At 40.4% G+C, this 72,089-nt stretch overlaps 1 protein-coding gene across 4 annotated transcripts; it reads left to right on the top strand.

Annotated features, from left to right (window-relative positions):
• Positions 1–16,207: 16,207 nt before the first annotated feature.
• Positions 16,208–58,728, top strand: RELL2 (RELT like 2). Of its 4 annotated transcripts, XM_075209946.1 has the most exons (8): positions 16,208–16,713; positions 35,616–35,727; positions 38,918–39,125; positions 43,076–43,141; positions 43,228–43,291; positions 49,201–49,389; positions 50,845–51,256; positions 58,554–58,726. In XM_075209946.1, exons 3-8 carry the CDS (start codon positions 38,924–38,926, stop codon positions 58,584–58,586), a joined length of 966 nt encoding a protein of 321 aa, XP_075066047.1. In that variant the 5' UTR covers positions 16,208–16,713; positions 35,616–35,727; positions 38,918–38,923; the 3' UTR covers positions 58,587–58,726. The 4 variants fall into 4 exon arrangements, with proteins under 4 accessions (XP_075066047.1, XP_075066049.1, XP_075066048.1 ...); XM_075209948.1 differs by lacking the exon at positions 35,616–35,727 and having other exon boundaries at positions 16,574–16,713; positions 58,554–58,728; XM_075209947.1 differs by lacking the exons at positions 16,208–16,713; positions 35,616–35,727 and adding an exon at positions 17,534–17,616.
• The last annotated feature ends 13,361 nt before the right edge of the window (positions 58,729–72,089 follow it).

The raw sequence follows: 72,089 nt of genomic DNA, 5'->3' as shown, positions 1-72,089 counted from the left end.
CCGGGCATCAGTTTGGCACATTCAGATTTTATTAGAATTGAAGGCATTTTCTCTCCAAGCTTAAAAGGTGTAAAAATTTTGTCCCAAAAAAGTGTGCTTATGTATTTATGCTGAATCGCACATATCTCAGGATGCAACAAAATTCAAAAACAGTAGTATTCTTGCCAGGTATACATAAGACATACAAGTGTGTACACTGATAAGCCACAACATTAAAACCACTGACAAGAGAAGTGAATAACATTGATTATCTTGTTTTACAGTGGCACCTGTCAAGGGGTGGAATAAGAACTGACTGTTCGCAGCAAGTGAACAGGCAGTTCTTGCAGCTGATGAGTTGGAAGCAGGAAAAGTAGGGAGCAAGGATCTGAGCAATTTAGACAAGGGCCAAATTGCGGTGGCTAGATGACTGGGCCAAAGCATTCCAAAACAACAGATCTTGTGGGTGCAGTGGTTAGTACTTACCAAAAGTGGTCCAAGGAAGGACAACCAGTGTACTGGCAACAGGGTCATGGGCGCCCAAGGCTCACTGATGCGCATGGAGAGCGAAGGTTAGTCCATTTTATCCAATCAAATACAAATGGTATTGTAGCACAAATATTGGAAAAAGTTAATGCTGGCTTTGATAGAAATGTTGAGACAGATGGACGCTGTCTTCAATGGTTGAGCATGGGTTCCGCTGTGCCGTCTGGCCCCTCTGGGGTGTCTACTGTGCATACGTAATGCAGTCTGGGAATATGTCTACTGCACATGTGTAATGTTCATTCTTCACTGAGTATGAATGCTGTAGTACAGTACTAAACTACTTGTCTATTACTCTGATTCCATACATTTGTTTAATATATATGCAATATGAGGTATATCTATTAAATAACAAGACTGATTAAATAACTGACTTTTATTTATTGGTATTACAAGTTTAATGTTTGTCCCCTTCAATATTCTCCCCATTTGCACTAATACATCGCTGTAGTCTTGTTTTCCATTGGTCAAAGGCATGGTGCAAATCAATTTCTGTCGCTTGTTTCAACATATCTGCCGTTTTCTTCTTTACAGCATTAACTGACTCAAAATGTGTCCCTTTAAGCACTGATTTAACTTTTGGGAAAAGATAAAAATCGCAAGGTACTAAATCGGGTGAATATGGAGGATATTCAAGTCTAGTAATGTGTTTGTCGGTCAAAAACTGCTTCACAGAAAGTGTTGTGTGAGCAGGTGCATTGTCCTGGTGATGTATGTATGTATGTATATATATATACACACACACATGCAACTGGCACTCCTGGGCTTGAAAATATTTTTTCGGGCACACTGATAGAAAAAGGTTGCCAAGCCCTGGTCTAGAGTGCCCATGCTGACCCATGTCCACTGCCAAAAGCATCTACAATGAGAATATGAGCACCAGAACTGGACCACTTATCAACGGAAGAAGGTGGCCTACTCTGGTGAATCACATTTTCTTTTATATCATGTGGATGGTCGGGTGTGTGTGTCAATTACCAAAGCCTTTTCCTTCCCTTTTCTCAGCTCCAAGCTCAAGTCAGTGGAGGCAGTGTGAGCTTGGGCAATGTTCAGCTGGGAAACAATGGGTCCTGGCATTCATGTGGATGTTACTTTGCCCCCTACCTAAACATTGTTGCAGACCAAGTACCCCCCCTTGATGGCAATTGTATTCCTTGATACACACTGCAAAAATTGTTCAGGGATGGTTTTAGGAACATGACAAAGAGTTCAAGATGTTGACTTGGCCTCCAAATTCCCCAAATCTCAATCCAATCGAGCATATATGGGATTTTCTGGGAAAACAAGTAGAAGCCATGGAGGTCCCAACTCGAATCTTACAGGATTTAAAGGCTCTGCTGCTAACATCTTGGTGCCAGATATCACAGGACATCTTCATAGGTCATGTGGAGCCCATGCCTCGATGAGTCAGAGCTGTTTTGGCAGCAGAAGTGGTGCCTACACAAAATTAGACAGGTGGTTTTAATTTTATGACTGATCGGTGTAGAGATGCAGATTAGCAGTGTTATTAGTAAGTGCCAAAGTTACATTACACTATTTGTACACAATGCAATATTATAATGAGGTGTCATATACACAAGAGTGAACACTATATGGACAGTTATAAATTAACATTAACACAAGAGACTGATGTGAGTTTTCTGTACAGCGCTGCGGAAGTAATGGCGCTATATAAATAGATGATGATGATGAAGATGTACTTTACCTACACTTGCCTAACCCCGTTCTGCCTCTCCAGGTACAGGGAGATGCGCACAAATGTTTAAACAGGTGTATGCGTAGCACAATTTTTCATAGGAACCTTGAGCAAGGGGTTAATGAGCGCTGTACCGCAATTATGGTTCATAAATCTTCATTTATATTCGCTCACATCCCTAAGCACAAATAAGTAAAAATTGTAATGCCAAACATTGTTTGAGGCCTCTACTGGACTTTGCAGTTGTTTGAATCTGCCCATTAGAGTGAGAAAGAAAAGTACAGAGATTAAAACTGCAGCTCCACAATTGTTGAGTAATTAATTACAACAATAAAACACAACATACTGATAATTTTTTCCACAACCATATACTTTTAAAAAGCATAGCAAAACAAAAATACTTTCTTAGCACTAAAAAGCTTATCACTTGATTTAAAATGATCAGGTGAGAGACACTGTACAGACTAAAAAAAATTGAATATTCTTAGACTAAATTATGGCTCGTGATTCAGTGTGAGCCAAATGACACTTTCTCCGGCTCACATCCAATTATTCGCCACCCGAAAGGCCAACACATTAAATACAATAATTGGATTTTTCATGTACAAGATGGTCCAATTGTTTTAAAAATAAATTAAACACAATTTTGAGTGTAATGTCTGTTTAAATCTAGGCACATGTCATGTTGTATAAACTCAATGTGACATAGTACATAGCTATAGAGGAATTGCTTCCACTATAATATATTATACAATTGTGTTGCTATAGATATGGGCTTTATTAACACACTTGTAATCTATTTTTTTCCTGTGATTGAGTAAATTAGGTAATTGGAAAGACATGAGGTCTGCAATATTCTGTAGGCAAACAAATTGCAAACCAAAAGAAGGAAAGCTGTTTTTAAAGGTTTCTGCACAATTTAAATATTTTGATACAGAAAAGTAGAGGGAGAACAGCACTATCTTGCCTCTCATTCAATGTTTGAAAAGATAACAAAAAAGCATTCCAAAGTTACTTGATGTATACTTCCACATTTTTATCACATCTCAAGTTAGTAGTGTGTATCAATAAATAACCTGCCTTTTAAATTACAACATATTCTATTGTTACTTTTTTTTAAAAACTTTGATATCATGCTTTAAAAATAACTAACAAAGAATAGCATTTATGTCATAAAATGCAAAAATATTAAGTAGAAAATGCAACCAACATCTGAGGAGCTAAGGGGTTTCCATAGCAACAAGAACCCATAGCATCTGCACATCATGATGCAGAAACTATGTAAATGGTTAATGAATGCATAGAAAATGTCCTTATATTAAAAGTTCCACAGCCCAGGTAAAAATGTTATGTCGAGTAAGAAGATAATTTCTAGTTGTTTATTTAATTTATTTTTTTAAATTCAGAGAAATGTATTAAACTTCATGACCTTTATTAAGTGGACCTGCCCCCTATACACAATGGAGGCAGCCTATCAATTCACTGGAAATTAGTGATGTCACTGAGACATGATACACTACTGGCGAGTGATGTCACTTGTTCCTGTGAATTCATTCACTGCCTCCATTGTGTGTAATGATTGGTCCACTTTAATGTTAGACACTATTCTGTTATTTTACTGTACATTATATGAGTAGGATGAGAGTTTTGTGACTGATGAATGGAATAGATGGGGAAGTGATTGAAGTACAGATCAGCAAATCCTAATGACAGACATACCATTCCTGCCAACAAATTATGGCACAACGCACATCATCAGGAGCAGCAGCTATTTATATAGCGCCACTAATTCCTGCACCATTGGAGCTTACAGTCTAACTCCCCTAAAATGCATACACACAGACCGAGAGAGACTAAGGTTAGTTTTAAAAGCAGCCAATTAACCTACCAGTATGTTTTTTTTGAGTGTGGGAGGAAACCGGAGCACCCGGAGGAAACCCACATAAAGGCGGGGAGAACATACAAACTCCACAAAGATAAATCATGGTCAGGAATCAAATGCATGACCCCAGTAATGTGAGGCAGAAGTGCTAACCACTAAGCCACCGTGCTGCCCACATCCGATTAAACCATCCTCTGAGATGACTGTGCCACACTTGATCTACTCAAACTACACCCATTTCCATGAGATTACACCCCCTATTCAGTATATCTTGCCCTTTTATGGTGTAGAAATCACAATTGTATGCACTATGTCTGTCTGTGGTCTAGTCCATAAATGCCTACATACTTAAGTTTCATAAACAATCATTGATCTTTATTTAAAACATTGTCCAAGGTCCTAAAAATATGTTTGTAGTTGTAAATTGACCTAATGTGTCACAGCACACAGATACTCTCCATAGAGAACTGCAGACAGAGAGGAGAATAGTTAGATATAAGCTGAGATTGGTGCAGCCAGCACAGGTGAAAATCATACTACTGAGCCAAAGGTCAGAACAAAAGCAACACTACGCTTCTAAAGCCAGTTTCAAAGCCAGGATTTCCTGATCTTCAAATAAGAATTTCCTGCACTAAGGAAGTCTTTCATTAAGAATCCACAAGGATGGTACTTAGCAGCTTTGTTGCATCCACCTCAGAAAACATGATCAAGACGGATTGCGGTATTGTCATATTGGAGTAGAGCATTTTCCTAGATGAGGTTGCTTCAGCAGACCATTTGTGGGTGTTAGCCCCTTTCTTGATGAAAGTAGTAATTGAGTTATCAAAGAAGAGTAGTTTAAATGAATTCCTAATTCCAGAAATCTAAGTCATGTTTTAAAGAAAAAGCTGAATGTCAGAGATTTAATCACAAAACAGCTAGATAATAGAATGGAATCAAACTCACAAACATGAAGCACACTTATGTTAAAACCACATGCACAAGACATCTATTTATTATGTAGATATGTCTTATGAACTTGCACAAGACCCCCAATATCAGCTTCTGCTGACAGCAGGTAGCCATGATTTGCTGTGTTGTGTATTCTAAGAGTAAAAGAAAAGTCTGTGATACAGGACAGATGCACTATGATTGCCAGTTTTATTTTTGGAAACCTGTACACAAGGTGAAGAAACAGATTACAAAACTAAAGTCATTTGCATCTTTCAATTCCACTTTTACGGGAAAGTGCATTTGTAGACACACTTTAACCAATGTAATAAAAACAGTCATACATAAAAGGTGTCACATGTAAACAAGACAAGTTCTGTTGTCCCCTCATTCTCATGATTAATTTATATCTGTTCCCTCCACATACATATACAGAGGAAAATATATTGCAATAAACAGCATTGGCACCGGTGGTCGAAGTGGAAATTTTGAAGTGGTGGTATGGACAATGTATTTGTAATGTAAGTGATTGGAATTCGATAGTTTTACAATGAAGACAATAGGAGAAGTGTGGGTATGGTATACCACAGTGTACACCCCCACTCCCACCACTGATAGCCACATAAAAAACATTTTTATTACCTTCCCACAAGCCATTTCCTACCTCCATTTAGCCTTCTCCCCCAGCCAAAGCAGATCATTTCTCCATCCCATTCTCCTCCACTCATATCATCTCACCATAAAAGTCTTATGTCTGATACCTTAACCTCTTTTACCTTCTTCATCTTAATTACTATAACCTTAAACTAACGACACGAGACTTGAAATAGGGCACAAAATAAATGATTTATTCTTACATATGCTGGAGGTGAAATAAGCAGTCAGACCGACGTGTGCCAGGCAAAACCCAACTGTCCTAGCATATCCTTAGGACTACTCACTGGGAACAACCAAAACCCCTGGGTTCAAGGGGGGGACCAACCAATCAAACCCCGGGCGCACATATCTACCTGGACGGGGCACCGCGTCCTGAATCTACCGAACCCGCCCCTCCTCTGGGCTATACGGGAAGCAACCTCAGGGGAACCCACAAGGGCGGTGCCTGAAACCGAGACTAATAGCCGATTCACTCGAAGGGAGGCGGGTTCACCATGCCCAATACCGTAAATGTGCGCCCAAACCACTGGCCGTCGACTGTACTGCTTTTCCGGCCACAACTCCATCTGTCTTCGTTGAGAACCATGCTGCCTCCAACGCTGATATCCATCCTCAGAGAATCTAGTCGCATGCTTATCTCAGCAACCGAAACAGGGAGGGTGGGAGGGCAACTTCCAGATCTGCCAAGGCTGAGCAAACTCCGCCCATCCAACTTATAGCCCTATACCCCTTCCCTATGACACCAGATGGGCGTACCAGAAAGTTAACTGTTAACACTCCAGAGAATAGACTCAGTTAAAGATACAGCAAATCTTTTATTATCCTTCACTCCTATGCAGATCTCAGTTCTTATTCCCATCCTACAGCCATATCATTTCATCCCTTCCTCCCCCAGTCATAGCATGCCATTCCTCCCTCCCTATCCTACACCAGCCATATGATTTTATTCATCCATTCACTTCCTCCAGCCATAACATTACATATCACGATCCAGGGAGTAATATCCATCCCTGGGGAGCAAGATTTGGGGGGGAGGCATATACACTGTGAAGCAGAACTGAAAGCAAATGGGGTTTCACCGTGCATGCTTTGGCCTCTGTGCATGCTCTAAAGAGCAGAGCGGGGGCCACGGGAGCAGATGGACCTGCATCCTGAAGCCTCTCACCCCTGGGCTCCTAAACGGCAGGGAATAGAAAAATGGTCGCTCTACACACAATTTTACTCCTCCTGCAACATGCAATTTGGGGGGTATAAAAAAAATCACAACTTGATTTGGACAGGCAGATTCCTGCAGCTTCTGAACATCCACGCCAACCCTCCTACTGGTTTAGTCTTGCGTCAAGCCCCACACATTCGGAAAACGCTGATCAGATAAAGGCTTTTTTTTGTTTAACATGTGATTCACAAATGTGCGAGCATTTACTGCCTTCATCATAAAACATTTTTAAAGTCTTAAAAATAATTGTGGCCTAAAGCTAGCCAGAATAGTTTATGATTTGGGTTTATATTGAACTTGCAATACAATGTTCTTTTTAACTAATTATTTAGCTTACACATACATATACGATATGACAAGTGTATTGCATAATGTAAAGCCTTTGTAGTGCAAGCTTTAAGAACAGCAAATTAACAAAGAATGTGTGTTATTGGCCATGCACCCGGTAGCCGCAGGTGGTGTTTCACGGGAGGGTTAACTAGGGTGGAGAATGTAATAGCTGGGGCCAGGGTGAAGGTGGGGTGGTCTCAGGTGCCCCCGCATTTCACAAGAGTCGGTTTGTGTCCTACATAAAGGGAAGGACAACTAGGAAACATAAAAACAGGAATCCTCTGAATAAGACAGGAGACTGGAGAAAAGATCTCTAAAGAGGGGTTTTTGCATGCAGCAGGTGGCTTTGCTGTTTAAATGTCGACATTGTGACTGTTGACTCTACCACCAGTCGACAGTCACAATGTAGCTTGGCATACAAAATAACACTTCCTAAAGGTGCTAATGCTAACTTGCTGGATCAAACAATGTTAATACATAGAAGAACTATATGTGAAAGTGATTCATATGAATATATGAAATCAACACGAAATAAAAAGAAAATGAATATGTGAATCCAAAAATCAATATCAACTATTTAGTCCATATGTCCACATATCATCTCCCGCATTGAAACATACTCAGTTCCTATGGATCATCTATGGTCAATTCACAACGACTCAGAGTTTTCTCCCATAGATTGTCATCTTCAAATTCATATCCTCCAAGTCCTTATAACACCATATGACACAGACCATATGAAAGGAGAAATAAAATTTTCATAGTGTGTTATCCTTTAAGGATTTTTATTAAAATTGACAATATAAAAACATGAATCCTAGATATGTGTATTGGCTGCTTACCAGAGTAAGCTGGAGATCAGTACATGTAGCGAGATCTTTGATCTAAAACAGGAAGTGATCCTCCGCATATAACCATGGAAGTCAAAGTCAAATACAGACAGTCCCCACCAACGCATTTCGACCCTCCAGGGGTCTTTCTGCCAAGTTCTTTGTGTGATGTTAGGGTGACACCCCAGTTCCACTTCTGAGGCTGCTTTTGCAGGAGCGCTCCACTTCAGTTTTGTTATATATTGACAGTCACAATGTAGCCATTTTAGCGTAGACACACTGAACCTATCAATATTTTTGATTGTTGTCATTTTGGTGTCCACAGTCTGGCTGTTGACAGGTTCAGCATCAACAGATGGTACCCAACCCCAAGAGATCCAGGGGGGGTGATGTCTAAGGAAGAAGATTTTTCTTTTTCCATCACATGCCATTACCCCAACATATTATCACATTCCTAAGCTACACAAGTCCCTCACGAATCCTCTGGGGCGTCCAATTATATTGGGTGTTGGGTCACTCACTGCAAATCTTTCTTTTTATATTGACACCTATTACAACCATATGTAAAGTCCCTGAGACCGTTAATATCAAAGATACCACACGTTTTTTTCAGATGATACATAATGTTAAATGGGAAAAAGATCATGAATTTATAACGTGATGTACAATCACTTTGTACTAACATACCTCATAATAAAGGTTTACAAATAATTAGATCATTTTTATATGATGATATTGTGCTCTCAGAGGTCCACAAAGATTTCCTGCTATATTTAATTGCTTTTATTATTTCACATATTTTATATTTAATGGACTGTATTATTTACAGATCCTCAGCACAGCAATGGGGACTAAGTTTACCCCAAACCTTTCCAACCTCTCCATGGGTTGATTGGAAATATGTATGTAAGTATGTATTGGGGGCGAGTTCGGGACTAACCTAGTCCTATATGGACGGTATATAGATGATTTATATTTCGCTTGGAAGGGGGATTCAGAGTCTATATCATAGTTTGCAAATGATCTAACATACATAATCTCACTTTCACTTGTACTTATAGTTCTAGCATGATAATTAATAATGTTGTTCATAGTTCAACCTACCAAAAAAGAAATTGATTCATATATTTTTTTACACTACAGTTGTCATTATAAGAGCTGGATTAAAAAAAATATCCCAAAGGGGCAACTTAGGAGAATTCATAGACATTGCACCGGTGATCAATAATTTGGTAAACAGGCTAGCACTTTGTTGGAAGCATTTAGAGAAAAACAATATCAGGAGTAATAATTGGACACTTCATTAATAGAGGCTTTGGGGTATATTTACTAAACGGCGGGTTTGAAAAAGTGGAGATGTTGCCTATAGCAACCAATCATATTATAGCTATGATTTATTTAGTGCATTCTACAAAATGAAAGCTAGAATCTGATTGGTTGCTATAGGCAACATCTCTACTTCTTCAAACCCGCCGTTTAGTAAATCTAGCCCCTTGTCTTTTAATAGAGAGATCCTACTAACCAACAATACTAGCAAGATTAAATGTGATAATCATGCAGAAAGGGACATGTCAACTTCATTTATTTCAAAGTTCAACATCTGTTTCTATAAAAAGAATTGTCAAACAAAATTATCACATATTACCAACAGATTCTGTATTAGAAACCTGCATAGACTCTCAGGCCTCTGTTATTTTCAAAAAGGCTCCCAATTTATGTAAAGATCCAAGACATGTTCCTAAGGAGAAAATTGCACTTGTTTTATCATCTTATGCAGTAAAACACTTATCATAGTTTATTTATTAGTTTAATACAAGAATGAAATGCTGTGCTATTGTACCTTTTTAGCAATGGACATGTTATCTTTAAATAGTTTTATACAATTGTTTTAGAGCACCAAGGGGTCTATTTATTAAAGTTAATTTGTCAATTCCACGAAAACAGCTATTTTCGGGGAATGGACACATATTTAAGTACAAGTTAATCCGTGCATGATACTCATGCATTCTAGTCAAATCAAGCTACTTAAGGTGTTAAAAAGGTTCTTGTCATGCATTTGGGCCTAGCCCAGGCCTCCTCAGGGGAAGAGCGTTAATTCCCGACACAAGCGCCCTGTTTTAACGTGGTTTTGTCCACATGTCACCACCTCATCATTTTTCTCCATCACCTCATCCTTCATCTTTATCGCCACATCTATCCAGATGTCTATCCAGACACAGGGATCTCTCTCAGCGGTCCTGAGTATCACACTCCTCTCGCTCTGTCACCCCCGGCAACCACCAACCACTCCCCACTGTCACCCCCGGCAACCACCAACCATTCCCCACTGTCACCCCCGGCAACCACCAACCACTCCCAACTGTCACCCCCGGCAACCACCAACCACTCCCAACTGTCACTTCTCCTTCAAGAAATATATATATATTTTTTTTAAATCTTTATAAACACTTTTAACAATTAACAAATTAAATTAACAAATTAAAAACATCTTAGTATACCAAATTTCAGCCCTTTCTGAGTTTTATTTTCCACACACACACTAAGAATTTAGTAGGTCAGTGTATAACTCCGCCCAGCAGGTGGCGCTGCAGCTTGTTGTTGTTTTTTCCCACACACAGACACACACCACTAGGCTTTTATATTATAGATTTTCCTAATCTATCAACACTGCATCACAGCAGATATCATAGATATCTTGTCACACGCCGGTCTCCTGCGGCTGCCGCCCGGTAACCACGCCTACCCATCTCCAGATTCTCCTCTCTCTTCTCCGGCTGTCATTTCAGCGGCGGTCCTGCGCATGTGCTAGAGGCAGTCTCACCTTTTCTTACCTATCCCACTCTTCCATTGGCTGCCTCTTATTGGCACCCATTTATAAGGCTCCTCCCCTCACCTCTCAGTGCTGGTTCTTCTTGTCAGTCTTCTGGCCTGGAAGCAGCTCCTGTGTCTCCGTTTGGAACGCTCTCTATCCCTCCTAGTGTACTGCCGCAGATCATCACTCTCTGCCTCTCCAAGTGTACAGCTGCAGATCATCGCTGACCTGCTCCACTCATTAGTGGTAACTGCTGCAGATCCTCGCTCTCTATCTCTCCAAGTGTGCTGCCGCAGATCATCGCACTCTATCCCTCCAAGAGTACTGCCGCAGATCATCACTCTCCGCCTCTCCAAGTGTACTGCTGCAGATCATCGCTTACCTGCTCCACTCATTATTGGTAACTGCCGCAGATCATTGCTCTCTACCTCTCCAAGTGTACAAGTGTACTGCTGCAGATCATCGCTCTACCCCTCTAAGTGTACTGCCGCAGATCATCGCTTACCTGCTCCACTCATTAGTGGTAAATGCCGCAGATCACACCGCTCTCTATCTCTCCAAGTGTCCTTCCGCAGATCATCGCTCCCTATCCCTTCAAGGGTACTGCTACAGATCATCGCTTACCTGCTCCACCCATTTGTGGTAACTACCGCAGGTCATCGCTCTCTTCCTCTCCAAGTGTACTACACAGATCATCGGTTACCTGATCCACTCATTAGTGGGAACTGCTACAAATCCTCAAGTGTACTGTCACAGCTCATTGCTTACCTGGTCCACACATTAGTGGCAACTGCCGCAGTTCATCACTTCCTATCTCTCTATATGAACTATTGCAGAGCATCGCTCACCATACGCACTCCTTAGTGGCATTCTGGTAGCTACCTTTACCTCTAGTGCTTGGTTCTCTATCACTGCTCACTGGGAACTTCCCTAGAGGGCCACGACCTGCAGGGTGGAAGCTGCAAAGCCCAAATTCCCTTGTGGGAACCCCTGGTGAATACTTTTCACCTTGTTAGACTCCATGCTTCTGGGTGGAGTACTGCCAATCCCAGCTGATACCAGAAGTATCCCATTCATCCTAGCAGATCCCTGACATATCTGCTGCTTTACATTTTTGTTCGAAATACATAGCAGTCCCCTTAGATGTCTCAGGGGGATTGCTATGTACCGCAATTCAACAACTCTCGAAAATACTTGTATGGCTATGGTAATATAAGCCAGCTCAGGCATTTGCATTTCACAAGAACAGCAGTTTTTCGGAACTGCTGTTCCTGTGTAGGCCTTTTGATGAATATGAGAAATAGTTCAATCCTTATCAATGCGATAAGGATTGAAAACTATTTTTCATGTTTTGCAGTCCTTGGTAAATATGCCCCTAAGTGTGCTGAGAATGTTAGGCGTCCTCAATCCAGGTGCCGGCTAACTGAAAAGCGTTTGTGATATACTCACTTTTCTTTATAATGTTGGAACCAAAGTATATATTCCCTGTCTCTGATGAACAGACACTGAAACACATCAAGGAGCAGGGGCGCAACTAGATTTTTTCTTACGGGGTGGGGGCGATTTAGTGCCTTGCTGATCTCTGCAAGCCTTTCTGCTGATAGGGACAAGAATATGGTGTGTGGCTGCAGACAGTCCACACCTGCTATAGGGGGAGGGGGGGGGGACTGCCCTGAGCCAATGGCCTACCCCCTAAATACAAGAGACTGGTGGTTACAGCGGTGAGATTATTTCTTAAACACCAGCAGTGGTAGAAACTACATCTGAGATCCTATGCTTATATATATCACTGATAGCCTCTAATTTTCTGTTTTCCTCAGAGACAATGAATCCCTAACAGCTTAATAACCCCTATTGGTACTGTTCCTGCAAAACTGCACTGTTCGTTTATGTCAAGTGTATTTATAGTATTGCATGCAGTATTTGTAATATATGTAATTTCATTCACTATCAACAGGTAGTTTGTGTATAACAATTATTTATATACTTATGCATTTTTAATAAATAGTAAATTTATTGATTCTATAATAGCAGAGTCTTTATATATATATATATTACTTAAGTGTTAAGTCACTTTCTTTTTCTTTCTCTATATATGTTACTTGGAGTTTACACAGTCTACTTCTGGCAGCTGCAATCCCTTAAATACACCAACATTCCACTCATTGATAGTGCTTGGGTGTGTTCTGCTTCTCTTACAACATCACATTATTTTTGTTTAACTAAAGAATATGTACAGTCACAATTTCATTTTTACTCACCAATCCCTCTTCCCCAATGTTAAGGGCAGAGTAGCGCAAGATCCTTAACTGCTAGCACCACTTTGCGAGATGTTCACCTTTTGCAGCCCCCTTTCTGAGGAGCTTGTTACGTTCCAAGATATATTAGCAGAACTCTTAGCCAGACAGGCAAGGGTTAATGTGGAGTAGTTTGGCCCTTGTCTGATGGAGTGGACAGCACCCGGCAGCAGATAGTGAGCAACCAGACTGTAAATAGCAGATCTCTGAGCCAGTCCTGGGAGTCACAAACAGCGAGTGTCCTTATTCGGTTTTGTCTTTCTCCTGGTGGGGCCCTCACCCATAAATTGGTAAGATATTAAGGTGGAAGCCTTACCTGACACGAATATCTGTAACAAAGGCCCAGACAAAAATTGAGGTGAAGGCAATAGGAGCAGAGTGCAGGTCTCACCTTCTGTCCATCACCAAGGACACCCCCTTCATTTCAATCTGTATTGTTTCCCCTAGACCGAAGCGGTGTGTGTGGAGAGCTGTGCTAAGGAGTCGATTTAAATGGTAGGTGAACCGATTGTGATCAGGTAAAAACTCTATGTTTTCTGTTGTTTCTTGTAGGTGCGACAATGGGAAGCAGCAATACTAACCACTGTGCCACCGTGCTGCCCAATTTGTGACCGGACATATCCTTTAATATATTTTGAGATCTAAATTAAAATGTGTACATAAAAAGGCAGATGGTACTGAGCCTTTACTGACATAAGGGGTTCCACAGTATAAATGTGTGTGCAATAATTAAGAGGCACTTAATATAATCAAGCACAAACAAGGTCGAAATTTCATCACTAGGACATGTAGAAATGCAATTTTGGCATTCTACACTCTGCCCCGTAGCTAACCTTCTGACATACAGAACATTCTCTAGTTGTGCTGGTACAGTCACGAAGCAGAATATATTGAGAGAAATTTCTTACAAAATTATCTCATAAACTCATATTAAGTAATGGGTGACATAATGGCACAGTGATTAGAATTGCTGTCTCACAGCACTGTGGCCAAGGGTTCTATTCCAACCAGGGCATCTGTGTGGAGTTTGTATGTTCTCCCTGTGTTTCAGTAAGTTTCTTTCTAAAGTCCAAAACATAATGGTAGCTTAGTTTGTGTGTTAGATCATTTAGACTGTAAGCTCCACTGAGACACAAACTATGGGTGCACTATGGCAGCCTTCAACCAGACACACCACCACACCGCTGCACACCACTACACTCTCCAACCAGACATACCACCACACTGCTGCACACCACTACACTCTCCAACCAGGCATACTACCACACCGCTGCACACTACTACACTCTCCAACCAGACACACCACCACACCGCTGCACATCACTACACTCTCCAACCAGACATACCACCACACCGCTGCACACCACTACACTCTCCAACCAGGCATACTACCACACCGCTGCACACTACTACACTCTCCAACCAGACACACCACCACACCGCTGCACATCACTACACTCTCCAACCAGACATACCACCACACCGCTGCACACCACTACACTCTCCAACCAGACACCACCACACCGCTGTACACCACTACCACTACACTCTCCAACCAGACATACCACCACAATGCTGCACACCACTACACTCTCCAACCAGACATATTACCACACCGCTGCACACTACTACACTCTCCAACTAGACATACCACCACACTGCTGCACACCACTTAACATAATCAACATAACTGTGCTGTGTTTCAATTATTATCTTGCACAGGGTTTTCTCTGGATATCCAGTCAGTACAGCATCCAGAGCCAGGGGTAAAGCACAAAGTCTCCAGAATATCCCGCAACTGACCCGATTCCAATGAGACAGACCTTGAAAGTGACAGAGCTTACATGGAATGGTTGGAGCACAAAAACTTATTTTGTCTTACTTCTGCATGTATGAAGGTTGGAAGGTATGCCCCAGTCCCCATACAAAAACTTGGAGGAGGACTCGCGATGCCAATCCACCCTCCCAAGTTCTCCATTCTGCTCTTCTGGGTATTAACAGGGGCTGGCCTGTTTGCAGTGCATCATTGGCATGCACCAGCCCTGGGCATAGTCGCTGCACCCCCTAGGTAGTATTGATACTCTGCAGAGTATAGAATATATACTATAGTACCAGACAATATTGTTCAATATTAAAAAAAACTTTTCTCATAGATGCAAAGTTCTCCTTAAACCATAGCAGCCAGTCAGCAACAGGGGCTGTTCTAGAATATTATTTTATGGGGGGCGATTTAGGGGGTCGGGGAAATTTAGTCCCCGCCCCCTTTTTGACAGCTAAGGCTGCACACTGTGTGCAGATAAATTCGGCAGAGACAGGCAGGGAAAGTGTGCTGCCAGGCCACTTTGATTGTGTTTAAAACACAATCAGAGCAGCCGAGCAGGACTCTCTGCCTGTCTCTGCCGAACGGACCTGTAGATAGTGTGCAGCCGCAGGCAGCAAGCCCCTGCTAGGGGGGGGGGCGCTTACCCCGATCACAAACCCCCCCCCCCCCCCCCCCCCTGGATCTGCCAGTGGTCAGCAATAAGCTTTTATCGGTCTAGTGGAAGCAGGTCAATGAAAGCAATCGTCTAATTGGTTGCTACAGTTTTAGTGCAGATTTGCATGCTTGAACAATATTAGCAGGGGCAAGCTGGGCTGGGGGGGCATTCCAGGGGCAAATGCAGGATTTGTAGAGGGGGGTTTCCACACCACGCCGCCAGTGGGCGTGACCACCATGAATGGGGGCGTAGCTATGATTTTAGACAGTGTTTGGCTGCTCTCCAACTCTTCCTATCCCCATAATATACATGGCCAATGCTGCGTGCACTACTGTTAAGAGCACACAGCTCTCCCTTTTCAAGCAGAGCTGTGTGAAGCTGGAGCAGGATCCAGCCACCTCAATTATATAGTGCCACAGGCTTGGAGGGGGGCTTCCAGGCTTAGTAAATAATCATTGATGTGTAATGCAGGGTCTGGCTTCCTGTACAGCAGCAGGAGGAACGTGACACATTGTTCAGAGCCTGTGATGACAGTTGGCTGAATTGTTTATTGTGTATTTTATCATTTGGCCACTAGGTGTCGCAAAAATAACCCTATTGTTTTGCATGGTGAAATAAATGCTTTTACAGTCCAGTAATCATTCAATTTTACTGCGAGTTAAATTGATTTAACGTCTGAGCTGCGATCCTTGCAACAAACCCACGATTCACCTAGGAGGACAGCAGTTTTACCAATTCAGAAACTATTCACTCTGCAATGAAGTACTGGGGATGACATGTAAAACTCATACATTGGCTCACATGGGTGTGTGATAGAGCAGATTTCTCACTACACATTTTTTTCAACGTAATTGAGTGAAAGAGGATCATGACTTTTAAAGTGTAATGTGAGCCTGCATCCCCCCTGACATGGCTGGAAGACACTGTCTTGTGTTTTTAAAGAAAATATTTCTCTTGAGCTCATCTCTAATCCATGTTCATCTCGGGGAGTCTCTGCAGCAGGAAACATCCAAAGAAGGAGCGGATCCTTCGTGTATAGCCTCATCTGCAGCACATCTGACCTGGTAAGAATGCATCTAGTCACCTTCTTTTTATTTCATAGAAAAGCATTGAGTCTGCCAGGTGAGGAGCTGAACATATGCATTAATCTGACATCATAGGCACTGATCTTTTTTTCTTTCCCTGAGTAAAAATATTATTGTACAATATTTAATATTAAGATCATGGTCCCTAAACTAAATTAGAATTCCTATGTTTATTTAAAGTTTAAGAATCATGTATACAATGCATGGGCGTAATCTTCTACATTTACTGATCTTAAGATATGAATATAGACATATGTGTGTGTGTATCTGTAGTTTACTCAGTATACTGTAATAGATAGATAGATAGATAGATAGATAGGATATATATATGCATATATATATATATATATGTGTGTGTGTGTGTGTGTGTGTGTGTGTGTGTGTGTGTTTGTGTGATATGCACAAATTTATGAAAAGATCTATAAAAATACATATATTTTATTAGTATAGTATATAGTAGAGAGAGGAAGGCAAATTATATAATTAGTTTGTGTTTGTAGACAATGTACACAAGATAAACTTAAAAAGCTCTATTAAGACTAATTATATCTGCAATGATTGATTTGGTGGCAGCGCGGCGGTAGAGTCATTATTTTAGTGGAGATAGTATAGATTTCACATGTGTCGAATATAAGTGATCTGATGTTGTAATTGTAACATTGTGATTGTGAGATTGAGTGACAGGTTGTGCACCAAGATGCTGCAGAGCACAGATGCACAGCATGCTACCCCGCATTGTACCAGGTCTCACTGTGGCTCTGAGATCAGACTAAGCAGTGAATCAGAAGAAATGATCCTCACTCTGATTTGTTGTCAGACTGTCCCTGTACAACTGTAGAGCTTTAGTCTTGTGAGTGAGAAGTCTGCTGCTTGGGAGAACAAGTAAGTGATGTGCAGAGGAATGTGTTGCTATAAGGTTGGGGGATATGATGCTACAGGGTGGGGGCAATGTGTTGCTATAGTGGGGATGTATAATTACAGGAAGGAAATGTGTTACTACTGGGGGGAGTAGAGAATGTTACTACTTTGGTGAGAGGGGGACATGTGTTACATAGGAGGGGGAAATGTGTTACTGAAAACTAATTTCAGGGAGATTCGCCAAGTAAAACCTAGGGACCACGTTGAAGGGGCATGTCCTGCTCTGCCGAAGGAATGTGTCCAGCTTAGTTAATGGGCGTCTCTAGTGCCACCCAGGGGCTGTAAGTGTACAGGGCAGAAGGGAGATTGTTTTAGTTTACTGAATAAGTGACCTTGTAATGCCGGCGATATCCAGGGAGCACAGTAGTGAATTTACTACCACACTGCTTGATAGATAAGATCTCCCATGCAGAATAATGGGGGCCAAATAACTTGTGATAATAGGTGAATAAGTAGTGCAAAGCCTAACCCTATCATTAAACATTTTGTCACATCGCTAAGGCTTGAAAACTTGTCCCTAAATTCTTCAACTATCAAATATCTCTCTATTAAATTTGTAACAAACACAATTTGGACTTCTAATAAATTATTTGAATGAATACAGCAAGACTTTCAGATAAAAAATACATTGCTGGTAGAGTTGCCCGATAGACCATTATCACCAGCTATATCAGAGGCAGAACTAGAGAGCTGTGGGCCCCGGCGCAGGTAGGCGGGGAGGAGAGAACCGGGCCCCCAACCCTCTGCATCTGCCATGCAGCGGGCCCCATTATCTCCATGGGACCCCGTGCACTGCACCTGCTGCACCAATGGTAATTATGAGCTATATAATAATCACGTACACATACAAACTCTTTCTCTGCTCTCTCTCCCATTACTCTGTCTTTATTTTATTTATTTTAATTCTCAATATCACCCCCTCTGTTGTCCCATGTATTACTCCTTTGGTTTCCTGCTATTCTGGTAGTCTCCAGGACAGTATGGTGTTACTGCAGGGGTGCGGGTGAGGGGGACAGAAATATGTTAATACAGAGGTGAGGGGGGAATGTGGCTTGTGTTACTGCAGAGGCGATGGGGGCCAAGTGTGTAACAATGGAGGTGCTTGGCTCGTCCCACATGTGGAGTGACCACACCACACTACAGGGGATTGCCATTCCTTTATGGTGTCACAACGAAGATTGAAGGGGGTGTACACACTCCTGTCCCCATGGGGAACATGTTGAGCAGTATGGCATAACTGGAGGTGCTTCTATTCCTGTAGTAAATTCTATGTGTGAGCAGAAGGCCCGTCTGATGCTGCCACCTCAGTGATTGAGGTTTCTAATTGGTCCTCTCACTCAGACCCCCCCCTTCCCATCTTAGCATCCCACAACTCCAATTTTAGGCCTGGTCTGTCAGCAAGCCCTGGAAAAAAACAAATCCCTGGAACTCGGGTGAGGTGGATAAAATGTAATGTTGTAATGTAGCTTTAAGTTCAGTTGGCTGAAAGAACGGGGTTAATATCTATAGAGCAACTATCACTATATAAGAAAAATATAATTACATTTACATGTCTCTATAGATAGGAATGTAGTGGTGAAGTTGGTGTCCCGTATCAGATGCCCTTACTACCACATGCATTCCTACTGTCCTGATTTAGACAGGACAGTCCTGATTTTAGGGCTCTGTCCTGCATTCCGAATCGGGACAGCTCAGGAAAATTATGGGGTATGTCCTGCTCTGTGCTGCTGTACATATCAGTGCAGCGGTAAATGCTTGCCGCAAGCGCCAGAGGTAGGTTAAAGGGGTGAAAGCCTGGGGCTAGCTCAATCCTGGCGGAACATGATCATGCCCCCCTGTCGCATGCCCACGCCCTCTTCTCTTCTGCTCACCCTGTGGGCGATATACAATCACTGTATACATCGCTCCTGCTGATTTGCTGAAGTGCAGTTTTTAAACATGTTATATTTAATATTGTACATTACTGCAAAACGCAAGAGTTTAGTACAAGTGTTATATATAAGAATTACTCAAATGCTGCATGTTGTAGTATAGTATTAAATATTGCAAGGTTAAAAACTAAACTTCAGTTACTCAGTAAGAGCACTGTAGATGGTGGCAGTAAGGACATTGGGTCGGGGATACCATTTTCAGAAGGGATTATTTTTACACGATACCATTAGTGGTTCATCATTTTAATCTCTAATAATCAATAAAGAGCATAATTATAATTGAGATTTTTTTTCCATTTGACTACAGTTGTTATCCCTCTTTCTGTTGCCTTTTGCACCAACCCGGACCAAACAGGCCAACTAGGCATTTATTAGGCAGCCCTTTTCAGGATTTTTCACCCATATTTTTCATTGTTTGTTATTTGGACTATAACGACCTATTTCCCCAGTAAAATAATGGAGAAGGACGTGTTGGATAGAGGCCCATGTGCATGTGGGGTACAATGCCGTTCCCTGACTTCATGAATTGTACTTTTCTCTTTACTCCCAGCTGTGTGACCACATGACACTGTACAGTAAATAATGTAACCCAGTTATTGACCCGGCCATCTGGATGAATATATTTTAAAACCATCCTCTGTCTCACAGTATAATCACTATGCATGAGAACACCATTCAAGTGTATGTCTTTGTGTTTAAAGCTGTTATTTGGTAATGATCACGTGCACACACACCCTAGCCAACCATGGTACTAAGCAGATGATCTGTGTTTCCCATGGGTGCTAAATAAGCTTCCTGAGCCTGGGAGAGACCGGCATGATTAAGAAGAAGGAGGGAGAAAAGAAGGAGGGGTTCTGGTGTCAGGCTTGCAGCTGCCACAGATATTGCTTTCAGCTCTGTGACCCATCGGGATAAATGGGAATTATCACTGAGTTTAGATGGAATATCCACAAATTGGTCCTTGGAACTGTGAATGATGCTGTGTTGCTAGGATACCGATGAAGAGAAACGTCTTCTTTGTGCTCAGGTGTCCAGGTAAGCAGAAGGCACCAGTAAGTGATCAAACAGTGGTAGATAATTACTGCAGTTCACTCTGTGCAGGCTGATAGACTGAAGCCTGTACATCGCTACTGCTCACATCCTGTATACAGCTGGAGGTTAATCTGCAGAAACCACAGTGCACGTCAGTGTGTGTAACTGCAGCGTGCACCTGAGTCATGAATTATTGAGCTGGTTAAATGAATTAAGCAGGGTGGGACAGAATCTTGCAGAGATGCAGTCAAGGTCACACATGCGTTAGAGCTCCAGTTTGAAGGACACTGCCGGATTTGGTAACTGACTATGGCAGAAAGGGAAATATTAAAATTGCAGTAATAATATTAACCTTTGCTGCAAGTCCTGATCTGCGCAGTTACTGAATATTCTGATCTGCTGTCTTACATTTCCTAGACAGGGGGATTTCCTTCTGTAACCTGTCCTGCTAGACCTGTCAGACTTTATCTGGTACTGTTTTTAGAGGATTGTAGGAGATGTCCTAATGGGAGCTGGAAACTCCTGGGTTATTGGAATGTGAATGGGGGAGGAGGTGGGCTCCTGGCTGATAAACATCAGACACGGTTGCTGGGAATTACAGTGCACGTCATAAAACATAGGATGACAGAAACATTGTTCATACTTACTATCTGTAAACACATGATTGCTGGCTAGACATAGATTGTGCGATTGGTTCAATAAACTTGATGGACTTGTTTTTACCTTTTATATCCTTTTAATGGGCGACTTTTAATACAGTTTTTATTTTCATTTTAGATAACTGCAGTTATACATTTTGTACAAAAAAAACAATGTGTTTGCAATTAGGTTTGTATCCTTGAAAGCAATTTTGCAAATGTTTCCTTGAATTATTATTACCATTTTTTTTTGTTCAATTATTTACAAAACATTTACGTCCGTAAGGAAAAATCATCAATAAGACTAAAATACTCATGAAGTACAGGTAGGAGCTGACTGACTTTCATCATCACCATTTATTTATATAGCGCCACTAATTCCGCAGCGCTGTACAGAGAACTCACTCACATCAGTCCCTGCCCTATTGGAGCTTAGAGTCTAAATTCCCTAACATACACACACACACACACAGTCACAGACTAGGGTCAATTTTGTTAGCAGCCAATTAACCTACCAGTATGTTTTTGGAGTGTGGGAGTAAACCGGAGCACCCGGAGGAAACCCACGCAAACACGGGGAGAACATACAAACTCCTCACAGATGTGTTGGGAATTAAACTCATGACCCCAGTGCTGTGAGGCTGAAGTGCTACTACTTAGCCACCATGCTGCTCCAAACCTTCTGGGAAGATTCAGAAAGCATTAGGGAGCTACTCTTCTCTAGCAAGACTTTTTGCATATACAGTAGTGCATCTAATTGTTCATTCATTCATTCATTCATTCACTCACTCATAGTCACTTCTAGGATGATCATGAAAGTGACAGGGTATTTTTCTTGATCTAGTCTTCAGATAGATAGATAGATTAGGTCAGCATAAGGCTGGTCCAACACACTTCAATTTCGGAGCCCACCAAGGGTGAAAGCAGAGTGGTGGTCCAGGGTTTCCGCTCAGTGCCCCTTGGCTAACGTTGTTTTGCAATAGTTACTCCTAAGTCCAGTTACCACTGGGGGTAAATGTATGAACATGCGGGTTCTTCAACACCCGCGGGTTCAGCGTGTTCGGCGATTAAATTTCAAGCGGCGCTGCATTGTAAAGGGAAGTTTCCCTTTACAATGCAGCGTCGCTTGAATTTTAATTGCCGAACACGCTGAACACGAGGGTGCTGAAGAACCCGCATGTTCATACATTTACCCCCAGAGGAGTCCTTTGTGTGGCTGAAGTTCTGCTGTTTGTAGAAAGTAGTCAAATAAAAAAAACGTGAATGAAAGTAACTCAACTGTGTTTCAGTGCTAACATGCAGCACCCTTGGTGGGCGAAGAGGCTGTGCTAGGGTAGGCTATTCCCCCTGAAGTGACGTCACCTTATGTCCCTTCAGGTTTTCTCCATTTTTCAAAGTAGTAAAAAGTCAAAATTCATATCTATTAATCTAAGTTCATTGTAGCTCTTTGTGGTTGTAAAAGTTTGTTTTTTTTTCTATGTTTTGTTGTTTTGCCTGAAAGAAAGGTTGTCACTTCTGGTATCATCACAGCTTGTTCATGGGGAAAATGCTGAGGTCCCTCTATTGTGTTAGGTGTGGTTATATGCTTCTTGTGCACTGGTTTCAGTTTTGACTTTGTAACCCACTGGTGAAATCCCGAGACTTACAGCCAGATTATGATGGAGAAGAAGAACAGGAAACCAGTGAAAATCAAGCAGTATAAAAAGGAAGGGCCTATCCCAGCTTTAACCCTTCCACCCACTGAGTAAGCGGCAGGTTAGCAGCGAAATTTGTTATTTTATTCAAGACTTTTCTATTGGACCATTTCAGCCTTTCTTTTCTTTCCTTTTTCATCTTTCGTATACCATCCCATCAAACACTGCACACCTGAGAAAATAATATTTTTATTTCATGCACAATTGAAGAATATACAGCTCATGTTCCAGGCAGGGATCCATCCACCATTATACCACAGGTGGTAAATATTTGCCTTTCAGATACATTGCAGATATTACTACAATTTCAAATAGTAAACCAGCAAATTGAGTAGACATCTGGGGCCAGATAATTATATTGTAGATGTATATATGGGAAAACCATGTTTTAGGCAAGCAGACCCATCTTTACATACAGTTAACTAACACTTCAGTTACATTCCTTGGGCACTTTGCTGTTCAGCAAATGTACTTCTAACTGCACTAAAATGTGACAATCCTGGTTTAACTTATGCAAAAAGGCATCGCCTGCCCATTTGGGTTAATAGACAAGATAGATTTTTGGTGTGTTTGAGAAAATAAAAGGTCTGCGTAGACCAAGGGCGTTGTCGATTTTGGAATCCGGAAAGTTTGGAAATGTGCATAGTAATTATTATTATTATTATTACCATTTATTTATAAAGCGCCACTAATTCCGCAACGCTGTGCAGAGAACTCACTCACATCAGTCCCTGCCCCATTGGGGCTTACAGTCTAAATTCCCTAATACCCACACTCACACAGACAGACAGACAGACACACAGACTAGGGTGAATTTGTTAGCAGCCAATTAACCTACCAGTATGTTTTTGGAGTGTGGGAGGAAACCGGAGCACCTGGGGGAAACCCACGCAAACTCGGGGAGAACATACAAACTCCTCACAGATAAGGCCATGGTAGGGAATTGAACTCATGACCCCAGTGCTGTAAGGCAGAAGTGCTAGCCACTTAGTCACCATGCTGCCCCTAGTAATGAAGCAGAGAGTCCCATATAGATGTGACACGGCCAACTAGAAAATAATTGCTGTGCCATTTCATATAGTGGTTGCACGCTAGACTCAACACTTGGGCAGGGGTGTAGGAAACCGGGGGGGCTTAGGGGGCAGTTGCCCCCTCATGATTTCTATTGAGTGGGCAAAGGTTATATTTTGCCCCCACCCCCCATGAACTTGTACAGAAAAGCCTTCATGCTACTTTCTGCAGTAATGGTATCTGTTCTAAACTTGTGAAATGTTTTTAAAATATAGGTTGCCTTAGTATAACTACCAAATGTTCTTTAATATAGATTGCCTTAATATAGATTTAATACAGATTGATTCATTTGTTTATTTAAAAAACTCCAAGTGTTCCGTTCATAAACATTTAATAAATAACTTGTATTGATGATGAAAAACTATTCACCTTACTTTTACCCTGAATTTCGTGCGGTGCGTCCAGTAACAAACATGAGAGCAATTTACATTTATAGCACATACCATAACCAGTGAGGCAGTGACTATAGATTTAAGAATACTCATAATCAAATGAGATTAGGCTGTCAGCTATACCTGAATAAAAACTAGGTTAAGGATTATGAAAAATATACATTTTTAAGATGAACAATTGAATGTATCTATCTTTCTAACAGCTGTTGTACTTATTGGTAGTGAATATTAAGAATAATATTTATTTAATAATGTTTAAATAAGTTTTTGGCCAATCCCTGAAACACTGACAAAAATTAACATAGGATTGGGAGTCTTTGTACATCTAGAGTCACTTTTACAACTGTCATAAAACAAGATACCAAACGCATGAAAAAGGTGCTCCAAGCTCTATAGTAGTGCTTGGCCTTTTGCACCCCTATGAAAATTTTCTTCCTACGCCCCTGCACTTGGGAGTATGCTTACTAAACTACAGGTTTGAAAAAGTGGAGATGTTGCCTATAGCAACCAATCAGATTCTAGTGTCATTTATTAAGTACAGTCTGCAAAATAACAGCTAGAATCTGATTGGTTGCTATAGGCAACAGCTCCACTTTTTCAAACCCGCAGTTTAGTAAATATACCGTTGGAGTTTTGATTCTTTAGCCATATAAAGTTCTTCCGGTCCTTCTTCTTTAGCCATATAAGCAAAATATGCATAATGGAGTTTCTTGAAGCTTATGAGAAAGAACCCATGGGTAATTTCATGAAAATGGGTGGTCTTTAAAGTGACAGTTCACATTTTTCCAGTGTGCTGTTGCTTTCTCACAGTGGAGGTGACCATATTGTGGGCTTACCCAATACTAAACTGAGAATTTATTAGGAGCTACTGCCATCATTGCATCGTGATTTACTGACAGCAAGGTGACCATATTGTGGGCTCAGACACTATTAACCTATGAATTTACTAGGAGCTAGTGCCATCACTGCGGCATGATTTACTGACAGGAAGGCGACCATATTGTGCTCTCAAACAATACTAACCTATGAATTTACTAGGAGCTAGTGCTATCACATACTTGCCGACTTTCTCAAGTCGGCGTCCCGGAGCTACCTGGGGGAGGTGGGTGTTTCGGGGGTGGGGCTATGCAAAGCTCTCCATTTTGGCCCCGCCCTGTGACATAATGATGCACACGCGTCATTTTACAGTGGGGGCCGGGCCAAATGCCTCGATTCCCTGAGAATCGCGGCATTTTGGATCTATTTTAGCCAATACTAACCTATGAATTTACTAGGTGCTAGTCGCAGGGGTCAGGGAACTTTTTTACCTTTTACCCCCAAATATACTTAGATACGCTGACGTTGCCCCCGATTTGAAAGGAAGGAAATTATATATTATTAGTTATTGGAATTCAAACTTTTATTGAATATATTCAAAATTTCTTTGAAAGCTTCAACTTCAAAACTTCAGGTTTTGAAGAAATGATGTTGCTTCATTTTTAATACAAGAGCATCAATATTGGAACATTTTGATGTCAGAGCAATTTGGATACAGTCTTCAGCATTCAAACAATTTCTCTGCTTTGTTTTTATGTTCGTTATAGTGGAAAATCCTTGCTCGCAAAAGTAGGTTGTTGCAAAAGGCAGCAACTTTTTGACTGCCTCCTCATGTGCAAGTTTGAATGCCTTTGCAACTGTTGACATCCAAAAATATGACAGATCTGCTTTGTTTTCAAATGCAATACGTCTTTCATTATTGCATCGAAGCTAAAAGAGGTGTCTTTGCTAACCCTTGGGGCTCTTCTGGTACAACAGCAATTTCACATTTAAAGGGGTCTACAATCCAACTGACAGCATGTGAATCGGCAGCATTACCCCCAGGATTTTCATTTTTACCCCATTTGGGGTAATTTACCCCTGTTCCCTGACCACTGTGCTAGTGTGAATGAGTTCTCTGTACAGCGCTGTGAAATTAGTGGCGCTATATAAATAAATGGTGATGATGATGATGATAATGCTATTACTGCGGCATGATTTACTGACAGGAGTTAAGCAGATCCAGTCAAGAGCTACGTTTACTTAACCCCCCACTCAAGATACTTGAATAGTTATGATGTATGGGAGAAATGCCTCAGTGATAGGTTACATTATCTTGTATTTAGGGTTCAGTCAACAAAATGGCTGCCGCCTCTGTGAGTAGGTAACAAGTACACATTAACTTGGCCTGAACTTGAACCAGTTACGTCCTCTGATCACACTGCTATGTATTTTTATACCTTCCCTTTCTGCCAATTCACTCTTGAGAATTAAAAATACATCTGATTAAGAAAAGAAAAAGTTTGGCAGCTTCTCTGTACACGGTGGATCTCTTTGTATAAGAAAATAGGAAAGTATGTAGATAATAATTTTGTTTTGCTTTTGAAACATTCCAGTAACAAACCAGGGATATAATATCATTTACAAGGGAAATTGCATTGGAAAAGTATTTCCATTTTTGGGGATTAGAGATGTGTGATTATAAAACAAGACGGACATTGCAATGTGAGAGACCCCTCTGGAGACATCAGTGATAAAGGGTAGAGCATGGGAAGCGAATCAAGAGAAACAACTGAGGCAGGATGTAGAGCTCAGCTTGTAGAGTGGCTGGGAGGCGGCTTTTATTAGCTTGAGTGGAGATGAGATTTATATATCGTGTTTATGATGGAACTGAATTTACAGATTACGTTGTGGGAAGCATGAAACAATTCTTTTTTTGTATATTTACTAATTACTAAAAAAATCTCTATTTATACAATAATTTATCCAGATTTTTTCAGTGGATAATTACCATTTTATACCTCCCTGCGCGTGCTGGAGAGGGCGTGACTTGTGCCACACAGTGGGCGTGTCTTTTGTGGGAAGTTGTGTCTTGCTCAGGTCACCCCAAAACAACCACATTTACTATAAACACCAGATCATTTTTAGTCAACCCCAAAACACACACCTCAGATGCCTCATGACCACAAAACACCCACACAGGCAGCCTAAATACCCCAGGCAATCACAAATAACTTGCTTCAAATATACAACATATTCTTCTCACTGACCCCAAAACAACCACTCAGTCACCCTGAAACATTAATGCCCCAATATTAACCCCAAGACAGACACCTAAATAATGTCCACATACTTTATTGAATTTTCTCCATAAGAGTTGGCGCTATTGCACAACTGCAGTATACACATTAAGAAAAAAAAAAAACACCTCTTTATCTCTCCTCCACTGATCTGTTAAGTAAAATGACGTGTGGGATTGTCCCCAAAATTGGGACTGTCATACTGGAATTGGGATGGTTGAAAGGTATGCCATATAAGCACGGTGGTGTACTGGTTAGCACTTCTGCCTCACCTCATGAGTTTGATTCCTGACCACGGCCTTATCTGTGTGGAGTTTGTATGCTCTCCCTGTGTTTGCGTGGGTTTCCTCTGGGTGCTCCGGTTTCCTCCCACACTCCAAAAACATACTGGTAGGTTAATTGGCTGCTATCAAATTGACGTGTGTGTGTGTGTATATTAGGGAATTTAGACTGTAAACTCCAATGGGGCAGGGACTGATGTGAGTGAGTTCTCTGTACAGCGCTGAGGAATTAGTGGTGCTATATAAATAGCTGATGATGATGACCTCCCAAGTCCCAGTTTTGTTGGGACAGTCCCGATTTGTGGACCTCGATAGGGATGAGACTGGCGGAGTTTGGTTTCAGGGCTTATTGTTTCCCCACATCATAGCCATGAATCAGTAAGTAGCTCTGTTGGTATTAGTGCATGCTACAACACGTTTTTTATTAGGTTAGATTTTCACTTTTGAAAACGAGATATTCAGAGCCGAGTTTGTTATTAAATCATTCCTTTGCCCGCAGGACACATAGCACAGTCAAGGCTGGCTCTTTGGGTATTGGTACACATTACCAAAGGTGTCCCTGTTATTAGGACTCCTAAGGAGCATTTTAAGGCACATGCTTTTTAGCCACTCCTAATATTTTTTTAATGTTTGCTCCAATTTATGGTCTATCCATCCAATAGTATATATTTCTCTGCCCAGCACATGATGTAGCCCCATGCTCAGTATAGAATATAGTCTGCGTGCTAGTATACAGTGCAGCCTCATTTACCAGTATGCAATATAGACTTCTGCCAGAATACAGTATAAACACATGCTTGTGTACAGTTTGTTGGAGTGATTGCAGTTAAAATACTGTCCAATCCCCATACTACATACAAATTCACTATACCAGTATTCAGTGAAGGCCTTTACAAGTACACCATTCAAACCCCATGCCAGGTATACAATGCAATCCTTAGGCCAAAGTATACAGTATAGATCCATGCTATTATTAGTACAGCCACTGTGCACTATCCAGTACAGCAACTCTGCCAAGTATAGAATACAGCCCTTATATCATCATTATAATCCCTTTCTGTACTGTTGGTCCACTCACAGAAGATTGAGCTGCGCATACATTAAATATAAGTAACCAGTGAAGGCATTGAATGTGCATTAGGTGCTCCTGAATACTGGTGATTGATGATTGCCCCAAAGATCTCTAAATGAGGTAGGAGAAATGATGTAAGTATTCTTATATTAACCACTCTCCTTGTTCACATGTATGAATATATGTATCTTAATTGGAATTTTAATGAAATTCTTTAATTTTGTAGATTTATTTCCTTTATAAGCATAAAGTGAACATCAGGTTTGGCATACTAATGTTATTTTCTTAATTGTTTTCTCACTCCCAGGGGGGTAATTCCATTGACCACGTTACTTGTGAGAGTAACACGGCAAATTTCAATGCTGATCTTTGCTTGCAGCTCTGAGAGCCAAGAGCAGAAATCCATGTTAAAATTACCGTACTAACGGTAATAGTGCTTGAATTTGCTGGCGGTATATAAATAAATGTTGTTGATGATGATGATAAATGACTCCCATTGTGTTAACTAGCCTTCACCACCACTTATTGTCTATGAAATCCCCCTGAGAAGTGTACTGGTAGAGATCAACGAAATGAAGAACTTGGCCTCCGGAGTGAGGAATTAGAGAAGTGCTTCATACATTTATTCACTCAATAGTTTTATGAAGACCATCTGTATGTTCTTTGGATGCATTTCTGATGGTTGATACATAACAATTTGCTCTGCATTTTGTAAAATGTAGAAGCTTCTGCTGGGTCGTTGTAATTGCATCATTTGGACTTGCATGTGTTTGAAACAGAAAGTCAGGACACCCATGTGACATGGAGATGGGTCATTCAAGCTAAAAATACACAGGACATTGGACTTGCATTATTTAAGAGTAAACCTTATTGTCAACTTTTCATAAAAGCAGTGTCCTCCTTGTCAGGACAGTAGTGGTACCCATATCCCGTAAATCACAAGGGATCTTCAGTACTATCATACTAGTCGGGTGTGCAGTGTATATATATATATATATATATATATATATATATATATATATATAAATATATATATTCATTGTATGGGTCTATGTATACATTGGCATTCACTATATTTTTGACTGGTGTGAAGATTTACATTTGGATTTTTATGTAATTTTCTGAGTCTATTAAAGCAGTCACCCACTTAAGGACCACTTCCACTCTTTGCTGTGCTATACGTTTTTTGGAGATCTCCGCCTTTACTTTGCTCCAACAACCACTTAGGATGGCTGAAAGTCTCCAGTGCTTGAGAGTGACTGGATGACATATTAAAAGCACACAGGACTCCTTCTGCTCTCTCACCACCTTTGAGAACCTTTGCCTACAGCGTGCCTCTACAAAAGGTCTAATCTCTACAATATAATACAAACTCGTCCCGTCCACTTCGGGACTTGGGCAATCCCACGTACTTGCTTGGAAAAGAGACCTTGGTGAATGTTTTCTATAGAAAGAATGATCTGAAATATATGAACACGCAGCTTCCAGCTGGATTTGTGTCAAAATAAAAGAGAATGTTTACAAAGTATTGTATCGGTGGTACTATGTAGTGTACCCTCGCGTCTCCAAAAGATACTCCCTGATGCTTTTGATCGATGCTGGCGGGGTGGCTCCCAGGAGGGCACCTTCCTCCATATCTGGTGGCGATGCCCAAAACTTGTGCGCTTCTGGAATGATGTTAAGAATCTGATTCAATCGATTCTTCAGATTGATAATCCTCTGGAGCCTAATTTTTTTCTTCTAACCCTGGGAGCACCCTCGGCGGTAAATCATTCACCAAGGTCTGGGACCCAGGGCTCTCTTTTTTCCAAGCCCACTCCCCTTTCCTATGACCTGTCTGTCCTTTCTTCTCTTCTCTATCTTTCTGTCCTTTAATATAAAATTCTTGGTCAACCTTTTCTTTAATCTTGGTAACATTCCTGCATTTAGCTATCATGTTACTACACTGGTCGTAGTTACTTTATGACTACTATTTTTATATTTGCATACTCTCAATGTTGGATGTACGTTGTTGTTTGACCAATCCAAAAATAAAACATTTAAAAAGGATAAAAGAAAAAAAAAGCTCACAGGACAAAGGTGTGTATTGAATTTGATTAGAGAGGAGTTGCAGTCATCCAACTTTAATGTCTAGGATGAGAGAAAGTCCTCCCGTACTGTCTATAGGCAGTGACAGGCAGCTGGCATCATGTAACTGTGGACCAGTGGCGGATCCAGGGGCGGGCGATCGGGGCGATCGCCCCCCCCCCCCCTAGCGGGGGCTTGCTGCCGGCGGCTGCACACTATGTGCAGGTCCGTTCTGCAGGGACAGTGTGCTGCCCGGCTTCTCTGATTGTGTTTAAAACACAATCAGAGCAGCCGGGCAGCACATTGTCACTGCCGAGCGGACCTGCACATATTGTGCAGCCGCCGGCAGCCTTGAAGTCAAAAAGGGGGCGGGGCCTAAATCGCCCCCATTAAATCGCCCCGGGGTAGGATACTTTTCTAGATCCGCCCCTGCTGTGGACAAGACTGATGCTCTACTCTGAGAGGGGCATTGTCTCAATGTGGAGAAGACCTTTAAAGTCATAGCTGGTGTTAAATACAGTAAAAGCAGTACAGGAACCCATTGTCACTATTATGTTAATGTAAAACCTGGGACAGTTTTTAGACACATGTGATCCCTACTAGATAGGGATATATTCAGAAATACATGTCCAGAGCTGAAGCAGGAATTGCATTTGATTGGTTGTTGGAATATATTATGTTACAGCTGTGTGATTATGTACAGATATTATGAATATGTGCAATAAGACAATATTCCCAGTTGCAGCACTTTATAGCTGGCTCAATCAATTATGTCTGTGTTTGTATACACATCATTACTAGGCATACAGAAGAACTACTCTCTTGGGAAATGTAGAGCTTAGAACACAACTGTGCTCTATTCTGCTCATAGAGAGCACAAAGAACACATTACAGAGTAAAGAAGAACCAATAATAGTGCTGTACATGTAGTGTGTATGCTGCTTCCATGCTTGACCTCTCTCCATTCAGCAATGGCGTCAGTTATCTCATTGTTAGATCTGTTCGAGCTTTGTTCAGACAATGGTAGTTGGGTCTTGGGTATTCCTATTCCATCACTCCTAATAGCCTGAAAACTGATGCAGTGTTAAAGAGGTTGATCATTATGTTCCACTGCAGGCCTCAATCATTGAACTGATCTGATTGTGCCAACTTCTATTGAGGACAGTATTACTGATATGAAAGCTACCTGCTCACTTCATAAATTACTTCTTTCTTCAATGGTATTAGCATGGAAACTGATATAAAGCACAAGAGAGAACAGCCGCCACATGTCTAATACTGCATTGGTGTTACCATGCTCAAATTTAAGGAAAGGGACCTGGCCTGCAGAGGCAGAAGAAAGGAGACGCGTGGTCCCATCTTACTTATTTTTTCTTACGCTTTTTACGTTTTGTTGCCTGACTCTACTCCCTGAATGACTGACTGTTTCTACTGCTTATTTCAGTCTTGTGGTATGTACTAAATAATGCACACCTGCCAACATTAAGACACGCACAATCAGGACAAAATAAACCCTGTCCAATCTGCCCAAACATTGCCCCATCCCAGAAATGCCCACTCTTTTTAAAAAATGTGAAAATCAAATCATTCTGCATTTGAAAATCTTAAGATACACAAGAGGCCTAATCACAGATTGGTCAATGACCCACAGACATAAAAGTCTTTCTACTTTTTACTCCCCATGAAGAGCTTATTATCTACTATATAAATGCCTAGTGGCGTGTTTGAAAAAAAACCAAAACAAGCTGCAGCGCCACCTGCTGGGCAGAGTTATACACTGACCTATATATTTCTTGAAGGAGAAGTGACAGTTGGGAGTGGTTGGTGGTTGCCGGGGGTGACAGTGGGGAGTTTTTAACACCTTAAGTAGCTTGATGAAGGATGTGGCGATGAAGATGAAGGATGAGGTGATGGAGAAAAATGATGAGGTGGTGACATGTGGACAAAACCACGTTAAAAAAGGGCGCTTGCGTCGGGAAGTAACGCTCTTCCCCTGAGGAGGCCTGGGCTAGGCCCAAATGCATGACAAGAAACTTTTTAAGACCTTAAGTAGCTTGATTTGACTAGAGTGCATGAGTATCATGCACGGGTTAACTTGTACAAGAATAATAGCTTATCAGTACTGTTACTGCTATCATTTAACACAAGTCCTAGTAGCTATAAGATATTATATTTACGACATATGTTATAATCATTTATAGCTGTCAGGGGAAAGAAGGGAATCCACAACCCAGGAATCATAAGGTCGACACTGAAACGTATTACTATGTACATACCATAACTGTTTCTAGTAAAATTAGTTACTGTGGGATGTTAGTCATTCCAAAAAATAAAGAAAAACAACTGAAACCTTTAATTTAAAATCACTACTGCTCAATGGAAAACAGGACATTTGAAGGGGAGATTAAAGCTGCATTAACACCTAGGAAAATATTTTCCTATGGTGGCCCTGTCCCCTGGCTGATTGCAGCTTTTTGATTGGTCCTCCCACTCACCAGGGGAGAAGGGCACCTTAGGAACGTATTTTCCTAGGTGGTAGTGCAGCTTTAACATATAAACTTTGGAGCTGTATTTACAATATGGGATATCTAGGCCCATGACTAAAGTAGCACAGTCCAGGGACCAACAAAACTTTTGTTTTATTTTTGTTTTCATGGTTTGTTTTTTTTTATGTTTTTTTCTCTTTGGTGTTTACTAACCCACTAATTTTCTCTGAGCATCATTTGTTCCCAAATACTAATTTACAGTGTGCTCACTAACAATGTCAGCTCTAAATATCACCCTGAAGGGTGCCTGCACAATAGATGTCATGGAACACGTTATTCTTCTTAAAAAGGAAAGGCATCCTTTTCTTGGTAATTAAATATCCGCAGTGGAGAAGAAAATCTAAATTGAATAATCAGAGGAAACCTTTAAAGTCTTTGTTGTTTTATGTGAACAAAACATTATTATTATTTGTTGAGGTAGTTTCCAAATTATGTTGCCAATGTGCTTAGGACACTTTTATATATAGCGGGTGAAATAAGTATTGAACACATCAACATTTTTCTCAGTAAATATATATTTAATGTGGCTATTGTAATGAAATTTACACCAAATGTCAGCAACAGCCCTTGCAATCCACACATGCAAAGAAATCAAACCATAGATGTCCATAATTTAAGTTGTATAATAATGTGAAGTGACAAAGGGAAAAAGTATCACATGAAGAAAGGGAGGTGCATAGAAAGCCTAGACACCAGCTGAAATCTATCAGCAATTAGAAAGCAATCCTTCCAGCTGGTTCAGCCACAACTGATGGCCTATAAAAAGGTTTCTCTTTACGAAGGTGTTACACAAGAAACATCTCATGATGGGTAAAAGCAAAGAGCTCTCTCAAGACCTTCGCTACCTTATTGTTGCAAAACATACTGATGGCATTGGTTACAGAAGGATCTCTAAACTGCTGAATGTTCCAGTGAGCACTGTTGGGGCCATTATCCGGAAGTGGAAAGAACATTATTTCACCATAAACCGACCACGACCAGGTGCACCTTGCAAGATTTCTGAAAGAGGAGTGAAAAAATGATCAGAAGATTTGTCCAAGAACCAAGGACCACTTGTGGAGAGCTTCAGACAGACCTGGAATTAGCAGGTACAATTGTTTCAAAGAAAACAATAAGTAATGCACTCAACTACCATGGCCTGTATGAACGCTCACAAGGCAAGACTCCTTTGCTGAAGAAAAAACATGTTGAAGCTCGTTGAAAGTTTGCTACACAACATTTGGACAAGCCTGTGAAATACTATGAGAATATAGTGTGGTCAGTTGAGAGCAAAATTGAACTCTTTGGATGCCATAGTACACACCATGTTTGGAGGAGAAATGGCACTACACATCACCCCAAAAACACCATACCAACAGTGAAGTTTGGAGGTGCGAACATCATGGTGTGGGGCTGTTTTTCTGCACACGGTACTGGCATACTGCATGTGATTAAAGTAAGGATAAATGGAAAAATGTACCAAGACATTCTTGATAAAAATCTGCTGCCATATCCCAGGATCCTGAAGATGAAACAATGGTGGACATTTCAGCAAGACAATGATCCCAAACACACAGCCAAGGACACTCTCAATTGGTTTCAGAAAAAGAAAATAAAGCTGCTAAAATGGCCCAGCCAATCACCTGACTTGAATCTAATTCAGAATCTATGCAAAAGAACTAAAGATCAGGATTCATAGAAGAAGCCCACGGAACCTTCAAGATTTGAAGACTATTTGCATTGAAGAATGGAGCAAAATCACACCTGAGCAATACATGCAATATGATTCTCCATACAGGAGGTGTCTTGAAGCTGTCATTACCAACAAAGTATTAAATAAATTTCAGGAAGCATGTTCAATACTTTTTCCCTGTGTCATTTCACATTATTACACAAAACCTAAATTATATACATCTATGGTTTCATTTCTTTGCATGTGTGGATCGCAAGGGTTGTTGCTGACATTGGGTGTAAATTTCATAACAAGAGCCCAATTAAATATATATTTACAGAGAAAAATGTTGAGGTGTTCAATACTTACTTCACCCGCTGTTACCGCATTTCATAACTTTTTTTTGTTTACACTATTCTCACCTATTGGTTTCCATTTAACGTTAATATCCTAACTTTCGTTTGTTTATTTTTATTTCTTTGTTTGTATGCAGATGGAATATCAGATATCCATTAGAAAATTTACTGAAATAGGTCTACAGGGGTCCTCTATCTGTTGTTTGACCGACAGACTGGACAACTCATACAGTCTCACGGTGTGACCCGGTGAGTGGAGGTCTATTGGTGCTTGTAGTACTATAGTGAATGCCAGCTAAACTGTTTCCGATTAATTGCTGCAAGTGGACTTGGCACTTGAGTGGTAGCCCCAGAAGAGTATTCAGGCTGGTCATGGGATTGCATATGGTAGGCATTGTGACTAAGTGATTGAGGTGAACATGGAGCTTTCCTGTTGGACATTGAACTTTACATGCTGAGTATTGCAGTTGTATTTGGTTGGAATGTGACTGTAGGTGATGAGCATGAGGCTGTTCTGCTGAACATAGAACTGTTATGCAGGTCATTAGCACTGGCCAATGGGCTTTATTCAATGAGCATGATGCTTTTATGTTGTGCATGGAGCTTTATAGGGTGAGCATTGGAACAGTAGGTGGCAGCAGGAGATTGTGGATAGTGGGCATAAGGATTTATATAGCGGGCTACAGGACAGTTCTACTTAACAGTGGGCATGAGGTGTGTGGTCTAACTGCTGCTTAAAGACATGAAGAATGCATGTTGTGGGCAGGACCACAGAATATAATAAGGGAATACTTTAATCTGTTCCCATTCTTTACTTCAGTAAACCTTTTGGACCTTTTGAGCATAATATATATATATATATATATATATATATATATATATATATATATATATATATATATATATATACTTTTGGGCTGATTTGAACTGAGTGCTTTGTAACTCTGTCGGAGCTGCAATAAACCTCACGATTTTGGAGAAAGGCTTGTTCAAGACATATTAACAAGGATGCCATATTTCCTCTATCTCTTTATACTGGGCATGCCAAGGAATATTGAAAGCATACTTGCCTGCTGTCTCAGAATATCAGGAAGACTCCAGAGTTTTGGGTAATTCTCCCAGACTCCTGGAAGAGCAGACCATCCCCCCACATCCAGCCCACATCTTAGTGAAGCGGGCGGAACAGAAGCCTCAATGATGCAATTTGCGGCACATCACACAATTTTGGCGCTGCCCCCTAGAAACGTCACCAAAATTAGGCAACTTGCGTCAGTCACGGGGACCTCAGGCTTATCCATTTTTTGAGTCTCATCTATGCCGTCGGGTCAACTTTAAACATCTAAACGTAGAATAAAATTATAAAAGCCAGTAAATTACTGGTACTGTTACATATTAGAATTTATACAATGTGCTCAACATTCTACTGAAACTGCTCTCACAAAGGTGATCAGTGATCTACTTACAGCAAAGTCTAAGGGTCATTACTCCATACTCATCCTCCTGGACCTCTCTGCTGCTTTTGACACTGTTGATCACTCTCTTCTCCTACACACCCTTCACTCCATTGGCTTCTGCGACACTGTTCTTTTCTTATTCACTTCCTACCTATCGAACCGATCCTTTAGTGTTTCTAACTCTGGCACATCCTCCCCCTCCATTCCCACTATCTGTTAATGCCAACAAGGCTCTATTCTTGGCCCTCTCTTGGGGAATAAATTCACTTATTCTGCTTCCAGTACCACCTCTCTGTGCTGACGACACCCAAATCTATATTTCTTCCCCTCACCTCTCCTCTTCTGTACTATCTTGTGTAAACAACTGTTTTTCTGCTATCTCCACATGGATGTCCCAACACTACCTAAAGCTCCAAAACAGAACTTATAATCTTTCCCTCCTGCCAGAGTCACCACCTCCCCTCAAATCTCCCTCACTTTCAATATCACCACAATTTTCTCAGTCACTAAAATCCGCTCCCTTGGTGTCACACTTGACTCCGCCCTCTGCTTTATCCCTCACATCCAGACTCTCTCCCAGTCCTGTCGTCTACACCTTAGAGACATTGCCAGAACACGCCTTTTTCTTACCCAACATGCTACAAAACTCTGGCATTCCCCTCACCCGTGTATTCCCACTTCAATCCATCCTAAATGCTACTGCAAGACCGATCTTCCTCTTTCACCGCTCCTCATCTACTGCACCACTTTGTTCCTACACTGGCTCACTGTGTCTTCCAGAATTGAATTCAAATTACTCATCCTTACCTACAAAGCCCTCAACAACCCCCCTTCAGACATCTTAAATCTCATTTCAAAATACTCTTCCTCTTCCCCTCTTAGAGCTACCTCTGACCTGTGCTTTGTCTCGTCTCTGGTAACCTCCTCTTATTTCCGACTTCTCCCGTGTTGCTACCAACTTATGGAATACCTCACCACACCCAATCAGGATTTCCTACAGCCTTCAAATCTTAGCTGCTCTCTGAAAACCCATCTCACTAATACACCCTCACAAATGTCCCAATCTCCACTCTGAACCACACTTGCTTCTTTTGTTTTAGCTGTGCCCTCTTCCACTTAGAATGTAAGCTCTCTAATAAGCAGGGTCCTCCATACGCTTTTGTTTCATCTCTGCATTTCTTTTTGCCAACCTTGTATGTCCCTGTTTTATGCATGTCTCTGTTTCCCCTACTGTACGGCACTACGAAGCACTGTGGGGCCTTACAAATCTACAATAATAATAATAATAAGTTTTTACTCATTGTTTGCAATATCCTTTCTTTGACACTGAGAAATATATATTATTTGGTTCCTTAGATTTACACTTTAGACTACAGTTTGCCTATAGGTTATTTTAAATATTGTTAATGTATTATAATATATTATAGCTATTTAAACTTGTGGCCAGACTTTCTTATTTTTTTGGCTAGTGATCCAGATTACGAATCGTCTTTGGGGACCTATGGTTCAATTTAAAATTAATAATGCATTTCTAATTTTATTTAGTTTACTGTTGCCTACAAGGTAAGAGGAACTCCAGACAGTAACTTTTAAGTGCTTGGAGAAACCCCAGCAGATGCATTAAGTTGCCTCTCGTTGCATGAGAATTTAGAATACAAACTAGATAAGAGCTCTATTGTCCAATAGATTGGACAAGTCATGGTATGAGACCAGTGGGTTTCTACTTTAGGGGGGAATGGGTCTACTCTCTGCTTAAAGAAAGATATTATTCTTATTTATAGGAAATCGTTAGGTACATTGCAAAATAATATTATAATATCATTGATTATTAATTGGTATGATATTATAGTTGGCAAAACAATGATCACAAGGACCTATTCTAAAACACAATTTTTGGCTGACCACCTGAGTGTTATGTACAATTAAATACAATGATGAACTTTAAACAGTATTTCACTAAGAACATTTTTTCATCTGAATGACAGATCATCATGGTGGCTGGGAATGAAACAGAGGATGAGAAAGAAAAGCATAACCCGTATATGCCCTTTCTGCTGGTGTTAGTCTTCTTCATCACAGGACTTCTTGGTTTTCTGATCTGCCACATCCTGAAGAAGAAAGGTTACAGATGTCGTACTTCACCGGAGGAACTGGACCCTGAGAAGGAGAATGGTCCACATAGTGACCAAGACAGTAAGTAAGAAATGTGGGCAGTGGCACTATTGCCTACAGCAATGGGATCAGTTAAATACAGCACAGGACTTTGTGGCAGTTAAATATGGCAGCCTCCAGTTAGTAAAAGCTGAGATTGCTGTTAGCCAGTGTAAATACTCATGTTTGCATTTATATGTAGGTTAAGTTGAATTTGCAATTAAATTTTATCTTTCTGCTGCAAATTAGACAGTGTCTTATTGGTTGCAATGGTTTAGTGCACATTTTGCATCTAAATGCAATCTTCAGTTTATTGTTTCAGGACTGTGAAAGTCCTCTTTGTGCATTCTTCAGCACTCAGCATTTGCAGTAACTCTTTATACCTTGCACCAAGCACATCATTTGTGTGCGCAGCATACACAAATGACACACTATACATATACACCGATCAGCCACAACATTAAAACCAGTGAAGAAGTGAAGTGAATAGCATTGATTATCTTGTTACAATGGCACCTATCAAGGGGTGGGATAATTAATCAAGAAGTGAACAGTCAATTCTTGAAGTTGATGTGTTGGAAACAGGAAAAATGGGCAAGCGTAAGGATCTGAGCGACTGTGACAATGGGAAAATTGTGATGGCTAGACGACTGGGTTAGAGCAACAACAAAACGGCAGGTGTTGTTGGGTGTTCCCGATATGCAGTGATTAGTATCTACCAAAAGTGGTCCACGGAAAGACAACCGGTGAACCGGTGACAGGGTCATGGGCGCCAAAGGCTCATTGATGTGTGTGGGAAACAAAGGCTAGCTCATCTGGTCCAATCCCGCAGAAAAGCTACTGTAGCACAAATTACTGAAAAAGTTAATGCTGGCTATGATAGAATGGTGTCAAAACACACAGTGAATTGCAGCTTGCTGCATATGGGGCTGCGAAGGAGCCCGTGTTGATCCCTGTCCACCGCTGAAAGCCTCTACAATGGGTGCGTGAGTGACAGAACTGGTCTTTGGAGTAATGGAAGAAGGTGGACCGGTCTGATGAATCATGTTTTCTTTTACATCAGGTGGACAACTGGATGTGTGTGCGCTGTTTGTGTGGGGGGAAGAAATGGCACCAGGATGCTCTATAGAAAGAATGGCAAGCCAACGCCGACAGTGTGCTGCTTTGGGCAATGTTCGATGGGAAACCTTGGGTCCTGGCATTCATGTGGATGTTATTTTGACACTTACCACCTACCTAAACATTGTTGCAGACTAAGTACAAGCCTTCATGGGAACGGTATTTCCTGATGGCAGTGACCTCTTTCAGCAGGGTTATGCACAATACCACACTGCAAAAATTGTTCAGGAATGGTTTAAGGAACCTGACAAAGAGTTCAAGGTATTGACTAGACCTCCAATCTCCCCAGATATCGATCTGATCGAGCATCTGTGAAATGTGCTGGAAAAAACAATCCGAGCCATGGAGGCCCCACCTCACAACTTACAGGACTGAAAGGATCTGCTTCTTACGTCTTCTTGCCAGATACCACAGTACACCTGCAGAGGTCCTGTGGAGTCCATGCCTTGTTAGGTATATATATATATACATACTTTGGACTTCTAGGGATAGATCTATTAGATCTTCTGAAAACGAAAGTGGAGGTATTGCCCATACCAACCACTCAGATTCTATCTATTATTTTCTAGACTGTGCTAGGTAAATGATACTGATTGGTTGCTATGGGAAACACTTCCACTTTTCCTTTTTCGAAGGTTTGATAGATCTACCCCCTAGAGTGTACTGCTAATAGCAACACATCCTTAGGTATTGTATTTAAATGTTGGCAACTATTGGATCTAATGAATACATTTTTATTATTAATATAATAATTTAATCATAATCATCACCATACATTTTCCACAGTGCTGTACAAAGAAAGACATTTTAAAATGCGATGAGATGAGTTTCCTTTGTCGTTAGTGCCAAATAATTGTAATAATTGTCCATTAAATTGACATTTATAGTTTTTAATATGTTGCACCTATCCAGGGTCTTACTGATGAAACACCATAAAAAATGAATCAATTTGACTTCTACTAAGGAATAATGATCATTCTGGCAATATAATCCTATACAAAATGCTGGTGTTTAACACAGTTAGTGATGCTTATAATGTGCTCCATTGTATATACATACCAGATTATGTTAATGATGGAAGTGAGTGAAGGAGGTTCTGGGTTTTTCCAACAGGACGCAAACTGACATTTCACAGCACCTAATATGTGCCAAATAGGTTAGTGTGTCAGGTATGCGGGTGTTGGTAACACTGTTACTAAACCTCTGTACATAAGGGTGCCCCTCCAACAAAAGCACTACAGCACATCCAGGAACTTTGTCGGCGATCGACATAGGAGGTTACTTCCTAAAAATGAGGAAAAGATGATATTCACCAAAATTCCACGAGGAAGTCCTTTGCTGGCAATTACATCAAAGTACAGAGACTTTTGTAATGGTGGATTTTAGCAGGGATGAATTAGTATTATGTGAGGATAATGTACACACTCATGAGAGTGAGGATGAGGATGATGACAGTGTAGATTGCAGGTAGTGGGATCTGGCTGAGAGAAGGGAGCTAGCTGATGCTGGTATGCTTGTTAATATTTTGGGTATAATGGCATGTTGGCAATTTTATTTTATTCTAGAGTAAACTTTCACTTTTATAAGAGAGGTGTTTTTTTTTTTTTTTTAAAAGGGTAAACGCTTTTTTTTTTACATTTTTGTTTCCCTGACTTAAAACCACTATGCATGTGAACATAGGCTTTAATCATGATTGGTGCCAGCAGCTGCTTGGTGCTCCTGATCTTCTGTGGACTGATGTGAATCCATATCAATGGCACAGAGCAATGTGACTGGAGACTGGAGAGTGACAAGAACAATGTGACTGGAGAGTGACAAGAACACTGCTACCCCTGTTTCTGTGTGACCAACGGCAATGAGACTGGAGAGGGACAAGAACAATGTGACTGGAGACTGGAGAGTAATAAGAACACTGCTAACCCTGTTTCTGTGTGACCAAAGGCACTGAGACTGGAGAGTGACAAGAACAATATGACTGGAAACTGGAGAGTGACAAGAACACTGCTACCCCTGTTTCTGTGTGACCAACAGCACTGAGACTGGAGTGATAAGAAGAACACTGTCTTTCCTCCTCTTTCAGTGTGAGCTATGGCACAGTACAATGTCACTGGAGACTGCCAAGAACACTGCCACCCCTTCTGTTTCTGTTTTAGCTATGATGCTGGCCAACTGCACTGGAGACTTGCAAGAACGCTGCTGCCCCTTCTGTGTCCGTTTGTGAAATGGCGCCGGATCTCTGTGGAGGGCGTTACTAGAATCCAAAAGTCGCGAGATCCGACGATGCAACAATGACGTTTTGCCTCTTTTTCAGTTCCGAGGGTGCAAGAAAGTACCGAGCCAGCTCGGCTCGGTACTTGGATCTGCAATGTTCGGATGGACTCGGTTTTCGGAAAACCGAACCCGAGTATCTCTAACTTAAAGGGTTTAAAAAAACACATAAATGGAAAATATATGTGTAAGTAAGTAACCATTATTCTTCTTATTCAGCTATGTCCTGTAGCTGGGAAAAGCAAACGTACCGTATTACAATACAGAAACATAACTTGATACAAAAGGTATGAGTGCGTACCTAGCTAGAGCATAGTCACTTAGCAGTAGCACTGTTTTCTAGCATTGATCAATGATACCACAGCTTGTCAGGGATCCCGAGCATAGATATCCATAGTTGAAGTCAGAGTAAAAATGATTATTCCCAATTATCCTACTTCTATAGAACCTGTGGTGTGAGAGTATAGTAAAACAACTGGAGAAAATAATAATTCAAAGCACCTACATGACAATCTGTTTGTGGAATACATTTAAATCATTAAAAGCTGGGTGGGTTTAATATTTAAATATTGTATGTCGGATTGATTTGTTTTTCTTGTATCCAGATACAGATGAAATATCTAACGAAGATACTGTAGAACGTATAGTCAAGTGCATCATTCAGAATGAAGGTTGGTGTTTTTCAAGTTGTTGATTTTGTTGTAGGATCGGAAATAAAAGGTTTTCCATATCACATTTTCATTTCCTTATACTTTAGCAAACGCAGAAGCACTTAAGCAGATGTTGGGGGAAACAGAAGGAGAGGTGCCCATCGGCCCCAGGTAAGGATAGAAGTCCTAGAACTTATAAAGTCCTATCAGAACGCATGCAAGAAAAAATATTAAATACATTGACAACTCTTAATAGCATAATCATTTATAAATATTTTTATGCAATACATAAATCAGGATGTTTTTAGCTTGTACTTAAAATGCTTTTTTACATTATCTCTTACTTGCAAACACATGTTTTGGAATGCATATGTGACCAATTGGCACTGACACCTGATCTGTAGCTGGTGCAAGTGATACGGCTAATAAACACGTACATATGCCCAGAGCTTGAATCGGACAAATGTGTGTGCACACGACCTTGGCATGCCCTTACTGTACATTACCTACGTGCATCCACCACTTCTCACCCCCATTCCACCCTTCAAGTCGTAGGCAGTCAGAAGTGTCATTTGCGTTTAGACATGAATTGCACGCACTTGTGTTAACTGGCGTAAACTTGGTTTCTGAGCATGTGCAGACCAATTTCACAGAAGAAGACTAACCTCCGAAGAAGAATCAGGTCCATAATGAATAATAAATGTCCACAAGGGTGAAATTCACCTTAAACTGTTATATATCACTTATTTGGGACACCCAAGGTGGTCTAAGAGATGTTCTAGCGAAGGTAAAATACAAAGCCTTCTCCTTACTTAGTGCACCCCGTCTCATGTTGAAACTTCTTGGGGGGTCTCTTCTTTGAGATTGGAAACAGCTAGAGACTGCAGAGGGGTGGGGGCAAAGCAGGAGAGAAGGGAGACTTCAGTACTAGAGCTCTGTATATAATCAACTTCTTTGGACAGAAATACTGAAGAGATTGCGGCGTCATCCAATCAGGTGTTGAAACTATACACAGACCTCATGTCCACAGGCCCTGTGCTGATTCTCAGCAATGGGGAAGGGATTCCCACCAAATTGCTACATGGAGCGTTCACCCCGTTAAATACAGTATATATTCCGACTGTAGGAAACCTCTGTATTATGTACACTTTATTGAGAAATAACATGAACAAATAACAATGAAACTATTTTTTAATCAATATAAAATTGTTAGACATTGTCTCAGCAAACAAAAAAGGAAAACACGTCCTATCTGGTTTCATTAGAGAAATAAAACTGCCTTTTGTATTAAATATCTATCTGTATTTCAATATAGGAAGATGCTGTAGGAAAAAGCTACAAAACTATTATAGGCCAGTGTAAAATAGCGAGGATTGTGCTTACATTGTTTTTGTGAGCATAAGGCATGAGTGTGAAACGCTGTTTTAGCTCACTAAAAATCTCCCCTGCATCTGTCCATTACAAACAGGCCCCACCCACGTGTGTCACCTATGAATTTGTTCCATGATAAACTATGGCAATGACGGCAATACAGGTCTATATTTAATGGTCACCTAATACAAGTAACTGTTGTTTTTTCTTCATTTTGTCATATTTTAATAAAGATTTAGCTTTAAGAGCATGAACATTGTTTTTATTTGTCTGTTGGCTGTTGTAGGTATTTGGCAGATCTACACCTGGGCAGGAGTAGTTGTAGGCAGCTGGCGGCTCGTATCTGGTCTCTACGGGGCCGGCACAAGGTGCCCCCCATGTGTGTAGTGTTGCCGCTTTGTCAGTCATGGAGCGCAGCGCTAGGCTGTGACATCATAACCTAGCACCCCCACCCCCAGTGTATCACTGACATGGAGGAACTCACAGAAGAAAAATAAACTATAAAGGTTATGTCATCTGTTTATAATATAGTCATTAATGACAAAACATTAAAAAATTAAAAAAAAATGTTTTTCCCTTCCATAAAATACATATATTAGGATGTTATTAATGTCTACTATACATAAAATTATTTTTTACATTATTTCTCCTGATTGCAAACATATGTTCTAGCATGATTATGTGACCATTATCACTAGTTATTTGTACTTACACACTGCCCAGTAGCTGGTGTAAGTGACACCACAGAAAGTCTCAAACTTTTGAGATGCCCAAAGCTTGAATCGGACGTTGCTGTATGCACTCAAGCTTGGCACGCCCTTACTGTACATTGACTATGTGCATATGCCTGGTCCCCTCTCCATACAGCCTATGAAATCATAGGCTGTAGTAAGGGTTCTTTGCGCTCAAAGATGAATTAGATGTTGTTGTGTTCTCTGGTGTATGGTTTGTTTCTGGGCATGCGCAGAATGATTTTAGGCAAAATACGGCACGGTTTGGCATTTACGTTCCTTAATTATTCAGGCCCTCAGTATTTTAGGTGCCCCCTGTAAACCTTGGTGCCCTAGTTGCAGTCATAGAATTTACCTAGCAGGTTAGTCTTAGAATGAATGGCAATGACTTCTTGCCAGCTTGATTAGCTAGACATAGGCCCCTACTGCTACTCTGATCTCATATTGTTATCTGATGCTTCTCTATAAAGGTCAGGTTAACCAAAACGGTTCCCCCTGGAGCATGCTATGTTCATTTGTGCCCAGAAGCTCAGTAATTATCTGCTAAGTACTGTGATGTGTACCCCTCCTTGCAGAGGCTTTCCCACCGCAGACGGGGCAACATAATACGGAGGTTTCTCTTACAGAAGTCTGTGACAAATCTGCTTAGCCTGAGACAGTCCTGAGGGAAACAGTTTTCAGTCTATGAAAAAAAAAGATTATGTTTATCATCATCACCATCTGCTATTTTTAAAGAAAAAAAGGTGTAGAAAAGTCTGAAGAGTCACAGAGAAGGCCTATAGCAAAGCCTCATATAACAGCAGCTTTATTTAGACTTATCAGCATAATACCAGAGGTATATAGAAATGTTAGCCACATGCATAACAATTCTATTGGGGAATAAAGCATAATAATCTGTGGATAAATATGACATCCCCCAAAAAAATGTCAATTTATTGAGCCGTTGAAGTCTACTGTAACTCCATGACAAAATTATTGTTATGTTTCTTGTTGTATATCACATATTTACATGTTTGGTTTCACATTTGGGTTTTTTTTGGCTTCCATTCAATATTTCAGGTTTTCTCAGTAAGAGTTTTGAATTTAAAGTTTCTTCTACAATTATAGGAATTGGATCGAGGCAGGGTTGAAGGTCCATTTGTTAGCCAACCATATTATGATATGAGTGTTTCACCATAATATCTTATTACGAAATCAGACAGGTGCCTACAGACTACTTTGCCAAAATCCTTTTCCGCAAGATAGCCGCAATAGTAATGACAGTAAAAAAATTGGAGCCCTGTTTCATATGGATCATTAGAGGACGCAGTATGTTTCATTAAACAATATTTGATTTAAATGAAATTGAAACTGCTTTCAGGGTCCTGCTTATAAACCAAAATTGTTGTGTGTTTAGATATTCAGTCTACTTTGATATATCAGCAGTTTGTTATAAAAGTATTATTATTTTAAGTTTTTCTGGACAGCCACAATGGTTAGAGCATTGCTGCCTCACAACACTGGGGTCATGGGTTCAATTCCAACCAAGGCCAAATCTGTCCGCAGTCTGTATAATTTCCATGTGTTGACGGGTTTCCTCTGGGTGCTCTGGTTTCTTCCACAGTGGTTAATTGGCTGCTGAGAAAAATTGACCCTAGTGTTTATATAGAATTTAGAGTGTAAGTTCCAGTGGGACAAGGACTGATGTGAATGGTTACATATTTCCTGTAGATAATTTGACGGCACTATATAAATAACTGAATAAATAAAAGTTTCTCAAATAGGTGTTCAAGGTTTTTGTTGTTGTTTTACTTTTGTTGTTGATTTGCTAACAAATTTGGCATTCCAGTGGCTTATGATGAAACTACAGCTCCAGTACTACATTATATTTTTTGGGTATTGATACTGATACCCTGGAATCTAATTGACACAAAATAGCAAATTAAAATAATTAATTTATGGTGGGCTGTGTACCACAAAAATAAAAATAAAACACCTCTAATATTTCCGTGATCATTTCAATTTTGCACCACAAGTAATGACTGTGGTTTGGGATCCAAAGGGCTATGGTTTAGATTTGTTTCAAAGCACTTAGTGGCGTTATCTACAAGCACAAATAAAGCTAATTGGCATATTCAGCTGTCCAATGATGTAACAGATTCTCCTACTCTTTATCTGCGGAATTACAATGGTCATTCGTGAGTTCAATCAGAAATTGTTCATGGTGAGAGCATTAAGTTATGAATAGTACATTTAAAAGCAAGAGAATAATATGTAAGATGTGGTATTAGCAATCATTAATTTCATAGCTAGTTCAACTCCCATGATTACTCTTCTAAAATTACTAACATTTACATTTTAAAGGATAATTTCACTTTTCTTGTGGAAAATTCTACTCTCTCGCTTTCCCTAACATTAACTGTGGGGTACATCCTCTGGGACACCCGTCCTCTGCACTGAAGACATTGGACCAGTACAAATCTGGGTCCGATTTAGAGTAGGCCACAAACAGAGCCTTATGTTGGCTTTGCCTCTTGTCACTTCGCTAAAATAACTATTGGAGAATCTCCCTACGATTTGATTTTCTCATTATGAGGCACTGTCATGTGTTCTGCAGCACGGAGGATCAGCGAGGAGATTTCATGGAAATTTACAGCCAAACCGTTTCATTTTTTTTAGAGCAAAATGAGACACTGATCAGTCTGGGAGATGCAATCAGACTTGAGTGCAACTGTGACATTTTTTTTTCATGAGGATGGCAGCTGCCTTTACAAATTTCAATAGGCTTTTGTCAGAATATAATTTCACATTCAGTTAAAATAGGAGCTGCTATATTAGCACTTGTAGCCACACTTTACAGTCATGTGACTCTGCCTTTATAGAATGTGTCATTGGCAGTGCTTTTAGTGTATACACATTGAGTTGCTTAGTCCATTGTTCTTGTGTGCCTGGGGAGATTACGCACTACAGGTTCCTGGTCAGTGTCTCACCTCAGTTGTGATTTAATTTCCTCTCTCTAGTCAGTGGCAATGTTACAGGAGCACTTGTCACACTGACGTTAACCCTTTTATGTGCTCTGCTAATAAAAAAGTGCATAATTAGGCACTTGGGTCCTAAAAATCCAAAGGCAATTTAAAAAAAATAAAATAAATTGAGATAAATTGAGAATATATGGCCTGATAGGGGGCAGGGAGCAGCAGGTGAAGAATGGAGGGTTGTTACTTCCTTCAGCATTATTGTGTATTTGTGTTCAATGTATTTCACTACATGTACACTTGAATGGTCACTAATACCGCTTTCATACTGCCGCCCCGGCAATATCCCGGGTTTTTCAAGCCGGGTTTTTGCCGGGGCTCGGAGCGTCCCAGCTCAGAAACACCATTCATACTGCACCTCGGACCCGGGAATTTCCCGGGTTGACCCCATTCATACTGCACAAGTCTGTGCCCTGGCAATTTGTGGGAGTCATCACCAGAGCAGTTTTAATTTCTCCTAAACTCCTCGAATCTTTGACGGGCTCCCACCGATGACATCATCCTCCAGAGACAGGCAGACAGCCAATCAGCTTGTTTTCTGTGCAACCCGGGTTGAAAAACCCGGGTTGCACCATTCATAGTGCAGGCAACCCGGGTCCGACCCGGGAATTACCCCTCGACCCGGGATTTTTGACTTGTACAATTCATACTGCACCAAGACCCGGGTCGTTTGAGCTCGCCCCGGCAAAAACCCGGGATTTTGGTGCAGTATGAAAAGGGTATAACCTGGGGACAGAAAATGATCCTCTGTTATAGTGAAAGGACTAAGACATGGGAATCCACAAGATTATTTTCCCGTGTACCAGCAAACTTTTTTTTTAAGTCTTGAAAAAGATTTATTTAGGTTTGTTTACCAAACATTGCTTAGCAGACAAAATTAAAAAAAAAAGTGCAACCAATTGAAAATGTTATAATTGATGATTAAACCAATAAGGTCAATCTCCTCCTTCTGCTTTGTAACCAGTTTGTGTCCACACCGTGAAAGCCAGGACGCTGGACCTCCTCATCACCACACAGTACACCTCGGCTCAACACAAGCGCCCTGCATCCACTGTTCCCGCAAGAAGAGGAATCTGCTACACCGTATGGGACGGTCAAAGGACAGCAGGGGAAAGTCACATCCTGGGGAAGTCACAGTGTTCTCTGTTGGAAGGTATCTCATTGGCAACAAAACTAATCATTAAAGTGAAAATACATCTAAATAAGTTGCTGTGCATAAAATAGTTACTAGTAACATTGATATTATTATATACACTGGGAAAATAGTGTGTTCCTTTATGAAAGTTTTACTACCAAGCACAGCAGACTTAGCGGTATATTTTCTAAACTGCGGGTTTGAAAAAGTGGAGATGTTGCCTATAGCAACCAATCAGATTCTAGCTGTCATTTTGTAGAGTGCACTAAATAAATGACAGCTAGAATCTGATTGGTTGCTATAGGCAACATCTCCACTTTTTCAAACCCGCAGTTTAGTAAATCTAGCCCTTAGGAGGAATTCAGTTCCACGCAATATCCCGTTGGAGCACGCACTTTCAGCTACTATGGTAAATAAAACGTGAGGCTCTGACAGAGCTTCGCTACCAATTGAATCCCCCGTTACTGTTCTGCAAAAGTCCTTTTGCAAAAAGTCTCTCTGAGATACTTGAGGAAGATTATAGAGGACAACTGCATAACTGTATAGAAGCTAATTTACAAAGAGAAATGCAAAGTACCTTGGTTTTCCCCAGTGTGCCTTGATGGGCCCACCCAGTGCACATCAAAGTCCATGCCCCCCTGTCCGCACATACCAACAGTCACCTCACACTACAAGTGTACCCAGATATGTGGAGGGGTCACATCAAGGTCAAACCTCCGACCTCTTTAGGACCACACCTTTTATAATGCCCAAAGCATTTGCAACGTTAAAACTAATACATTAATATTGAATTAAACAGCGACTTTGTGGGTCCTGCTGCGAACAGCAAAATGCCTTTGTTTTGCAGCATTGCATCTAGATCGCACACTCATCACACGACTACTCGGGGAAAATCCCAGGAACGCACTGTGCAAAAGTCGAAATGTCACATCCACCATTAAACCTTTGTAATATGACCATAGGCAAATGGAGAAGGGGGGGGGGGGGGGGGGTTTCCTAGTGCCTGGAACCCCCCCCCATCCAAGCCTGGGACACTGTATAATTGACGTGGTTGGACCCTGCTCCCACTTCACACAGCTCTGCTTAAAAAGGGAGAGCTGGCTGCACCTAACAGTAGTGCATGCAGCATTATCCATGTATATTATGGGGATAGGAAGAGTTGGAGAGCAGCCAAACATTGTCTAAAATTATAGCCACGCCCCCATGCATTCTGGTCACGCTCACTGGCGACGTGGTGTGGAAACCCCCCTCTACATATCCTGCATTTGCCCCTGATGACCACTTTCATTTTGTCCCCTAAAATACTGCTTAGTTTAGGTCTTAAATTAAGTGAGGAACTTTTAGAACATTTGTCAATTTTGTGTGTGTGAAGTGAGTGCACCTAGAAATTCGCTTTGTGCATGACCTTCTATGTCTTTACCCAAAGATGTTTTAGACTATTAATTGTATTTTTGTTTATTGTTGTTTTTTTAGGTTTAGAGTTACTCACATTGGAAAGAAATCCAGTAATCAAGGGTCACAGGATGACCCAAATGTCTGCAGTGAGACCTTCTCTTCTGATAAAGATCTTGAAGAGCAGCAGGAAAAAAAACCTAAAAATGGCATTTCCACTCACTGGACTTATGGGACACTGGATCTGTCACAAAATGGACCAGAGGTAGTGGAATTGGCCAAGTCAGAGATTAAAAAAGATGCTGACATCAAGCTGGAGGACAGCAGTGGACTTAAGCTCTTGAAAGGGAAAGTTGGAAGTAATTTGACAAAGAGCAAAGGATCGAAAGATAGGCGGAGTAGTGCTCCGGAACAGACGGCAGCTCAGCGGGAGAGGATAGACGTGCTTCAACTCAGAGGACATGAGCAGCAGAAAGAGGCAGCAGGAAAACAGGTAAGGAACCAGGTAATCCGGGTGTCCCATACTCGCCATCCTACCTCATTGGGGTTTTTTTCAAGGAAAAAATCAATTATTAATTTTAAGTATTGGTATAGAATACATTTATTTCTGTTTTGGGATGTTAGGACCATTTCGATCTGTGAAAATAAAGTTAGGCTTAGGAGTAAAAGATAAAAGCATTATCCAGGCATGGTGATGTTCACAAATTGTACATTTTTATATTGTATATTTTTTATGAAAATTAGGAACTCCACTTCAAAATATGGAATTCCCGAGAAACGTCTACTTCTAAATAGAAGTTACTTATTTGTATATTGTCTCTAGGGAGTAACTTAAAACTTCCCTTAACATGTCTGTTATCACATAGGACAGAAGAGGCTGCCTGCAGGGATAATTCTACCCATGTCAGGCTCTGACTAGTTCTTGGGTAAATCAATGACTCAAAGTGTTGCCATATAAAAGGCATTTCATACCTCCCGGTTTAAGATAGGATGAGTGTGCGCATACAAAAATGGGTCATATTCACACCATATTGGGAGCATCCCTAAACCCCCAACCTCCCCTCCCCAAAAAAAGCTTTGAATTATCATTGTGAGAGGGGACATAACTCCAAACTTCCAGGTAGTCAGGTCAAAGGTGCTGACTGGCAGGACAATCCCCCAAATGGGGACTGTGCCATCTATGCCAGGACTGTTGGGAGCTATAGCATTTTCATAGTCTGTCTTAAATATGTGTGGCTTATTTGCATATTGTCTTTAGGGATTGCTTAATTTCCCTAACCATTTTTATTCATTCAATTAGACTTTTTTTCATGAAAAACTAAAGAAATGGTTAACAATAATAATATAGGTCCAGCCAATGGGAAATGGTTACCAGAATGGGACCTGTCGCAGCCCATTGAGAGACAGGTCGTCTTAGCGAATAAGGTGAACATATCTACACGGCAGGAAGTGTAATCAGATGTAGCTAGAGTCAGAGGCACAAACAAATATGCAAGGTCAGAATCCAATGGTCAAACTCAGGAGATTCAGAACACATGGTGGAGGTAAAAGGGTAGAGCGGATTATACCCCCACAGGAAGACACAGAAGTCATGACTAAGAAATGATGACCCAAGGAAAGTGCTTAGAGAGTCAATAGGTATAAGAATGGGGTCTACTACAGCCTAGCGGGAGGCAGGTTCTGTTGGTGAATAATGCCCTAGCAGAAAGCGTGATCAGACACAGCAAAGATCAGGGATTACAAGAGATTCGGCCAAGTCTGTACAATTGCAGCCCCATAGTCTCTCTTATCCATAGAGTGCAACAATTTGTGTGATGTGTCAATATAAATACAGACTGCACTAGCGGGGACCTCATGATCCTTCTAACTGTTTGGATTTTATAACTGTTTGGATTTTATGCCGGTTACACTATACTTTATACTATAAACATGCACTTAGGGTGAGTATAAACATGCACTTAGGGTGAGTATAATCATGTACTGAGGGTGAATATAATCATGTACTGAGGGTGAATATAATCATGTACTGAGGGTAAGTATAATCATGTACTGTGCGTGAGTACCCTAGGGCAGCATGGTGGCTTAGTGGTTAGCTCTTTTGCCTCACAGCACTGGGGTCATGAATTCGATTCCCAACCATGGCGTTATCTGTGTGGAGTTTGTATTGTATGTTCTCCCCGTGTTTGCGTGGGTTTTCTCCAGGTGCTCTGGTTTCCTCCCACACTCCCAAAAAATACTAGTAGGTTAATTGGCTGCTTTCACATTGACCCTAGTCTGTGTGTGTGTGTAGTCTGCGGAATGAGTGGCGCTGTATAAACAGCTGATGATGATGATGATGAGTACCGAGGGTGAGTATAAACATGTACTGAGGGTGAGTACCGAGGGTGCGTATAAACATGTACCGAGAGTGAATATAAACTTCTACTGAGGGTGAGTATAAACATGTACTGAGGGTGAGTACCGAGGATGATTATAAACATGTACTGAGGGTGAGTACCGAGGATGATTATAAACATGTAGTGAGGGTGAGTATAAACGTACTGAGCATGAGTATAAAAATGTACAGAGGGTGATTATAGTGCATTGAGGTCCATCTGCATGACACGCTTAGATTCTCCTGTACCAGGGGCAGGCTGGCCCGGGGGGCAGGGGGCAGTGGCCCCCCGGGCCGCTCCATCAGACCGCTACTCGGGCCGGGGGGGGAGGCCGGCCGACCGCCCCCTGGATGCAAAATACAACTCTTTCCCCCGCGGCCGCATCTGATGACATCAGATGCGGCCGCGTCAGCGCACAGGCGGCCGCATCCCCTGTCATGTAATGCGGCCGCCTGTGTGCCCCCCGGGCTTCCCTCTCCCAGCCCGCGCCTGTCCTGTACAGCAGCAAAGTGTTCCAGAATATTATTTGAGTTATGTACTGTTTCAGTGAAGAAACATTGAAATTATTTTACTAATATAAATAAACTTATAAAATAAGTACTTTTAGAACAGCCACTTCCATGGTAATTACTTGGTGTATTATTAGTTACAAATTATTTTATGTCGGTATGGTCCATACTTTTATGAGAGAATGACCAAATCATAAATGTGAGTGACACAATAAAACAAGTGAAGAATTCCACCTAATGTGACTGCAACAAATTCCAGCATTTGTTCTCATGTAAACAGATATGTTTCCCACGCAGACTGAGGAAAAGCACTACAGGAAACCATTATTTTTTTTGTCATTTTGACCTTTGAACAAACACTGGATCTACACACAACGGGCCTGATTTAGAGTTAGGAGCTAAGCAAAAACGAAAAAGGTGCATATTTGCTCCTGGACAAACCATGTTGCAATGCAAGGGTGGGGGGGGGGGGGGGGGGTGTATTTATTTATTTTACATGCAGGGAAAATAATGGCTGCTTTTCCATGCAGCATACAAATACTTGACAGCTATTAGTTACATGCAATTTAGAGATGAGCTAGTAAACATCCCTTCCGATTGTAAACCTACTTGTACAATATAAATGTGCCCCCTTCCTGCAATGCCACATGGTTTATCCAATGTGCGATTTGCTTCTTTTATATTATGCTTTGCACCTAAGTCTAAATGAGGCCGGTATGGGTAAATGTACCTTAGTGTCTAGTTCTCCTGGACTGCAATCAATTAGGTGATGTCATCATTGTCTGAGTATATAGTATAAACTTCTGCTCACAGTAATGGATGAGCTACAGTGTACTGGAACCGAGCCCAAACATTGCGTGCACTTAATTTGCAGATACTAATGGCTTTTAATGGCTCCTCAAATCTGCGTAGGAGAACTTGAGAATCCAGGCTGTTATTCTCACCACGGGTGACCTTTAAAAGACTTTGCAGGATTCACTTTTGAACTTCCAGTGAACCTCTCTTATTGCTTAATTAACTTTTCAAAAGTCAGCATCGGGAGAAAGTAACACAGACAATTTCAGAATATTTAACATACCCAATGAATATTTGAAGTCAATATTAATTACTATTTTTGGGACAAAAGAATATGATAAATATATTCAATCAAAAAGTAGATATTAGAAATACAGATGATTCAACGTGTTACTGCTGCTAAAGCAGTGATGGCTACACCCATTATAGTGATAGTTGCCTACTCTCCCAGAATTTCCAAGAGACTCCCGGATTTCTGGGAGTTCTTACGGACTCCCGGGAGAGCAGGCAATTCTTCTTGATCCTGGCCGGCTGTGTTAACTAAACGGAGGGGGCGGGGCCTAGTGACGGCATGGACCCCGCATTGTGGCCCCGTCCCGTTTTTATTAGTTCAGAGGAGGGATGTCCGTTTTGGGGGTGGGGCTAATGACACGATTCTTCGAGCCCCGCCCCCACACACCCATTTTTATAGTTTTTCTTGCTTGCAAACACATGTTTGCATACATGTCAGTCACCACTCTACATTAACAGACTGTGCCCACACACATACTCTACATTAACAGACTGTGCCCATACACACACTCTACATTAACAGACTGTGCCCACTCACACACTACATTTACAGACTGTGCCCACACACACACTACATTAGCAGATTACGCCCACACACACACTACATTAGCAGACTGTGGGGCACATGCCCCCCGGGCCAGCCCTCCTCTGCCTACGTGCGGCCATCCTTTCCCTCCCCCGTTTTGCTCTTCAAGTCATAGGCAGTCAGAAGTGTAACTTGCGTTTAGACATGAATTGTGATCGCTGGCATAATGTCCATTTCTGAGCAAGTGCAGAGCAATTTAACGCAAGATACAGCATGCAACGGGACTTACATATGAAGATGAATCAGGGCCATATTGTTATAATGTAAAGGTAATGTGTAGACCCCTTGTGGGATCATTGGTCATTAATAAGACCCCTGAAAACAATTTAATTTGGCCACCACTTCTATAAAGAGTTTTTACTGTTGCCCTCTAAACAATAGTAAGACATATTCAGTAACATGATGCAAATATCAAAATGGACAGTTTCCCATAACAAACATTGAGAAAACTCCAGCATTGGTGATGTCAACTTCATGCTGCATTAAATTATATGACCACACTCCGATCTGTGGGATAAAGTGGAACAATGTCTTCAGAATTATTACAAGTGCTAACTTATAATAGAGATGAGCAAAGTTGTGGTGACATGTTGCACGAATCCAATTCAGCAGAATATAGGTTGTTTTATGAAGGTGTGAAGTTCTGGCAATTAAATCTCCGAGTTGAGCTTTCGTGTCACCATTCTGTGGAATGGTAGTCCGCACCCTACTTATGGCAGTCAGTTCATTCTGCTTTGTTGTTTAATTGGGGTATACCAATTAAACATGAAATACAATTTAAATACTCCTTCTAGATGAATAAAAGTCTATTTCTTCTTATAAGTGTGATGATGAGGTAAGTTATCAGACCAACCCTTATCACATTATTTTTTCTGACTCATTCGGGGGAATTCAGTTGGCCGGTTACTTGAAAAAGTAATTCTACCTGTGCACTATTACCGTTATTACGGTAGTTTTAATGCCAGCTTTTTGCTCGCAGCTCCCTGAGCTACAAGCTGAAAGCCGGGTTAATATTACCGTAATAACTGTACGCAACGGTACTTTGGGGGAATTGAATTTCCCCCATTTAATGATAATCTCAGGTGTGGTAACAGCCACAGATGTAATTTAACTAATCTATCTCCCATGCGATTTTCAGCATTTTATACACTTTTTGATGCGGATGTGGTGGCAGTGCCTGACTTCCTTCTGCAGTTATGTTGTTACAAGCAGGATTGTGGGTTACAGATGTCAGTGGACAGATACTACACTCTATGCTCCGTGTATATTTTCCTCCGGTTATGTTTCATATCACTCAGCTTCCCCATCTTTTTACCAGCTCTCCTCTCTATCTCCAATCATACACTAGTAACTCCTATCTTATATCGCTTTCCTTTTCTTTGGATTTCTGGGCCATGGACATTAACTCCCTGTCTTGTCAGAAGGATTAACCATTACTTCCTCAACTCCTACTCTCAGTTGTCATGTCCTTGAGTTGAACTGTCAGACCACACACCCCCAGACATTGCTGCATTCCTACACATATTTAGGGTTTTTGTGCATATCCTCTGCAAAACTAATTCTGTGCATGTGCAGAACAGGTTAAAAAAAAAGGCTTACTACAGACTACCTATGCTTGGGGTCCCCCACCCTCCAAACACAATTAACCATTGTGCTGCAAGCCTAGTGCTGGTAATCGCAAAATCACGAAAACTAGTGGGGCTGGTGGCACTATATCAGGGGAACCTGCAGCATGGGCTCCCCCTGCCATAATAACACCATACTTACCTACTTTTGAGACCAGCTGTCCGGGAGGGAATCCGTCGAGGGGGCGTGGCCATGCGTGATGCGCCGTTAGGATCCGCCCCCTGTCAATCTTAGGAAATTCTGCCTAATCGTAGCAGGGGCCACGATGCCGCTGTTAGCCCCGCCCTCACCATTTACAACAACGGGGAGATGCTGGTACCGGGATTTTTGCCTGCTCTCTCGGGAGTCCGGGAGAACTCCCAAAAATTCGGGAGTCTCTCGGACATTCCAAGAAAATAGGCAACTATGAATATCACGCAGCCCCAGGCTGTTCAGCACAGGGCTCAATTCCCTAGGGAGTGGGACCCGCAAAAATAATGAAAAACACTAGGGATTTCTCCACACTCCCGGTGGGTGTGGGGTAGTAAAATGATTAATGTATGTATAAACACTATTTTATTTTATGGAACTACAAGTCCCAGCCAGCCTGGGCTGCAATTAACAGTACTACAAGCACCAGCATACCCATGGCAGCCAGTGCATGCTGGCACTTGGAGAACCACAAGTACCAGCATGCCCTGCCATCCAGGACTCGCTGTGTCATGTAGTTCTACAAAGTAAAATTTAAATAAAACACACTCCTTGTTAAAACCACATCAGTTTATTAAAAATAAATAAAAAAAACTAAAATGTTATTAAATCAGCCATCACTTTTAACCACATAATTTTATTACAAGTAATTAATCCCCATACTCTTACCACCTGATGTCTTCATCTGTAATGGATCCAATCTTATAAGGTTTTAATCTAACAATGCTTGAAACCATAAAAAAACAAATGTAATATTCCAAGGTCCAGTAGTTGTACATAAAAAAAAGTCCCAAAAAATATTCCACAGGTAGTTGAAACGAACATACCTGCAGCGTCCTGTGTAGTAGAGCAGGGGGTGTCAAAATACACATGTAGTCAACAAGCAACAGATCTTGAGACCCGTTCCTTGTTGACTAAGGGTGTAAGCAGAGCCTAGTTGCAGCCAGTAAGGCAGTTACGTGCTCATAATGTCCAGTGCAGTCCCTATTTTTACATGGAAGTACCAGGTGTTACATACTGTTGCTTTCAGGTGAGCTTCAGAGATCCTTGCCATAGTATGTTTCTTTTCTGTGGGTGTTTCTTGTCGTTAATGCTTTGAGTTCATGTGTAATGTATTTTAATTTAGTATTAAATGCATTTTTTTTTTTTTTTAAAACTGGTGCAGCCATGAAGAGCATTAATTACTTAATGTGGAATAGTAGATTACACTGGTAGCATTTGTCTTAACTAACTTCTCCTTGATAAAGATATAAGCTTTGATTAGGGTCTTCTCTGCTCCCTACCCAATGAACCGTTCCGCCCCTGGTATAAAGTTTAGGTCTCAGAAGGTCATAATATAAACAAAAAGGTTTGTCAACAGCTGATGATATTTATATTTAGTGTCAGAAATGAACCATTAACTTTTTGCTTATTCCACAGCCCAGCAGAGAAGACGCCTCTCGGGAGCAATGATATGTAAGTCACTGGAGAAATCTCCTACACTGCACTTTTGGAAGCTATTAATGTACACCTGATGCAGAAGTCCTGCGGTTTTGGAGTTGGACATATCTGAAGATACGGGTGTGTGGTCTTAGGAGGCGCAATCACATGAATGGACAAGTTACCACTGAAGTGCCTCCGTCCCCATTACTCACATTCCCTGGGGAATACAGAGATTGGGCATTGCGTCCGCAGTATGAAAGACACCCATAATTATAGAATCAAAACTGCTTATCTGACATCACTCTAAATTCTAATGATGTAACTGCCAGGAATGTTTAATGTTTTATAATATACATAAAAAAACAATAGTTATATCTTGTCCAAATACCAGGTCTCACCAAATATATAGATAAAATATGGTTTTAAGGATATGGTGGCTATAAGTGGGTCAGAGGATGCATAACATGTAAACAGATAATATCACAAAGAACATTATAGGCCATTATATAATATAATTTCATTTCTACTCTCCCAAAAAGTACAGCCTTAAATGTAAAAGAAATGTTTATTACCATTGGCCGTACTTGGTAAGAGGTCAGTTTTGCTGTGGTAGTCTGACCCAGATTTCAAGGTTAAATTGATTTCTATTCGTACCCTTAAAAGTAGACGGATTCTAATAGAAAATATATATGTTGTGCTCACCTTTGTGTTTATAATGATGTTTACTTGCAGCGATCTCCCATTCACACAGTGCCCCTTTCTCTTTTATGTGTAGGAATTTTCAAGTGAAATGCCACAGGCAACTGACATATTAGACGTCAAAGGAAAAACAAAGGTTCACCTGTCTACCGGAGACTGAAGAGGAACAAGGAGATGCACTGCACCAGGAGCTGGAGCGAACAAAAAACTATTGTAGGAAGAACAAGTGGAAGTTTGGATTCTTTTCCTGTGAAAGGACAAATAAAGCTGTGGAGCTTTGTGATTTCTAAAGGGCAGTGATCACTATTTTTGTGGTTGCATGCCTTTCAATGTAAATATTCCCTGATAGTCCATTGTTATTCACTTATATAGGAGCTAAGTGTTTGTGTGTCACCAGCAGTAGGACCCTGGCATTTGGTCGGAGATGACTGAGCTATGAAGATGGTGAGGCTGTAAATGTGGTTCCCATCCTTGCCCTTGTCATTCATTCCAAACCACCAGTGGTCCATCACCGCATCAACAGTATTCATCATACCTCAGTGGATGATTGCAATGTATTCCCTCATGCACGCCGGGCAGCAGTAAGTGGCTGTCACTTTTTTTAGCTCTTGCTTGTAAAATCAGAATTTACCAAAATGTCCCCACATTGGTTTTGACTTTCATAGGGTGTGAAAAAAATACTGAACTTGTGAATTGTAGCAGGCAATGCCAATGGAGAGTATGCCCATAAATATATTTGGTGAAAGGTCTGCTACCAACTTTAAAAGAGTTCACCGTGCTCTGGCTTTATCTTGGCATTTACCAGTGGTAATTTCAATCTTGGTAACATAGTAACATAGTTGATGAGGTTGAAAAAAAAGACACCAGTCCATCAAGTTCAACCTGTTTTGGATCTCCTGCGATCCTGCACTTATATTTGAAATTGATCCAGAGTAAGCAACCGCCAATCTGTTTCAATTGTGAAAATCTCCCCAGACTCAATATTGCAGTCCTATTTTTACCCTATATCCACTACTATCCATCATTTTAATTAACGGTCGTATCCCTGGATACACTTTTCTGCTAAAAATTTGTCTAACCCTTTCTTAAACATATCTATTGAATCACACCCTTCCCTGGCAATGAATTCCATATCTTGACTGCCCTTACTGTAAAGAACCCTTTATTTGCTGCTTGTGAAATTTTCTCTCTTCTAACCTTAGGGGGTGACTGCGTGTCCTGTGTATAGTCCTTGAGGTAAAAAGTTCCCATGAAAGTTCTCTGTATTGACCCCTAATGTATTTGTACATAGTAATCATATCTCCCCTTAAACGCCTCTTTTCTAAAGTAAACATGCCTAAACTGGCTAACCTTTCCTCATAACTTAATGACTCCATACCCTTTATCAATTTTGTCGCCCTTCTCTGAACCCTTTCTAGTTCCAAATTATCTTTTTTTATAGAGTGGTGCCCAGAACTGTACTGCATATTCAAGATAAGATCTTACCAACGATTTATACAGTGGCAAAATTACACTTCCCTTGCATAAAGCCGTGGAGCTTTGTGATTTTTGGCGAACTTAATTTCCCAACTTTCTCCTGATGCAACTGGATTAATTCAACAAGTTGAAATGTCTGTACTAGTTTATATTTGTACATCCAATATGGGGACTTTCAAAAAGGTAGGACATATGCTCACATTCAGTTGGCTGCAAGGTTCCGCGGAATTACAGTAATGAAAACATTGGTCAGTTTTGCTCACACCCCTGTGAGGTAATGATTATTAACATGCCTGGACAACATGGCCGTCCAGTTAAACTACAAGCCCCAGCATGCATTGCCAGCATGGAATTTGTGGTTTCACAACACCTAGAGAGCCACAGGCTGTCCAGTCCTGACTTGTGCAGTAACATAGCCGTGAGTTTACCATGGAAACTTGCTGCTAATTGAATCAGCCCCTTAAAGTTAGTATTAGGACCAGTTTTGTAGAAAGACAACAATGGCTACTACCAAGGGGAGAACGTGTCTAATGAGACAGCATAAGGGTTACTTATATCTTATATTTTGCTTCTTTTTTTTTAATATATGTATTTTTTCTACAACTTGTATGTGAACTACCATTTGAAAAGGTGTGAGACGGGAGCCAATGGAATGGTAATATCATGAACTGTCTTTATTGTGAACATGAAGTTGGTTGTTACATTTTTAAAGGAAGTCTCACTTAATTTAAGTGATTCTTCCTATGAATTTCTAGGGAACTGTTGAACAGATTATCTTATATGTACAAGGAGTAACATAACTTAATCTGAACTTGTAACTTCAGTTTCACAATGCCATTGTTTAGTCTTTAAATATCAATTTTGATTAAACAAGTAGTGATTTTGAATGGTTACGGTGAAGCCCACAAGTATCGGCAAAACAAATATTGTATCAGAGACCTTTGTGGCCTTCAAAAGACATGAGTTAGAAATTATTCTCCATAAATGTTGGTACATTGTAAAAACCTCTGCTAATACCCCATCATTAATTGTAACTGGGATATGTAAAACTAACGTGATGTCACAGTATAGTGTGAATAAATGTGTCTGTTTTGTACCGTTGTGTTCTGATGACTTATCAAACTAGGTTTGTATACATGTAATTATTTTCATTTCATGCCCTGTTACGCCATCCTTCACTGGGGTAGGTTTTATGGTGTATCTGTATCCTGCACAAAGCGGAGGCAGCGAATGTGTTGCCTGAACCAATACTCAGCCTATCAAATCACTAGGAATGTAATGAGTGACATCACTGATATGTGCCTAGTAGACTGATTGGCTGTATTCTGATGGACATTGGTTCGGAGTAGAAGTAAGAATAATGTAATGTGATACACAATACCCTGCACTTTATTGAAGCAATGTTCAAAGTAAGTGCAGTCAGTTACATTGCTTAATGTAACTTGATTTTGAGAATACTAAAACAGAACACAAGTTACCATGAATATTAAAATAAAAAAATTAAACTACTGTTTCAAGATATAAAAAAATATTGTGATGCTTCCTTTAAAAAGTAAACTATATGTAGACGTAGCCCTACAATAAGTTGTTTGGGACATTAGTAAATATATAAAAAGTGCACCTGTCTTGAAGAATTTAAAAATGTAACATTAAATTACACCTTTACCAGGTTTTACCTAGTAGAAGGCTTTGATCCACTCGATCCCAGAGAGCTGCTTCATGCAGCCGTTCTACCGACTGGTTCTCCTGCTCACACACCACCTCTGCCGTAATATTAAGTTGGCAAACTAAATTGATTTGACGGTTCTGCAGGACAAAACCGGCAGAGCCCTGGGAAAAAATGTTTTTTTACTACATGGTGGCACAGTTTAATAGTAAAGGCTGACTTTTAATATTCAGAATACTCGACATACGATGTAATACAATGGAGGGTGGTGTGTACCAGCTGCTTTCCAGTATTATGTAACTGGAATTAGAACGCTGCTGCTAACTGTCTGAGCAATGATTGTAAACGTTGTTATTTTCCACTGTGCCTTCCGGGCTAAATCTTAAGAACAGAGATACACAGATCTTGAATTACGAGGCCAGGGTTAGTGCAAGTAAATACTCTATGGCAGGGTTTCCAAAACCCAGTCCTCAGGGCTCCCTAACAGTGCAGGTTTTCCATATCTCCTTGCTGGAGCACATGTGTATTCATTACTGACTGACACATTGTAACAGATCCACAGGTGGTACTAATTATGTCACATGTGATCCGGAAAACCTGCCCTGTTGGGGAGCCCTGAGGACTGGGTTTGGGAAACCCTGCTCTATGGCATTCTCACATCGTTTGTATTGCTCTACAGTATTAACAAATTGACATCACTGTTGTTTTTACCAGAAATGTTATAGAAGGGTTTCTTAAAGTTTTCGTTTTCTTTTTCTTTATAAAGGTTTTAATATAAAATATGCAGCAAGTTATGAAATTTGGTGCACAAATAAAATCCTGGAACAATATGATGTATCAGACGTTTTCTAATCTGTACAAGAAAAATAACAGTGAAACTTTGGCTGGTTGTTCTAGGCTAAAGTACGTGCGCCACATCGTAAATATCCCTTCAGACGCCTGTGTTGGATCTGACCAAGGACCATCTACAACAAAGAGAGGAGATTTAGGGAAACGGGTGCAGCGAGAGTGCTGTAACCCAGAGCAACCAGTCTCTTATTGTCATCTTTCTAGTCCACTTTAGAAAAGAAGTAGAAAACATATACGTTGCTAGTTACCTTTTTCCTAGGCACCAGCTTTCATACAAATCCACCCGCCAGTGCCGTTTTTACACACAGAAAATTACAGTATTTTCATTTCAGGGCAGATTCTTGTGTAACTTATTTAGTGTTAATTTTACATTTGTCAATTATGCTAAACTTGTAAATTGTTCTATCAATACAAGCAATTTTCTATTTACACATATTGTTTAATATTCTTTTTTTTGTGTGGTAAATCTACTTTAAAACAACATGGGGGGTTGAGATGGCAGCTCTTGTGTTTTCTCCCACTAAAGAGTCGCGTTATCAAATCTAAACAGGAAAAGTGAAGGTCTTGCCAATAGCAGCCAATCAGATTCTATCATTTTCTAGAATGTGCTAGATAAAGAATAACTAGAATTTGTTTGGTTGCTATGGGCAACACCTCCACTTTTGCTTTTTAGAAAGTTTGATAACTCTACCCTTAATTGTTAAATGCTGTTGTGTGCCCAATATAAGTTGTGTGCCTCACATACAGCAATTTCTGCATTTTGTTCTTAATGCTTAAAATCAAAATGCTCAATATTGGTAAAATATCATTTTAAAGAACTGTTAAATTATTCTACATATGTTTTGCCAATATTTTATTACCAAGGTAATGAAAACTATTTTTCTGTCAGTACTTACAGTTTTAGCAAATATATAGAAGCCTGTTCAGTATATAGTTGGTGCAATACATGGACGTAACGGACTGTTGGTAACGCAACAATTAAAGATTTTTACCCATAAATCATGTCATATTCTTTCTACAAATGTTTTTGTTTTGTTTTTTTTCTCCCCACAGTATGCCAGCAGAAAGAAATTAGAACCAAACTGCTCCAAAGTTTTGCAAAGTTGATAGGGGAACTTAAATTTGTATAATCTTTTATTAGTTTAGAATCATAAATGTATTTTATTTGTATAGGTGAACCTTAAACATGAGGAATTTTACATTGATTCTTCCTTTTGTTATGTTGTTCATTATGATGTTGCATTTTATTTGTGAAGCGAGAGACAGAGGAGAGGTAATAAGGAGACACTTGTTCATTGCTCTCCTTAAAAGTTTAACCTCTACCCCGGCATAGTACAGGACAGACAAGGATTTTAGAAAAATGTGGCCATATTGGTCAGCACGGTGGCTAAGAGGTTAGCACTTCTGCCTTACAGCACTGGGGTCATGAGTTCAATTCCCGACCATGGCCCTATGGTCGGGAATTGAACGTTCTCCCTGTGTTTGCGTGGGTTTCCTCCAGGTGCTCCGGTTTCCTCCCACACTCCAAAAACACAGTGGTAGGTTAATTGACTGCTAACAAAATTGACCCTAGTCTGTGGTTGTCTGTCTCTGTCTGTGTGTGTTAGGGAATTTAGACTGTAAGCCCCAATGGGGCAGGGACTGATGTGAAAGAGTTCTCTGTACAGCGCTGCGGAATTAGTGGCGCTATATAAATAAATGGTAATAATAATAAAAATAATTAGTCGGTTTGGCCTGCCCTTCACAACTTTATAACAGAAAAAAGACTGTCAGCGCTCAATGATCAAAAAAGCTGCCGAATTTCTTGGATGAAACAGGATACACAAACCTATTAAATGCTATATATGATAATTAAAGACATCCAGATAAACAGCGCTAAATTGTACCCAAAGAACTCTTATACAAAGCAACCAAAATAAGATAAAAAAAGTAATAAAATTAAAAAATAAAAATAAAAAACTAAAATAAAATGTTGCAATAAAAATGTCCAAGTTGCACAATAACCATCTGTATTCAATTCCTCATATATAATTCCTTCAATGCTGGATATGCAATAATTGTTCATTCATGGGACAGAAATAGTGATTGCAACTTCCACCCGACCGTCACCTCAATATAATCGTAAGAAAAATTCCTACCGGAAGATGTAAATTGATGGGCATGTAGCGGGTTCTTTTGTCACTCTCATCTGTTTACTCTTGAATACGACATCCTGCTAGTTCATGGTTCCCCTCCGATCGTATCAGAATCAAAGGTGGGTATTCAATGGACGGCGGGATCGCTGAAAATCCCGCGATCTAAAATTTTTACCGTTAATACGGTAATCCTGCGCGTAAAAACCGTTAATACGGTAATTTACTCGCTGGATTTCAGCTCACAGCTCGGAGCTGCGAGCTGAAATCCGGCGAGATATTACCGTATTAACGGTAATATTTTTAGAGCGCCGGATTTTCGGCGATCCCGCCGTCAATTGAATATGCCCCAAAGAGACAGAAAAAATACACATCTAGCGTGATATTGTTTAAAAAGAGCAGTTTTAATTCTGTCCCATAAGACATATAGCAGAAAAAAGCATATAAAATCCAACAAGGAGTAAAAAATCTCTAAGCAGTAAGTATGTGAAAATACTCCTACCCTGTAGCCAATATTTAAGTCCACATCATATATCCTATGGATACAATATCACTTTCTAATATCGGCAGATGGTTGAAATTCTTTTAAAAATCAGTCTAGGCTTCAACGCGTTTCAACCGTTAATACGGTCTTTGTCAAGGTGGTCAGTGAACTGAATTGCACAATCAAGAGAAGTCTGGGGAACAATGAATGTAAATGCACATTGTTAAACTGCTTTAACGGCTTCAGAAAAAAAAAAAAGCAGAGAAACATTAAAAAATGGTCAATTCTTGTCTTGGATAGACAAATGTACTGATATCCCAACAACACTTGTATTCATAAAAAAGATACTTCAGAGCTTGTGCTATTTTGTCATTATTTGTTGTAGCATTGCCCAGTTTGTATTTTGGTATGGGGTTACTCGTGAGCGTCCAATTTAATAAGTAACAGATGTCATACTTTCTGAGGGCTAAGCATTTGGAGGTCAAGTTCACAACTGGGGCACATTTTTCCGGGTGAGCGGACTCCCACTGCCTTCAACAATATCCAGCCTCTTTACTGTCAGGCATGCCATTGACTCACTGTTCTGAAACCCAGCACTGTCCTTAATAAATGTGTTTTTGGACAACTGCTAAAATATACAATGCAGAATGCATGAGAGGAATAAAGAGAGGCTTTACAGTGGAAACATTCAACTGCTTTGTTTAGCTGGTGATATTTTCAAAGATGGAATGATAACAATATCCCAAGTGGATTCCGAAAGAAAAGACGTATTCAAAGAGACTGAAAAAACTCAGTAGGCAGCCAGTGCCATTGAAGAAAGACCGTAAGGCAGCTTATGGTCCCTGAAGTGTGAAAGTGGAATAAGATGCAGAATGGTACATAGTGGGATCATAAACTGAAGGCGCAGAGTAACGGTGATGCGACATCACTGGTGCAGCATATAAAAATAGTCAGATTCTGGGCGCTTGTAAAGGAAAGATATATCAATTTAATATGGATAGGTCCACAATACGCTCCGGCCGGAACGAGACAGCTTAGATGTGTTAAACAATTAACATGCATCAATTGACACTGCCGAAAACAATGATAATGGTAAAAAACACTACAAACTCAGTGTGATTGCAAATATGGTTAGAGTGCACTTGCAAGCTACTAAAATATGAAATGACAATTGATATGAACCGCAAAAAGAAAATGTAAGGAAATATAATGTCCAGAGTTGTAAAATAAAAATGTTGGTGATGATGAAAAATGCAAGCAAAAATGAAATTGGTAGCCGTTACTCACATGAAGCAGGGATGTCTGGCTGTCTATAATGCAGACAGGCACTTAGTAGCGGTCCCAGAGTCTGTGCTGATGAGGTTAGATATAACGTTGATTTCAATGATAAAAAGCACCCAGCAGAATGCCAATTATTAAAACAAGAATGAGGAAGAAAGTTCTTCTAGTTCCTAAAAGGAAATCCTCTCCTTGTTGAAAGAAAAAATGATCCCGCTCAAATAGCGTGTGCACGCTGCGGGATATCTCCGTGTTGAGATTATATGTATGGATATCAAAAATGCCTCCAATAATGGACAGGTACCCAGCAGAATATAGGTGGTGATGATCCAAATGTAGTCCTCCTAATCCCCAACGTAGTCTCTCTCTTTCTCATAAAGTTGAGGCTAAACAGGGGAAGCGGTAGTGCCGCTGCGGATGAGCGCATACACGCTACAGGCTGGTTTCCGATGTGGATGTCTGTATATGGTAATGTAAGATGCTAGCATGCTAGTAAGTTGAATAAAACTGAGTTGAGGGACAGTCTCCAACGCGTTTCGCCCGGTGGCAATGGCCAGTGGGCTTCCTCAGGGATAGTAATGTCCAACTGGTCTTCCTAGCCAGTTTTTAAAGAGATCCGGATGTGCCAATCAGCCAAGAGGCAATGAAATAATTAAGTAATTAGTGAATAAATCTGAGTACTGGTGATTGCACAACAATCCAACAGGCATGATGGAAAAAAACAAAAGAAAACAATAGTGCACTAGTTGCAAAACAAAAAAGAGCATGTTTGAACATATATAGAAAAATATATATAAATAGATCTGGTTGCATAAATATTAATGGGTGATGTACATGGTATATATATATGAAATGAACAAAAATAAAAATAAAAAATAAATAAAAAATAAAAAAAATATGAAAAATATATATATATATAAAAAAATATATATATAAATATAAAAAAATAAAATAAATAAATATAAAAAAATAAAATAAATGAAAATAATAAAAAAAATAAAATAAATGAAAATAATTATAAAAATGAAAATACTGGTGCAGCAGTCTGTACTGAACTAGGCATGGATATACCTGGCGGGACAGGAAGTAACTTGCACAGGATAGTGGGCAGATATGGGCAGATTTGAGGACGAGAGAGGAGAGAAATAGAGAGGCGAGAAGAGAGAGGAGAAAAAGAGAGAGAAAGGCAAGCAGAAAAGAAGAGAGACGAGACGAGAAGGAGAGAAGAGAGGAGAGACATGTAAAAAGAGAAATAGAGAGGCGAGAAATAAAGAGGCGAGAAGAGAGAGGAGAAAAAGAAAGGCAAGCCAAAAAGAAGAGAGGCGAGACGAGAAGAAAAGAGAAGAGAAGGAGAGGAGAAAGATGTAGAAAGAAGAGAAAAAGAGAGGTGAGAAATAGAGAGGCAAGAGGAGAGAAGAAGAGAGAAGAGAAAAAGAAAGGCAAGCCAAAAAGAAGAGCGGCGAGATGAGAAAAAGAGAGGAGAGAAATAGAGAGGCAAAAAGAGAGAAGTAGAGAGGCGAGACGAGAAAAAACCCAGCGTGGGCCTCAATTTACCCAAGTGCATCTAGATTTCAGCTAGGGGACAGAGCAAGCTGGCCAGAGAGGGTCAGTGTAATAAAATACTTCACATACACAAAATTGTCACATACAATAAAGACAGTCTCCATGTCCTCCACATTCTTGATTAAACCCATAAATTGAGATTTTTTTTATTTTTATAAGAAAATAAGCCTATATGATTGAAAGGGGTAGTACTATAAGGGTAAGAGGGAAACTGTGAAGGTTACATTTTTGCACCTATGTGCCCTTGCCCAGCACTCTAACCACTCTCTCATCATCTTATATGCTACACACAGACTTAGAAGGAAAGCAAATACACACAAAGAGAGGCAGTAGTAACTAGGTGTATGTCCGCCACCGGTAAGCCATAATAGATACATGCAGGTAAACCCAAATATTTTCTTTTAAACAGTGAACATATTTAAAATATTACGTAAATCCTTATTTAAAGTGAACACATTTTAAGGACATATTTAAAGGCATTAAAAAAATTGAATTGTATAGATTAAATAAAATTATGCACAGAAGTAATTTAATATGCTATGCCTATATCAATAGCAATACTATATTATCTGATAAAACGTTGAGTGGGAAATAGTTAATAGGTAAAAAGTGGTGCAACACAAAAGCCAACTCACCAAAATAAAAACTGTAATATTATAGCAAATTCAGCACATGGATAGACGTAGGATCCCCTCACACTTCCATGAACACGCTGTTTTTCTGAGTCCAAGTGGCTCCAGACATCTAACATTGATGAAATTTCATATATGGCTCCAGATGTTGTTTATGTGATTTGTTCCCAGTAGACATTTGGAGCAACTTAAACCAAGGTATAGATATGGGGGCAAAAAAAATCATCAGCATGCTTTGTGTTTACACTGTTTACACTAATATTACATGTTTGATATATGTAAGTGCAGCTCTTGTACTTGCTTCCTTTTTTGTCATACATTTTATATGGTAAAACTGTATCATTTATTTTTCCTCCTCATATTACAAAAGCTCATGTTATGACTTGATCTTACACTGTATTGTCACGGTCCCTTCATTCCTTAATGCAATTCAGTCCACAACAGATACTGTATTTTGCGAGGTTATATAGTGGGTATAATTAAGTAGTAGGGGTGCCCAAAATTGAGACAGGTCCTTCAAGAGAAAAATGGAAATATTTAAAATAATGGGGCAAGCCAAATGTTATTGGAAGCCATAATTAATTGTGACTTGTTCATTTGCTTAACACATGTACTTTGGAATTCCACCTCCATAACCACGTGTGGATGTGTGTCCCTCTATGCACACATACATAAACAAGTAGGTGGTATTACACATAAAGATGATCTGCTGCATATGTCTTTCTCTTCTGGCAAGAACAAAGTTTATGTAATAAATTATGTGCTGGAACAGAATATTTTGTCTAATTGATGTACACACAATGGAGGCAGCCATTTTGTGGACTGAACCAACATTTAGGAGCATACAGCCTAGGAACTAGTAATGTCACTAGCTTCATTCTCATGAATACGAATCTGTATACAAAATGTCGGCCTTCACAGTGTGGTTGTACTTATATGAACATGGTGCCCTATAGGACCCCTCTGCTGTTTGTACCATACCTTAGTGTACATATTACCCTGCACGTCTGTCACAGTGTGAACAGACCTCAGTACAGTGATGTACACATGTGTATGTGAGGACATACGGTCACTCTGCACTGTGGTCTGACGGGAGAGCTTGGAAGCTGTGTGGAGAAAGAACAATACAGGTTGCCGGTTGCTTATACAGATGGGCCAGTTCTCTTCTTAGAACGTGTTTTATTTAAATGGAGGACCTACAGAAAGAATATTCACACGGTAACAGAAATCCAGCATGTGTTAGGAACGAGATATTTTTATCTTAACCCATAAAATACCTATATTATTGTAGTGGCTAAGCGGACAAGCTGCTGTTAGCTGATCTATGTTGGCGTCAGTGATGTACATTTGTTTGAAACACAGTAAAAAACTAAAATAAAAAACACAAAAAACGTTCATTATTTGAAACTAGATCTTTATTTAGAAATAAACTTTTTATGCAAAATAACTGCATCTACACATTAAACAGTAACAAAAAGTAAGGCTTTTTTTTATATTTAAACAAAAGCTTATTGGTAACACTATGGCATGCAATACTGGACACAGAAAACGCTGAATGCAGTGTGGCTTGTAGGACTCGTGTGATGACACAGAAGATAACCTGGTTGCTAGAGGCAGTGTTGAACTTAAGAGTTCCTGTGGTTTGCACACAGTGAGAGCAGCCATATTGTTGGCTATACCAATATTTATGGGAATGCAACCTGTCTGCTTAGTAGGAATGATGACATTATCCAGGCATCTCATGACCAATGTTCAAAAGGTATAACTAGTAGTCATTAAGCACTGGTTGTCTGGTATATTGGTTTAGTCCACAGAAAGGCATGTGGCTACAAATGGCTGTAGGCTGTAGGGTATATGTTGGGAAACTAGTCCAGGTGATCGAATCCTCGAATACTGAGTGCAGCCATTGACGTACAAAGCTAAAAGCTAGGCAACAAAACATACGGACGAGGTCATAGAATGGAACACATAAAGGGGCAATAAACACTTACTACATACAAATTTGGGGAACCTTATCATTTTTGCAGATCAGTGCCCACCTTCTCGAATCTGGTCCAAAATAAGGTGCTATAGGTATTGTTAAGATGAGTGGCCTCAGGGAACGAAACCCACTGTTCTGCTAATAAGTACTGTAAATCAAACCCTCCCCTTGTACTTAATAAAACATCATCATCTTATTTGTAAAGCGGAGACTCAAGATACCTTTATAAATCCTAAATGAATATATTTGTAATTGGGGTAAATCACATGACAAACAGTGAACACTAGACAACGGACAGTATTTCTATTGAATGAATGAGATGAAATATTGGGCAAATCAGAAAGACAAAAACATAACTCTTCCCCCAGGTAACACAAGGATCAAATATTATTACTCTCATCAAAGCAGCTTTATTTTTTGATAAATATTTGTTTTCTTTTCTTACATGAAGCCCTTAAAATACATTATATATTTAAACCATGAAAACACTTCTTTGAAGTATACTACAGCATGCAATGATAGCATATTAAAAATAAATATTTACAAAGAAAGTCAATTAAGTATCACCCTTTGACTACATCTTGTGGCAAAGGTATTTTCAGTGACTTTGGTAAGGCTGTTCCAGGTTTTTGATACAAGTCTTGGAAATATACAAATGTAGGTAATCAAAAACTACACACAGAGAGATGCTGTAAACTCCCAGTGCAGTATGATTGAATGCTAGAAGCATTGCATTCTGGGGGAAAGCATGGCCCATTAATCAGATATAAAAC

Source organism: Mixophyes fleayi, chromosome 4 (assembly GCF_038048845.1).
Source record: "Mixophyes fleayi isolate aMixFle1 chromosome 4, aMixFle1.hap1, whole genome shotgun sequence".
Taxonomy (NCBI): domain Eukaryota; kingdom Metazoa; phylum Chordata; class Amphibia; order Anura; family Limnodynastidae; genus Mixophyes; species Mixophyes fleayi.
The sequence above is the reverse complement of the archived record's forward strand: the minus strand, read 5'-3'. Positions and strand labels throughout refer to the sequence as shown.

Excerpts from the sequence above, each read along its gene's own strand:
- RELL2 (XM_075209948.1), top strand. The coding sequence starts at position 38,924 with ATGGTGGCTGGGAATGAAACAGAGGATGAGAAAGAAAAGCATAACCCG. Across the intron at positions 39,126-43,075 it reads TCCACATAGTGACCAAGACA|ATACAGATGAAATATCTAAC; the intron begins GTAAGTAAGAAA and ends TCTTGTATCCAG. Across the intron at positions 43,142-43,227 it reads GTGCATCATTCAGAATGAAG|CAAACGCAGAAGCACTTAAG; the intron begins GTTGGTGTTTTT and ends CTTATACTTTAG.